We start from the raw sequence: 72,089 nt of genomic DNA, 5'->3' as shown, positions 1-72,089 counted from the left end.
CTGTGGAGGTGCAGGGAGGAAGAGGAGGAGGAGGAGGAGGAGGAGGAGGGTAACTCCTGGGGAAGTGGGACACCTGTATTTTTGATCATGATGCTCCACAACATTAAACTTGTGATGGAGGAAGAAACAGTTGAAGCATTAAACTGTTGAAGTGAAGAACTGAATCCAGTTCTATGAACATAATAATCTTGTTTCTATTAGTTCAGGTCAAAACTCTTTAACATGTGACTTTCAAATGTGGAACTGTTAAAGTGGATCGAACTTTAGATTAGATATTGTTTATTGATCCCTCAGTGGGAAAGTTTGCTGTTACAGCAGCTCAAGGGGAAACAGCCAAAAGGACACAGTTAAAGAAAGAGAAAATGAAATAGCTATAATATATACAGAGGAAAAACCTGTATACACAGAAACAACAGGGTGAGGTCATCTTTAGACAAAAGATCCTTTTAGTGTGTAAACAGACTAAAGATGAGTGATCAGATGTCGGGGGCCTCTGAACCAAACCTCATTCATAAAGTCGTCCATTTTAAGTCTGTTTGGCTGCTTGTTGTTGGTCACCATGACGCTGCACAAACTCCTCAATGATAGTTTTCAGATAACTGGACGTCTTCACTCTTAAAGAGAAGCTCTCACCTGCCTGCCCACCTGTAAGACATCAGGTGACCAGTGTGGCAAACAGCCACAGTCACCACATTATTAGTAGTAGTAGAAGAAGAAGAGTTAAATACGCCAAGCAGCGTCTGAGGGATGATCAGTAAAGTTCCCTCCTCGTCCTCTAAAGCCTGTGACTCTCTCACTGACGGGGCTGCAGCTGACCGTCGTTGATTGATTATTGATTAGTTGTTTGTTTTTTGTGGCTCATTTTAAAAGAATGTTGTTGCTGTAGCTTCTAAACAAACTGCAGAGATCCTTTATGAAGCTTATTTCTGATCCAAACATGCGATTAATTTATTTATTATCACTAATATTCTATCATCATCATCAGTTTACTGTCGGAGGAGGAAAACCAGGAAATATTCACATTCAAGGAGCTCGAATAAGAATTCTTCTCAAACCAATGAATCAAACTAGTCTGATTGATCACTGCAGCTTTTAGAGACATCACTGTTTTATTTCTATAAGAATAAAAGCAGCTGATTGAGGATCAGCCTCCTGTAGGAACAGTTTTTTTTAGTTCCCTCCACGTCTCTGAGCAGGTTCCTCTTTTCTGTCTTGGTCACGATGACGCAGCAGAAAGTCTGTCGTAAATAAACTGAAGGTGAGGTGATGAGTCACACGAGGACAAAGCATCACATGAAGAAGAAGAAGCTCGCAGGACGTTACAGCGACTCCACAAACCTTCCTGTTCTAATCAATATAATGAACTATAATTAAAGTCACTGACGGATGTGCTCGACCTGACGCTGGTTCACTAAAGTGTTTCTGCTGGTTAAAGCTTGTATTGTTTGAAATCCCCCTAAAAACCAATCGACTTGACTGACTGGAGCGTCTGTGGATCGGTCGGCTGGTTTAGTTCCAGGAGTGAACGGTGTGTCAGACCCAGAAGATACAAACCCTTCTTTCACACAGACTGTGACTCTGAACACGGCCTCATTTTCTCTAAGCGATGCATTGTGGGACGATGGCGTCCGTCGGCACAAAAAGGCAGGGTTTATGTGAGCGCACATACTTTAAATGCTCGGAATTATGAATGGAATCTGGTGTGCGGCAAACCCAGGCGGTAACGAGCCTCCGTCCTCTGCCCCCCAGGAACAGGATGGCTCTGCTGCCCACTCAGGCCTTCTACCTGCTCATCAACAGCAGCGGGCTGGCCAGCATGTCCCTCACCATGGCTCAGGTGTACAAGGACCACCAGGACGAGGACGGCTTCCTCTACATGACCTACGCCTCGCAGGAGATGTTCGGACACTGACCTCCTGCTTCACGTTTTATCTGCTGAGAGAATCTGCTGTAAATAGAAAAAATCCTTTTGTGTGTATATTGATGATTGTTGTTCATGTTTTAATTTAAAGTTAATGTGGATCTAATAAATCTGAAGTCCAGATGTTTAAGTCAAAGCTTCTCCTAGTTAATGTTAGAAGCTGAACCAGGGTTCAGTCTCTGCTCTGTTCCTGAGAGAAGGGTTTCCTGTCTGTGTGCTAACGCTGTGTGTTCTACATACCCTGCCTGGACCTTCAGCTCTGAGAACAGCTCACCTTCACCTTCACCTTCACCGTGGCATCGTTTCAATAAGCTTCTGCTGGGTCACAACATTTGTTTCCATCCAGCGCTGCATTAACTGATGCACCCATCACTCTGGATCTAAGTCCTCCAGAGGGTACTGCTGTTTGAGCTGTCTGTCTCTCTGTCTCTCTCTCTGTGTCTCTGTCTGTCTCTCTCTCCGTGTCTCTCTGTCTCGCTCTCGGTCTCTCACTCTGTCTCTCGCTCTCTGTCTTTGTCTCTCTCTCTCTCTCTCTCCCCCCTACAGAAGCCGCCCACATTGATCCTGGGTCTGTTCCAGGTTTCTTCCTGTTAAAGAGGAGTTCTTCCTCCTAATCTAATCTCTGATGCTCTGTGGGGATTCTTGAATCCTTCATGTTGAACTCCTGAATCTTTGGTCTCTCTCTAATTAAAGAGTTTGGTCTGAGCTGCTCTTCATAGGAAGAGTCTGGAGATAATGTTGTTGTGATTTGACGCTATATAAATAAAGATTGACTGATGGAACAGAGTAAATCTGGACTCAGACCACATGACCTTCCTCCAGAGTCCAGTCTTTATGCTCCCGAGCAAATTTATGTAGACAGCTCCAGTTCACAACAGAGTTCTCTCCAGACTCTTCCTATGAAGATCAGGTCAGACCAAACTCTTTAATTAGAGAGAGACCAAAGATTCAGGAGTTCAACATGAAGGATTCAAGAATCCCCACATGAGCGTCAGAGATTATATTAGGACACAGTGGAGGAAGAACTCCCCTTTAACAGGAAGAAACCTGGAACAGACCCAGAGAGACAAACCAGTGACTACAGCACTAACAACAGGAGTGACTAATTAGCAGTAGGTTAATACTGAAAAACAACTGAAGCCTTTTAGTGCTCTCAGTGATCTCCTCTGTGGTTTTCTTTGCTTGCTGCAGGCCAATAATTTGACCCTCCTGAAACAGATTAACATCCACGACCACCGGGTGTCTTCTGACGTGGTGGTTTAAGACGAGAGAAGCTGCTCACAGCACCAGCTGGGGTTAAAGAAGTTGTTTCCATCGCTGCAGTAATCATCCAGTGGAAGGCTCTTACCTGTTCACCTCACCTACAGGCAGCGTGTAACTTTATCTGATGTTTGCTGCACAGATGATCAGTCAAGGCAGCTGATGACTACAGAGTTCATCCTGGTAGAGAGGCGGTCGTCGTGTTTTCCTCTCAGATCTCTTCGGTTCCATCTCATGAAGACAAACTACACTCTGTTTATTCACCATGTATCTCGTAGGGACCACCAGCTCTGTAAAATGATTAAACTGGTCTTCTAGCGGTTTCTCTCGCTGTCTGAAGAGGATTCAGATGGTCTGATTAAGTCAGACTGTCGGAGCTCCGCTGACTGGAGCTTTGGATCAAATGAAAGCTGGTTCAGTTCCTGTTTCACTGAGTTCTCACAGGTCCGGTCCTGCTGCTGTCCCCTCGGTGGGACTCCAGGTGGCAGCAGAGATCCACCAAACAGGTTCTGTTTATTTCACATGTTTCAGCTGTTAGTCCTGAAGACCAGCAAAATAATGACCTTAGAATAAAGAGAAGCTTGATCAAAATAAGGAGAAAAATGAGAATTTATCAAAACAAGAGAGAAAATGTAGTAATATAATGGAAAACTTTCTGAAAATAATGAGTCAGTGGAGCGTTTCTGAGGGAGGAGGAGGAGGAGGAGGAGGAGGAGGAGGAGGAGGAGGAGGAGGAGCCATCATCATCCAGTCTGTTCTCTGCACCTCCATCACTGTCTGGTTTGGATCAGCCACCAAACAGGAGAAGGTACAGACTGCAAAGGACAATCAGGTCTGCAGGGAGGAGAACTGGACCTGGACCTGTCCAGGGTCAGGAGGAGGGCAGGTAACATCTCTGCAGACCCCTCACCCCCCACACAGAAACTCTTTAGACTCCTCTACAGACCACTGTACGCCCAGACCAGCAGACACAGAGACAGTTTGTTCCCCTGATGAACTCTCACTAGTCTCTCAGACTCAGGATCCACAATAGTCCCACACCTGCCTCCACTGAATGTGCTGTTGTTGTTATGAGGACTTATATTGTTCTGTTCTTAGTCTTATTGTTGTTTATTTCTAATTATTATTATTATTTCTTACTGTACACAGAGAGACAAGTTGCACCGGAGTCAAATTCCTTGTTTGCTTGTACAAACTTGGCCAATAAAGTTGATTCTGAGGAGGAGGAGGAGCTTAAGGTCACCTCTAAAGGTTACAGGAAGCCGCTGATCTCTCAGTGTAGATGAAACTATGGAACTACTCCATAAAGGAGTTAAAATGAGCTCAACCTCAAACATCTGCAGCAGTAAAAACACATGATGTTAAACCAGAAACACCAGACCCAGAAAACCCTGTGTAACTGAAGCAAAGGGTCCGAACACGTGGCAGTAAATAGGTGAAACACTTGTCACGTCCAGAGGGAGGATGTAGCCGTTCTGTGATGGAGTCGTTACTTCCTCCTTCAGACTTCAGCCGTTAGAGGAGTTTAGAGTTTCCTCCCTCGTCCCCTCAGAGCTGCAGAGAGGTTCAGATGATCATTTACGCTCCATTAACCGTAATGGAGTTAACAAAACTGATTACGTCTGCTGAATCTCCAGCAGCAGCCTCACAGAGCGGAGACTCCTCCTCCTCATCATCATCATCATCATCATCATCAGGCTGCCATCACGCAGACGTCCACAGCTTCATATGTGGGGATCTGAGTCTGTCTGACTTCTTTTAGGTTCGTTTTCCATCATGTGTCCTTAGATAAGGTTGCTGATAAACAGTTCTCATGTCTGGTCCCTCTGTGTCCACATCCTGGTGTGTGAGTGACTGGTAGGTAGTAAAAGTGTTGGAACTGGTCCAGTAGATCACCTCAGCCAGCAGCCACCAAACGGGCTGCAATGGCTGCAACGTGATCCTTTGGGACAACTGCACCTGATCACAGTAGGTCCACTAAAAGAGCTTGTTTGATCCACTGACAGGCTCAGAGTGTTATTCTAAGTGTGTGACAGCATCATGGAAAGGATCCCTACAGAGAGAGACCTGGAAGATCCTTTTGGTTTAACCACAAACAGCACACACACCAGACTACATTCACTAAAACAGGGATTTTAGAGAACAGGACACAGGAGCTGCTTGTTTACCCCTGCTTTGTCTGATTAGTTTGTTCATCTTATTGTGTGACTTCTGTGTTTTAAAATGTTAATTTGGATCCAAAACAATATTTGTGTAACACACATTAACACAAACAAAGAAACTGAACCGAAGCAGCGGTAGACCAGGACCTCCCATGTTCAGTGAGATAAAATTACTGTTTTTGTCAATGGAGTCTGGTGGCTTTCAGTGACTGAACACGCAGGATAAAAACAGGCTAAGCGGCTGTTTAGTTTTGGGAGAAACTTTGTTTAATGGAGTCAGAGGTTCTGCTTAATGTCCCGCTGACCGCAGGCCTCTGGAAAGCCAATCGCTGCAGTTAATGAAGCCTGTTGTTGTGCAGCTGTAATGGTCCGAACTTCAGACTCATTACGCTCGTTTGGGAAATGGGTTTTGTTTTACTCGTCAATTACCGGCGCTGCCGAGGGGGAGGAAGTCAGGGGGGGGGGGTGAAGTTCTACGTTAGAGATCTTTACTCCTTCACCTCAGTTCCCCCAAAAGTCTGTTCTGTCTGGTCTGTTCTGTTCTGTTCTGTCAGTTCTGTTATGTTCTGTTCTGTTCTGTCTGTTCTGTTCTGTCTGTTGTGTTCTGTTGTGTTCTGTCAGTTCTGTCTGTTCTGTTCTGTTCTGTTCTGGTCTGTTCTGTTCTGTTCTGTTCTGTTCTGTCAGTTCTGGTCTGTTCTGTTCTGTTCTGTTCTGTCTGTCTGTTCTGTCTGTTCTGTTGTGTGTTCTGTTGTGTTCTGTCAGTTCTGTCTGTTCTGTTCTGGTCTGTTCTGTCTGTTCTGTCTGTTCTGTTCTGTTCTGTCTGTTCTGTCTGTTCTGTTCTGTTCTGTCTGGTCTGTTCTGTCTGTTCTGTTGTGTTCTGTTGTGTTCTGTTCTGTCTGTTGTGTTCTGTTCTGTTCTGTTCTGTTCTGTCAGTTCTGTTCTGTTCTGTTCTGTTCTGTTCTGTCTGTTCTGTTCTGTTCTGTTCTGTTCTGTCTGTCTGTTCTGTCTGTTCTGTTGTGTTCTGTTGTGTTCTGTCTGTTCTGTTCTGTTCTGTCTGTTCTGTTCTGTCTGTTCTGTTCTGTTCTGTTCTGTTCTGTCTGTCTGTTCTGTCTGTTCTGTTGTGTTCTGTTGTGTTCTGTCTGTTCTGTTCTGTTCTGTCTGTTCTGTTCTGTCTGTTCTGTCAGTTCTGTCTGTTCTGTTCTGTCTGTTCTGTTCTGTTCTGTTCTGTCTGTTCTGTTCTGTTCTGTTCTGTTCTGGTCTGTTCTGTCTGTTCTGTAATATATATAATACACCTGTGTAATGTTTTCTACATCTCTCATGTTATTCTCAGTCTAATGCAGCTTAAATGATTCTAATATTAATGTATAAAACAATCAATAATATCAACCACAGGTTAATGACACTCCATCAGTCGTTTCCATGACGACACGCTGACGTCTGTGGGCTGAAGATACAACATTTCATCGTGTGGACGTCGTGCTCGTCTGTATTCAGGGAGGAAAAGTGGCTCCGTCCTTATTGATATTCACCCAACACTTAACATTTAAACTTGATGAGCCATTTACAGACATTAAAATGTCCCATTTAACCTGCGGCTCATTAAAAGTTCATGTGTTCCCTTCACGGCGCTGCAGGAAGGAGCTTTAAATATTCATGGCAGGCCGACGCTCACCTCCACAGGACCGACTCCGTCCTTGTTTGGCTTCAGCTTCTTCCTCCTCGTCTGCTTTGTTGTCCTCCTCCTCCTCCTCCTCCTCCTCCTGTCTGGACACAGCGGGTCACAGCAGAGGTTAGAAAGTTGTGTTTGAAACCAGGAAGTTGCACATTTAATCTGTCGGCTGCTGGAGGAAGTTTAGTTTTCTTTTTTCTTCATGTGTGAAGGAAAATTAAATTAGCAGCTTCAGACGATCGTGTTTGTGACTCTGATGCTGCTAAACTGTAAATCAGTCCTGTTTTCTTTGCTAACGTGTGAACGTGTTAGCTGGCATTAGCTGCTGTTAGCTGGCGTTAGCTGCTGTTAGCTGGCGTTAGCTGCTGTTAGCTGGCATTAGCTGCTGTTAGCTGGCGTTAGCTGCTGTTAGCCGGCATTAGCTGCTGTTAGCTGCTGTTAGCTGGCATTAGCTGCTGTTAGCTGCTGTTAGCTGGCATTAGCTGCTGTTAGCTGGCATTAGCTGCTGTTAGCTGGCGTTAGCTACTGTTAGCTGGCGTTAGCTGCTGTTAGCTGATGTTAGCTGGCATTAGCTGCTGTTAGCTGGCATTAGCTGATGTTAGCTGGCATTAGCTGATGTTAGCTGGCATTAGCTGCTGTTAGCTCCTGTTAGCTGGCATTAGCATCTCCAGCTCTCGTGGGAAATCTACGTACACAAGAAGTCCAACAGTGATCCTGATGTCGTTACAGTTTCATGGAGTTTTAGCCCAATGACACCAAAAATAATCTGCCTACCTCGACTTTAATGTCAAATAATCTCCAAGACTTTGCCTCTGTCATGTTTCTCTCTTAATCGTTCAGCTGCTCCCAGTTTTGAGGGACGTTCAGACCAAAGAAGTGGCTTTTAATTTTACTTTTTTTGTACTTTATTATATTCTTATTATGCGGCTTTAGTTTTGCCTACCTTTATTTTTCTTTTAATAATGTGCCTGGTTTTTACACGCCTCTTTGCTGCTCACATGTACCTTAAATTGCCCCCTGGGGACAAATAAAGTTTTCTTGAATCTTGAATCTTGAATCTTACACTTTTTAAAAATGAACAACCAGTGGAGCCCCGTCCACAACAGCTCTTATCTATAAACGGTGAGAAGAGTGAATTCCCATTGATCTTCACTGACATTTCTGTGTTAGCTTGTGTTATGTCGAGTAGCTTCATTTCATGCAAGCGTTACTGAAAACATAAAATACTTCAGAAATGAAGCCAAATAAATGTGTTGCGCCGTCTATTACCTCATAATCTAATAAACTTCATTAGTAATTTAAAAACGAAGAAAAGCATAACTCTGTAGTTTGGTGTCAGTGTTTATCGAACCTTCTGACAACTTACCAAAAAAATTAAATATCAATTTGCATATATGAGTTTTAATTTTTGCTACATTCTGCATTTTTGTGCAATTTATTGCTCACAGTTTGTTCACCTTAAACAAACAGAGTTATTATACTATTTAATAGATAATTACTATAATATAATGTACTCTAATATAATGAAACATAACATAAAGGAAGTGTAATGTGCTGCCTCTGGGAGTTGATGCTCCTGCAGCTCCTCGCTGCCTCTGCAGGGGGCGCTGTGGCTCCAGGCAGCAGGCCGTCGTCCCAGCATCCTCTGCTCTCTGTGAGGAAGTCTCTGAGGAACAACTGTGTTTACACTGAGAGGACGAGACCTCCATAACTCCATCAACAGAAGCACGTTAATGTTTTCACGTCTCAGGTGTTCAGCTGCAGCCTCTTCTGGGGAGTTTAAGGGAGTCGGAGTCGATTCGAACAGCAAACCACACTGAGAGAGCAGCCTAGATTCATCTAAACGACTCCAGCGTCTCTGCAAAGTGATAGAAAACAGCTCGTTGTGCTGGTGGGGCATTCATTTCACACAGTTCAAGTGGAAGCACACAGCGTTTCTGCTCTGACTTAATTGATTTGCAGTGAATGTTGATCCCACAGTGTGAAGGCAGGCTCACACAGGAAGCACGTCCACCATCGTGCAACCAAAACAGGAAGCACTTTTATCTTTAGCTATCGGTAGCTATCCCCATCAGCTAACCCCTGATGAAGGACGAAACAAACCCACATGATGCTTATTGAGACTAATGAACAATCTTAGCAAAGCTCCTTTATCATCAGAGGCCTTGGAGGATGAAGCTGTTGATGTTTTGACTCAGGGGTTGGCAAGCTAACAGCTAACACTCTCCGGACGGGCTGTGACTCATCAACCCTCCCTGCACATTGAGAATTTCCCCCTATGGGGGATCAAATAAAGAAAAGTCTAACATCATATGGCACAGCCTTAGCCACAATTAGCATCCCAGCTGAGATCACAGCTAACATGGAGTACAGATGCACCCCGCTACCCAAGCTAGCTCGCCAGCGCTAGTGCTAGTGCTAGCTGCTGACGTCTCCTCCGCAGCCCCACCCTCTCGTCCACTTCTTGGAACATCAACCTGCCTTTACAGCACGTTTGCATCTGCAGAAAGACAACAACCTCCAACAGTGTGCTCTGTTCTCCACGTCTTGGATGTCATTTAATCTCTCCTGAGCTCTCTGATGATGAAAGCCTTTGTCCTCTTTTCCTCTCTCTTCTCCGCTTCCTGTTGACATGGCCGAGAGCAGACCAGCGCCCAGCGTAACAGAAACTGTGGTGATGCAATCTGACCTCCATGAACCCCCCCCCAACCCCCCCACGCTCGCTCATTCACTCTCTGTTTTTCTTCACACGCCCCTCCTTCCTGTTTATGCTCTGATTTCAGCAGCATCAATTCGAGGGAGAGAAACAGGGAGGGGTTTTTTTTTTTTCCGTTTTCTACTTCCTCTTTCATTGTTGGTGTCAGCTTTGTTGTTTGACTCTGAATTACAAACATCAGACTCCATTCACAAAAAACAGAGACGCCACATGCATGTGGAACTACTGTACGTCCGCCGGTTGTACATTTAATGTGGTTCCCGAGGAATCCGAGAGCATCGTCCAAAGCCGCCGTCGGCCAACCTGTATGCCGAAGCGAGGCCTCACCTCTTAACCAAGTACATGTGTCATCACAGCTGCCTGAGAGGCTCAACTGGGGCAGGAAATCCCCCGACAAACACAAGCCAGGCTGTCAAACGGGCAGCGGTTCAGCTAGATTTGGTTCCTCTTTCATCACTGTGACCAAACACCAGAAATAACGGTGCTTTTTTAGTAGTAGTAATATCACAGCAGCAATAAACGTGCTCTAATCACACAAAATCCACGTGTACAGATGTTACATGACATGTTTTTCTTGCACGAATGCATGCAATGAATATATATTCATGCAATGAATATATATTCATTGCATGAATATAGGAGCTGTTTTTGTCAGAATAAACGCCTCCAAAGGCATCCAGGTCTGGGCCTGCTCATCAAACACCAGTTACAGTAATACCACAGGGTAGAAGTACGGCTACACAAGTGCAACGTAAAAGTAAAAGGATGGAAATACACTTAATACTGACAGTAAAAGTGCTCTTTATGCATTTCAGAATAATATAGACTATGTTTAGTTCAGGAGCAGAACTTCACTGAGACGTTTTGATGATTGTTCGACTTTTAACAATCTTTTATTTTAAAAAAAAATCTCAGGATATGTTTTCGCCAGAAGGTCAAATCCAAGATGGCCGGTTACGTCTTTAAAAATGAACATTTAAACCAGAGCACCTAGAATCACGCATGACACTTTTTTGTCGACCCCGAGGTCAACCCAGAAATCCAAGATGGCCGCCAAACGGGCTGCAATGGCTGCAACGTGATCCTTTGGCACAACTGAGCCTGATCACAGTAGGTCCACTAGAAGAGCTTGTTTGATCCACTGACAGGCTCAGAGTGTTATTCTAAGTGTGTGACAGCATCATGGAAAGGATCCCTACAGAGAGAGACCTGGAAGATCCTTTTGGTTTAACCACAAACAGCACACACACCAGACTACATTCACTAAAACAGGGATTTTATATGGGAGTTGCTGGTCTACCGCTGTATTGATCAGTTAGTTTGTTTGTGTTTTTGTGTGACTTTGGTCTTTTAAATGGACAGTTTGGATCTGACACAACATTTGTGTGACACACAATAACACAAACAAACAAACAGATGGAGGCGGCAGTAGACCAGTAACTCCTGAGGTAAAATTACTAATTTTGTCAATGGAGTCTGGTGGGTTTGTAGAGAGCAATGTAATAGATACATGTGGTTGAACTAAAAGAATCTTGAGCGTCTATCTCTGTTATGTTGCTCTCTTCAAACACACCAGACTCCATTCACAAAAACAGGGATTTTAGCTCACAGGACACAGGAGCTGCTGGTCTGCTGCTGCCTCCATCAGGTAGTCTGTTTGTGTTATTGTGTGACTTTGGGTCGGTTAAGATCCTGTTCTATGAGGTAAAATGTAAGTGTTAAAATTACAGTTGATGATCTACTGGACCGATTCCAAAAGTTTTCGTACCCTCCAGTCACCAAACTGTGTGCAAATGAGGCCCATGTTCACATCTCACCTCCCTTCACTTGGATGTTATAAATATATATGAGAATAATGAAGATGATGTTGAATTTTGCTTTGTTGCAGATACTCAGTGAGAATAAGAGCTGCATGTGTTGGCTGCATCTCATGGTCAGCGCTGTTGAAAGCTCTGGAAACGCTGGTAAGCAGACCTTTGAGTTGAGACAACAGGTGTACGGTCGTGTCCCATCCCGGCATCTTCATTTGGATTAAACTGACATGTTTGAAACCAGCCTGGAGCCGTGATCTCAGATGTACCACGGCCACGTCGGCTCCGTCAGCAGCTGTGATGGTGTGTTTATTTTCCGAAGAGCGTCGTCCGGGCGAAGAGGAGACGAGGCTTCATCTGACAGACTTTCTCCGTTTGAAGTCTTTATCTGAGACGTCACGCTGAGCTTTGAAGTTTCCCTCGACTGCGGCCGTGTTTGCTTTACAAATGAGACAGCTGAGCCTGTTCGCCCTGCAGCCACGGGCCTCCTCTTCCTTCTCTTCATGCTCCTCACGTTCTCCACAGAGAGGCAGCGGCGTCCTGACAGCACACGCAGCTTTTAAACATATTTTGTCCTCAAAGACTGAACAAAAAATATGAAACCACAGCGGCACAAACTCCTGAACGATGATGCAACAGAGCGTCGGAGGGGTCAGAGAGGAGGAGGAGGCCACGTTTCACTGAGCATTTGAAACGCTTCTGCGTTCACCCTCAGCTGTTAATCCAGACTGCTGGGATCTTCTTCCTGGAGAGACACAAGTTTTTACACCACCTTCGACATCGAGTCCGAACAGAGCAGCCGGACTTCAGCCCCCCGTCAGATCCTCTTAAAGGTCCCTTGTTATGCAAAATGCACTTTTTATTGTCTTTTCAACATGAGTATCGTTTCGCCCCACCGTTGGCCGGCCCCATGGGGCGAACAGTACTCCACCATCGACCCGTAGTTCCACTCAAACACCAAACTTTTACAAAAAAAGCAGCAGGACCTGCAGTCCACAGCTTTAATGGTGCAGGTGTTACAGCTGTAGGTGCCGCTCATCGCTCTTCCTCTTCCTCTCCTCTCATTGGCTCCGCCCACGTCCTCCACACCTGATTGTCCCCTGAATGAGATACACCTGGCCCAGGACGAGAAGGTGTCCTACAGCCTGTGCCTTTATTTTGTAATGCTGAGTGAAACTATGGGTGGACTGTTATCTGCTCTGTCACATCTGTTCTGACTGCCTCTCAGTCTGGAGCGCCCTGACTAGGTTGGAGGAACCTTTGCTGTTTTGCCTTTCTTGGTTTTGGTGGTGGTCCTGGGTGGGGGCACGGCTCGGTGCTTCGCAGCTGGTTACATCTGTGGTCTTGGGTGTTGCACTGCAGCTCTGCTGTGTGGGCGTCTCTCTGCTGCCTGCTTTGACACACCGTCTTTGTGTGGGTTGTGACCTCCTGTGTTGTGGTAACTGGACTCCAGGTCTGTTTGGCTGATGTTGGAGGGTCGTCAGCTGATTAAACTCACCTGTTCTCTGGTCCGTGTGATCGCTCGCTCTCTTTCCTACAGCTGTCACCCACTCTGCATCATTGTCTGTTGGTTTTCTCTGACTCTTCTTCTATGTAAAACCTCTTGTGTGGACTTGTTGTCAGACCCCCTGAGCCTGGCTGTGATACACGGTGTGTAGTGGTTGATCATAGTGTGACTTACTGGTGGTTGTTGCTCTGTGTGTGTGCTTCATATCTAGGATTGTCTCTGAGTAAACGAGGTAAATGCAGTGTGGACTGAGTGCTTTTAGTGAGGTTTGCTTCGGTAAGAAGCACCAATCCGATACTGAGGGTAAAATAAATGAATGGTCTGATGGGAAGTTGTCACGGTGAACCTTTGCTGTGCGATTCATTCTTTAAGGTGTTACAGCTGTTTGTTCCTCTTCCTCTCCTCTCATTGGCTCCGCCCAGCTCCTCCTCACCTGGTTGTCACCTCCAGCCTCCATTTCCAGGAGGCCTCTGGTTGTGGACTGCTGTTTTTTTTTTAATCTTTTGACTGTTATTTAATAAATTCTACGGCTTGGGCCTCTTTAAAAGTTTGGTGTGTGAGTGAAACTATGGGCCAATGGTGGTTCAATACAATATGTCAGTAATCATCCTTCAAAGTTATCTGTCTCTGTTTGGCAGTTTTTCTTTGTGTGGAGGGATCGTTTGCCTTATGAAGTGGATAAGTTCACACATAATCCCCCCCCTCGATAAGTTGGTGCACTAAAGCTGATTAGTTTCTGTGTCTTTGCCGTCCCTGTCCTGGTGAACGCATGGAGGCAGAGATAAGAAGTGCTTCTGTCAGAGCGGTTGGTGGAGACGGGCGAAGCAAAGCCAGACGGTTGGTGCCTCTGACGGCTTATACGGGGAAGTGGTGGCTGCCGCGGCCCCCGACAAGCCCTCAGCGGCCGGGTGGCGTCAGGAGTTAGAGGCTCCTAATGCTACTCAGAGCCCCGGCACCAACTCTGCTACAGGCTGGGGGGGGCGGGGGGGTACGGAGGAGCTGAGGCTGATGCATCTTTGCATAAGAGGTTTGGAGCGAGACAGACGTTCACACCAGACGTGGAGGACGTCGGCTTGTGTCCCGACACCACCTTCCTCTGAGCAGACACACTGCTGGAGAGAGTGAAGCTGATTCTGATTTTTAAATAAAAGACGTGTCAAGTTTGTTATGCAAGCTTGTAGGAAAAGGACGTGTGAGCTTGTCCGGTGACGAAGTCTAAACTATGAAGTTGAAGCCAGATTCGTGGGCTTGTGAGTTTGTTCTGGAGGCACACCGGCAACAATCTTGGTCATGTGAAAAATCTGCCAATCAAAACACCAAAACAGTCAAAGTTTGTTCGGCTACGTGAACTGGTTTCATTGGAAGAGTTTAAAATGAGCCTTCCTGAGAGAATTGTGGTCTCTTTGAACAGAGAGTGGATTCACAGTCTTAGTGCCAGCAGCAGGAAAAACCAAAAACGCCACCGCGCACTAATCCTGTTCCCCCTGACCGCCGGGAATACGTCTGCCACCTGATGGCCGGTTGTCGTGCTCTCCGGTGAGGAGCACGACCAGAGCACCACAAAGCGTCGGTTTGTTCCGCCTGCTGTCTCCTGCCGGCAGAAACGAACCGTCACAGACGAGGTCGGTTTTAAAGGTTCGGCTTCACTGAGGGGGGAAGAGGAAGGTTTACAGGAGCTACTCTCCTTTTGGATGGTGCGTTTCATCTCCTTCATTTTGCATTTCAGATGCTCTTGTGTTGGGTGTTAAATGTGTTTGGAGGGCACCGATACATACCAAAATTGGTACACGCTTGTTTGCTGGTCTGGGGGGGGGGGGCGTCACCACAAAGACGCTTTCCTTTATCAGTGTTTCTGCTCCCGCTGCTGTCAGCTCGTCCTGCTTCCTGCATGTGCGGTTAAACGCACACAAAGTGTAAATCTGGTGATCTGATGGATTTGACTGTTTTTGTGAGTTTATCCACGCAGAGCAGACCGACCCAACGTGTCTGTCCTCTGCTGCTCAGTGCCCTCTGTGGACAGCTTCAATGATGGTGTCAACGGCTGGTTGTCCCTCAGAAACGTCAGCCTCAGGTCCTTTTTAGTCTTTAGTCTTGGCTCCGCAGGTCTCAGGACATCCTCGGAGAGAACGTCATGCAGTCTGAGGTACGTTTGGGGTCCATGTCCTGTTGGAGCGTCCAGTTCAGCTTCCACAAAGTCCACCAAGGCTTCAGAAAAGGTCCTGGACGATACTAGAGGGGCCGTCACAGTCGCCTGACTGAATCCCATAGAAAATGAAGGAGGTTGCAGAACATTAGAGAGCTGGAGGCTTTTGTTGATGAGGAACGCTGTCAGAACCTGATGTCTGCAGCAGGTCATAACAGCTAAAAGGTGTCTTACTGAGGACTAAAGGTGTTCAGGTTGCAGGTTGTCAAAATCCCCCCCCAAACATTTGCTCAGCATCCAGTCTGAACACACCTTTAGGCTTTAGAGAGGAGAAGAAGACACTCTGGCCACACGTCAGGCAGGTAAACAGGTGTGTGTCTGCAGGTGGGAGGACAGACGAGGCTGATCAGACAGACGGATGTTAAACTGCTGCACGTGAACGCACACAAACGGATCTCTCACGGTCTGTTTGCTCTCTGGGGTAACGAAGCGAACCGGCTGGTCCCTGAACGCATCGTTCCAACAGTTCCTCCCTGTTCTCTGAAGGAACCTGCTGCAGACCGACTCCTCCAGTCTGACGCTGACTTCAGCACACACTCCTCTTCCTCCTCCTCCGCCCCGCCGGACCCTCCTCTGTTTGTCCCGACAGTTTGATCGGTCGTTAGGTGGATCCTCAGACTCCAGAGTTTCCCTCTGGGTGATTTATGAGGATCGATGATTAACTCCGACACCAGTTTCACTCCAAACGGCCACATCTGTGTCTCTACTTTGAGTCGGACCAAACACAACAGATCCCGCCTTCATTCCAACCTTCTGCTCTTGTTTAAGAGCCTTGTGTTGTATCGCATTATGTTTCAACCATGTTTTTACTTTGTTTTAGATTTCAGTGACAGCATTGAATGTGCCACTGTGAAAGGGGAAATACATTTTGAGAATAAAGTCACAATTTAAGAGAGAAATTGTGCTTTTAAGTTTAATATTTATCATAATTCTGCAAGAAAAAGTCTTTATTTTGTGAAAAAGATGTAATTTTACATCCAAAGTGACAAAAAGTCAAACATTTAAACCCCAAAGTAAAAACCAAAGTCGCCCTGAAGATATATTTCAAACAGCCGTTATATCGCTCTCTGCACACACACCAGACTACATTCACTAAAACAGGGATTTTACCTATGTTAGCTAACTTTATATTAATATTAAATCAATTATTAAATTAAGTTAGATGATGAAATTATTAAACTAACCCTTTAAAACACCAAAGTTACACAAAGACACGGATGGGTAGAGCAGCAGCTCCTGTGTCCTGTTCTCTAAAATCCCTGTTTTAGTGAATGTAGTCTGGTGTGTGTGCTGTTTGTGGTTAAACCAAAAGGATCTTCCAGGTCTCTCTCTGTAGGGATCCTTTCCATGATGCTGTCACACACTTAGAATAACACTCTGAGCCTGTCAGTGGATCAAACAAGCTCTTTTAGTGACTGACATCGCTCTAAAATTACTGTTTTTGTCAATGGAATCTGGTGGTTTTGAGGAGAGTGATTCTCACATTCATTATCCTGCAAATAAATCCCTAGTCTCTCTTAATGTGTTGGTGATCTTAACGCCGCTCCGTGTATCCTGTTACCAAGCGTGTGCGATCCCACACGGCTGATTTCCGATGGGCCTCTAGGAGACGCTTTGCTCTCGGACACAGATTCATTGCAGCACTTTGTGAAAGAGGCCTGTTATTGTGAGAAACCAGTTCAGTGTGACAGACACAGTCCAGGCCTTCGGGGCGAACCACACCTGGTTAGTTTCAGCGTCACATCACGTCACACATACCGCACATAACATCCCGTCGACTGGGGGAAGACGAGTGGTGATTACACTAATAACACACATCGAATAAAGCGTCGCGTTCAGTCAGCTTTCTGGCTTCATTCATGAAGATGTCACCTGACCTGTCACCTGACGGGACGAGAGCATCAGCTCAAGGTAAAACTGCTCCCAGCCGCTCTGACCTTTGGCCTCCAGCTGACACAACACGCAGCCGCTCGTCTGTTTTCTCTGCAGACGCCTGCAGGCTCTCCGGCAGACGACGCCCACGATGATCTCACAGTTTACACACCGGAGCGGCACATTTCTGAGCGTCAGCATGTGTGACCGACGGTTTGAGTCTTTGCCGTTGACGAGTGAGTTCAGAGGGGGCGAGTCACCGCCGTGAGTCACTGCTGGTTCAGCCACATTTCACTGTTGGCAAACAAAAGCAGAACGTGCTCGGGCTGATGTCGCAACACCAGAGCGCTTCCTCAGAAAGTGCTGACGGTGGCTGTGGGCTCACACAGGAATGAGCAGCATGTATGCAAATCAGCGGCAGAGTTACTCCTCACTGGAGCAGAGCTGCACGGGTGAAGCTTCGTGTTCTGCAAGCAGTGGAGGAGATTTAATGAGTACATTCACTCAAGTACTGTGGAAGTAAAGGTTATTTAGTAAAGCACCTTTCACAGAACAAAGTGCTTTACAGGAGTGAAAGAGATCATAAGATCATAAAAACAATAAAAGAAACGACAACAATCAGCCATAAGAAGGAAAGGGAACTGGGTCCTAGTTGTTTATTCAGTATTTTGGTGTCTGAATGACTGGTAGGTGCTAAAAGTGTTGGAACTGGTCCAGTAGATCACCTGATCACAGTAGGTCCACTAAAAGAGCTTGTTTGATCCACTGACAGGCTCAGAGTGTGTGACAGCATCATGGAAAGGATCCCTACAGAGAGAGACCTGGAAGATCCTTTTGGTTTAACCACAAACAGCACACACACCAGACTACATTCACTAAAACAGGGATTTTAGAGAACAGGACACAGGAGCTGCTGCTCTGCTGCTGCCTCAACTGGTTAGTTTGTTTGTGTCATTTATAGTTTTGCTCGACTGATTTTACACATCAGCATGTGTTCCAGGTGTCCTCTGTCTCTAGTGTCTCCAGAGGGAGCTGAGTGAAGTCTGATGAATTACCTCAAGAGATGCCACTTCAGTCAGCGGTAGATGTCTGTGTTTTGTCAATAGAGTCTGGTGGGCTTGAAAAGCGTGGCACAACGTCTGTTTGTGGTTAAACACAGGATCATACAGGTCTAACTAAGACACACACACACACACCTCAGATAGACGAGGCATCAATGTGCAATTACATGCAAGTCACACACTCATCCTCGGCGTCCATGTGAGTGCGAGAGAGGTCATCAGCCTCCACGTGCCCCCTCCTGAGTCGTCACTCATTTGAAAAGGCCAACGCGCTTTTACTGTTTTATCCTCCGACTCTCATACACACACACACACACACACACACACACACACACACACCATTATCCTGTGTCTGTCTCTCTCCAACAAGGCCGGCCATTCATCCATTCATCCACCACGCAGGCCGACGTGCCTGGAATTAGATCGCTGCTCCTCTTAAAGCGGCTGAGTGAGAGAGCTGCACAATGACCTGTGTGTGTGTGTGTGTGTGTGTGTGTGTGTGTGTGTGTGTGTGTGTGTGTGTGTTGGACGCATTCACACCTGAATGCTAACAGCGGAGCGTTTAGTGCATCAGTGAAAGGGCAGGTGGGTGTGGTTTGGTTCGACAGGTGTCGAGTGTAACGGCAGGTTTGGAGCTGCAGGGTGGAATCATGTGACCCAGCTTTGCTCAAGGGTAACGGCAGTTTTCTGCAGGAAGTTTTGGTTCGATACCTGAAATAAAGTCAGTAGTTAAGCTGAGGATATTTTTAATGTTTTGACCAACCAACTTGTTCTTGTTCTGTGAGGTAAAATAACTGTTTCTGTCAATGGAGTCTGGTGGCTTTGAAGAGAGCGATATAAGTACAACACACCAGACTCCATTGACAGATGGACATTTTAGACAGTAGTTGCCGGTCTACTGTTGTCTTGACTGATTAGTTCAGTTGTGTTATTGTGTGACTTTTGGTGGTTTTTTTAAAGAATCCAACACAGTATTTGTGAAACACACAATAGCACAAACAAACCAACCACTCGAGGCAGCAGTAGATCATCACCTGTGCTGTTCTCTAAAATCCCTGTTTTAGTGAATGTAGTCTGGTGTGTGTGCTGTTTGTGGTTAAACCAAAAGGATCTTCCAGGTCTCTCTCTGTAGGGATCCTTTCCATGATGCTGTCACACACTTAGAATAACACTCTGAGCCTGTCAGTGGCTACTGGACCAGTTCCAACACTTTTACTACCTACCAGTCATTCAGACACCAGGATATTGACAGAGGGGACCCTGGAGTAAAAACACTGGAGTTGTCCTTTAAAACATATTTGGAGAACACAACAAACAATAAAAAACATTTCCATCCATCGTAGTTGAAATAGTGTAGATATTATCTGACTGTCACTGCTCGTGTTTCTTGAACCGCCTGACCAGACGAAGCACAAAGCCTTGAAAATAAACCAGAATGATCCTTTAATCGATGCAGACCCTTAAAATGACTGAAGCTCCCTTCAGTCATGTTTTCCTTGCATGTTTCAGAGCACAATTATTTATCCAGTATACGTGTTTGACAGAACAAAATCTAATCTGATTGTGGCCTAAACTCCAGGAAAGCAGAGTTACGATTGATATCTGACTCTTAACGCAGCAGCTGGCACCCATGAGGCCTTTCAGCTGATTAACGGCCCCAACAACCATCTGATTTAAGTGACATACTTTGTCAAAGTGTGATTACACAATGTGGTCTGCCACATTGATTAAATCCCTCTCAGCCACCTGACTGCTGCTGCCAAAACAACCACCGACGTCTGTGCTCCTGCGCCAAACCTCTGTGTCTTTCTCCCGTCTTTTATTCCGCTCGGTTACGGAGAGAGAACTCATTAGCCGTCGCTCCGGACTCTCTGTTCACTTCCATGAAACCTCATTAACAGCAGAAGTCTTAATTGTCTTATGTCACTGAAGCCCCTCCGGACCGTCTGTTCCCGGCAGCCCTCATCCATTAACAGCTGGTTACCGCGGCAACAGCTGCAGGCGTCATCCCCTTTCCAACAGGTCTGACATGATTCTATCTATCTATCTATCTATCTATCTATCTATCTATCTATCTATCTATCTATCTAAACCAAAGTAGAATAAATGTCCAATCACGTGGCCATGGTCCATTCATGAAACACAACATTCTGCTCCTTCGTGCAGCATCTGAAGATCATTCAGGTTCGGCGTCACGTTGCCAGTTATTTTGTGACTTTGTCATTTTAAAGCGTTTGTTCGGACGCAGCACAATTTTTACTTAACACACAACAGCACAGAAAAACCAACCGATCGAGGCAGCGGTACGACAGCAGCTCCTGTGTCCTGTTCTCTAAAATCCCTGTTTTAGTGAATGTAGTCTGGTGTGTGTGCAGAGAGCGATATAACGGCTGTTTGTGGTTAAACCAAAAGGATCTTCCAGGTCCAAAATGAGCCTGTTTAGCTCCACTATCCAGGCTGAGCATCACTGATTCTCCTTTACTTCATTAAGTTTTGTTAAATTCCGACAAACGTGAGGTGAATTTTACCAGCGAGCAAATTACATACAAAGTCGATGCAAAGACGCGAATAGTCGCGAGAAGATGCAAAACCCTGGTGAGCAACACGAATGCTGCGTGGGTTGAAAATATTCAAAAAGTTTGCCTGTCAGAGAGCTCCAGTTTCCCACAGAGAAGGCTTCAGTGAACGTGTCCTGGAGGCCCAGCAGGAGCCCAAGGACACCTGGAGCTCGGGGAGAGAGACGGAGGGGAGAGGAAGGAAGTCAGACTACCTGTTAAATGTGTCTGTTACCTGATTCTAGTGTCTGGTTTTAGCATTAGCATTAGCATTAGCTCCGCTCTGTTTACTGCAGCGAGTGACACGAATAAATAAGAATAATGTGATGAGAAAGTCGAGGTGAACGTTCACTTTGTGTTTTATTTTAGTCTCCATGTTGATGAAGCTCCTGCTCCTTCGTGCTGCATTCAAGGACTGTAAGGACCTTCGTCTGTGAACAGGCTTATAATCACTGTTAAATCAGTCGTGGCCAGAGACGTGTGTGTGTGTGTGTGTGTGTGTGTGTGTGTGTGTTGCAGATTAAGATGAGTCAGTGTAGAGAGGACAGCTCTTTGGCTTGCACAGCCGCACTCTCATTGAAATGCAAGTGCTCATCTCGCTCTGCAGCTCATCCTCATTTAATACAACACACACACACACACACACACACACACCCTCCTCTGAGAGTCGTGACAGAAATAGCTCTGTGGCTACAAGTTGTTCTCAGGAATAATCCCCCCCGCCGCCGCCATCATAGCGTTGATGATGTAACATCCTCGCCGTCAGCTCGGTCTCGATCGTTTTTATTTCTATTTTACACCTCTGACGTGAAAAAGGCTTCAGTGGTGGAAGAAGTGCTGAGATGTGTCGTTCCAAGAACTAGCAGTAGTAGTTTTAATGTAGTGTTAATAATAAAGAGTCCCCTGTGACTGTTTTCTATCACTACATTATTGATCCTCGTCGTTGAGCTCCTTTTGAACTGTTTATCATCAGACTGCAGCCGATGGTTATTTTCTCCGTCGGTCCACTGATTGATCGGTTTGTAAGAAGTGTCATCATAATGATCCTTCGCTAAGTCTCAGCGACAGTATGGCGTTTATGTCTGATATTATCTGATATATCTGGATCAATATCTGATATGGCTCTGAATATTTTACAGAAAAGTAAACAGCTTCATTAACTTTTGGTTAAAATGGATCATTGGTCCCAATTTCAGTTCACGTTAAGGACAAACGTGGTCCACAGCTTCCTAATTTAACGTTAAAACATCAGGAACTTATTGATGATATGAAACTGCCTTTGTGTGCTAACGTTAGCTAACGTTAACGCTAGCTTAGCACGCGGTTGTTAGCAATGTTAGTAAGGCTAAAAATGTTTGATGTCTAGTCAGGTAGTTGTCTACTTGCTAATGTTAGCAAACAAAAGCTAAAACCGTTAGACATGTTTGAACTTTCGCTGGGTAGTTGTCTACTTGCTAACATTAGTTAGCATCTTACCTGAGCGCCAAGAAGGTGTTTGTTGTTTTTCCATGGAGTCAGGTGTGAGTGACGTCTTTCACGCTGTTAAATCCACATTTGACTTCCTTCTTCTTGGCTTCGGAAAACAAAACAAGCCTCTAAACTCTGAGGATACCAGCTTTTGGCCTTCAATTGCAGGTTCCATGTGCACATTGTTTCCTCGTTCTGAAAGCTTTAATGTAAACACAGCCCACCTCACGCCGGCGTCTTTCCACACTGGGTCTGCCTTTGATAATGGTCATAAATAGTCGAATATTTCACTTAATTTCATCATAAATGTTACGTAAACAGATAATAATTACAAGAAACGAAGGGATTTAGTCCACAGAAATGCTGCAGGGCTTTTACTTTGAAAGGGAAACAGGAAGTATTTATTTAGAAATATATATATATATAAGTTTATTCTCTCTACGTATGTGACTTATTCTACAGATGATCCAGATGAGACGCACCTGAGCCGCTCTGACCTGTTAACATGGACGCCTAGTTACGGTTGCTAACGTGGGATTGGACGGCGGTTGTTTTGGGGAGGGGCTTAGCGAAGGGTCGATGAGCTCGAAGTGTTTTTACAGGAACATATTTAGCGAAGCGTCCAGTGACGTGAGAGGTACGATACCTCCCTCTGAGCAGGATGTGGGAAGAACAGAAAGTTCTTGAGTGCTTATTAAACATACGTGGTTTCAGTCCACGTGTGGAATAAGGTCGACCGTGTGTCCTCTCCAGGCCACCGTACTCCGGGCCCGTCGTCTGTGTTGTGATTCCCGTGTCTCCTCTTTTATTTCCCCCTCAAACAAACATGAATCAGAGCTCCCTCTTTAATCTCTCTCACATTTCCTCCCTCCCTCCTGTTTTCCGCTCAGTCGTCCACAATGACGTCGCCTCAGGCTGCTGCTGCTTTTCATTACTGCTGATGACAGAGTGTGTGTGTGTGTGCAGTACAGTTAAGTGGATTTACATGTGCACGCTGCCCCCATCTTAATGCTGCAAAACACAACACAGACCAACCTGTCCTGCTCATCAGGGAACAGATTCACTCATTAAATTTCACCAACAGTAACGACATGACCGTACGAACTGCCAAAACACTCCAGTACAAGAGAGTCCTGCATTTAAAACTTAATTTAAAACACTATAGACTAACTAGCACACACACACTATAGACCTCCACTACACACTGACACACTGACTAACTAGCACACACACACACTATAGACCTCCACTACACACTGACACACTGACTAACTAGCACACACACACACTATAGACCTCCACTACACACTGACACACTGACTAACTAGCACACACACACTATAGACCTCCACTACACACTAACACACTGACTAACTAGCACACACACACTATAGACCTCCACTACACACTAACACACTGACTAACTAGCACACACACACTATAGACCTCCACTACACACTGACACACTGACTAACTAGCACACACACACACACTATAGACCTCCACTACACACTGACACACTGACTAACTAACACACACACACACTATAGACCTCCACTACACACTGACACACTGACTAACTAGCACACACACACACACACACACACACTATAGACCTCCACTACACACTAACACACTGACTAACTAGCACACACACACACTATAGACCTCCACTACACACTGACACACTGACTAACTAACACACACACACACTATAGACCTCCACTACACACTAACACACTGACTAACTAACACACACACACACACACACACACACACACACACTATAGACCTCCACTACACACTAACACACTGACTAACTAGCACACACACACACACACACACACACACACTATAGACCTCCACTACACACTAACACACTGACTAACTAGCACACACACACACTATAGACCTCCACTACACACTAACACACTAACTAACTAACACACACACACACACTATAGACCTCCACTACACACTAACACACTGACTAACTAGCACACACACACACACACACACACACACACACACTATAGACCTCCACTACACACTAACACACTGACTAACTAACACACACACACTATAGACCTCCACTACAGACTAACACACTGACTAACTAACACACACACACTATAGACCTCCACTACACACTAACACACTGACTAACTAGCACACACACACACACACACACACACTATAGACCTCCACTACACACTAACACACTGACTAACTAACACACACACACACTATAGACCTCCACTACACACTAACACACTGACTAACTAACACACACACACTATAGACCTCCACTACACACTAACACACTGACTAACTAGCACACACACACACTATAGACCTCCACTACACACTAACACACTGACTAACTAACACACACACACACTATAGACCTCCACTACACACTAACACACTGACTAACTAGCACACACACACTATAGACCTCCACTACACACTAACACACTGACTAACTAGCACACACACACACTATAGACCTCCACTACACACTAACACACTGACTAACTAACACACACACACACTATAGACCTCCACTACACACTAACACACTGACTAACTAACACACACACACACTATAGACCTCCACTACACACTAACACACTGACTAACTAACACACACACACTATAGACCTCCACTACACACTAACACACTGACTAACTAGCACACACACACACACACTATAGACCTCCACTACACACTAACACACTGACTAACTAACACACACACACACTATAGACCTCCACTACACACTAACACACTGACTAACTAACACACACACACTATAGACCTCCACTACACACTAACACACTGACTAACTAGCACACACACACACTATAGACCTCCACTACACACTAACACACTGACTAACTAACACACACACACACTATAGACCTCCACTACACACTAACACACTGACTAACTAACACACACACACACTATAGACCTCCACTACACACTAACACACTGACTAACTAACACACACACACACTATAGACCTCCACTACACACTAACACACTGACTAACTAACACACACACACTATAGACCTCCACTACACACTAACACACTGACTAACTAGCACACACACACACACACTATAGACCTCCACTACACACTAACACACTGACTAACTAACACACACACACACTATAGACCTCCACTACACACTAACACACTGACTAACTAACACACACACACTATAGACCTCCACTACACACTAACACACTGACTAACTAACACACACACACTATAGACCTCCACTACACACTAACACACTGACTAACTAACACACACACACACTATAGACCTCCACTACACACTGACACACTGACTAACTAGCACACACTCACACACTGTTTGCAAACACACACCCGGTCATTTAGTGAGTGCATGCAGACACACACACACATTCATGTGTTTGTTGCTGACGTCTGGTGTGTGTGTGTGTGTGTGTGTCTGACCTACTTGTGTCCGTGAAGCTCTGTTCGTAAACAAGCTGTGCCAGGAGGGCGTGGCCACTGGGCGCGCCCACCAGTACGACCACAGGGCCGCCCGTGACTGAGGCATGATGGGAAAGAAACCACGGGTGCGGCTGAAGTCCCTAAACATGGAGTGTGAAACGGAGTGAGGAGGCTGAGAGCTCACATGAGGAGTCAACTCTGTGGCAGCCATGTTGGAAATACCCAAGAAGAAGAAGTAGATGATGTGATGCTGTTTCCCAAAATCCTGCTGCAGAACAACTCTGTGTTCTCCATCTGATGGAGTCTTCAGTCTCAGATTAATCCTGTGAACATCATGACGAAAGAGGAAACCTCATAAAACTGTACGGGAAGTCAAACCCCCCCTAAAAAAAAAAAAAAAAACAGGTCAGTCTCACAGAAATACATGAGGTGACCATGACCTCTTAAAATGGCGACACAGAAAGTAGTAAAACGGAAACAATGCCAGTGGAGTATGGGAGATATCCTCAGGGAATACTGCTTGTAACATGACAAGTAATGACAGTAATTTCTTTTGGTTTAACCAGAAACCACGGTGTTATCGCCGTCCTAAAAGCCACCAGACTCCATTGTAAAAAATGTGTAATCTTACCTTCAAGAATTCAGGAGCTGCTGGTGTATCACTGCCTCAATATGTTAGTTTGTTTGTGTTATTGTGTGACTTTTACGCTTTAAAAGGTTTAATTCAGATCCAGACTAATGTGTTAAAACACCAAAGTCACAGCAGCAGAGCAGCAGCAGAGCAGCAGCTCCTGTGTCCTGTTCTCTAAAATCCCTGTTTTAGTGAATGTAGTCTGGTGTGTGTGCTGTTTGTGGTTAAACCAAAAGGATCTTCCAGGTCTCTCTCTGTAGGGATCCTTTCCATGATGCTGTCACACACTTAGAATAACACTCTGAGCCTGTCAGTGGATCAAACAAGCTCTTTTAGTGGACCTACTGTGATCAGGTGCAGTTGTCCCAAAGGATCACGTTGCAGCCATTGCAGCCCGTTTGGTGGCTGCTGGCTGAGGTGATCTACTGGACCAGTTCTAGCTGAGGTGATCTACTGGACCAGTTCCAACACTTTTACTGCCTACCAGTCATCCATTTGACATTTGAATACTGTATGAACAATTAGGGCCTCGGCTTAAAGTGCAGCACTCTGGTGAATGTACTCACTGCTTGCAGCACATGTTATCACACTAGCTAGCCAAGCTAACGGTAGCATTTCTCTCTTCTTCATATTTCAAGACTCGTCTCCAGAATAGTTCAGAGTTCAGATGGGAAAACCGCCTTAACTCACACACTACACATGACACGACCTGATCCAAACTTGTAAGAAGGTTTGAAAATGGCAAAGTTGCTCAAAAAGTGGGAGTATGAAAACACACATTTGCTCTCCAGAGTGTAAAAGTGGGAGTGCTCCTACAGATCAGGAAACTTCCATCAGTGTGTTGTGGGATAATAAATAACATTCGGTATAAATTCAGTGTTTTGTGCATCAGCAGTTTCACAGAACCATGTGGGATCCGATCATTGATCAGGTCAGATCGCCGAGACGTCCTTCTAACAGTCAGAATCAGGTCAGCCCCGAGTCGGCTCGACGTCCCACGACGCCGAGCTTCGGCGCTCCACACTGCAGCGGTTTGTTCTGCGGCATAAAGACGCCGCGGGCCCCACAAAGCCTCCTGTCTACTGTTACCGAGCGGGAGCCTTTCCTCCAGACGCCGAACCCGAGACTTTCACATTAGCCGGCGCTGGTTTCTGATGGATCCTCATCCTCTTCAATGCTCTGTCTGTCTCGCCTCTGTGTTTCCAGGGCGGCCCGGGCCTCTCGCCTGTCCCGCTCCCATTGTCCCCCCGCTATTGAGGGAAGGAGCGTAAACCAACCCCGCCGTTCCCATTCGGATTCAATATGGCCGAGACCCGACACCATGTGAAGCGACGGCTCGGCTTCTCTCAGAGGGATCTGGTGTCTGAGAGCAACAAAAAAAAAAAGTGAAACTACATGGAGCTCATGCAGGTTCACCTCAGAGGAGGAGGAGGAGGAGGAGGAGGAGGAGGAGAGGAAGAGGAGGGAATGAGGAGGAGAGAGGGAGGAGGGGGAGAGGAGGAGGAGGAGGAGAGGGAGGATGGGGAGAGGAGGAGGAGAGGAGGAGGATAGGAAGAGGAGGGGGAGATGAGGAGAGAGGGAGGAGGTGGGGATGAGGAGGAGGAGAGGAAGAGGAGGAGGAGAGGAGGAGGGGATGAGGAGGAGGAGAGGAAGAGGAGGAGAGAGGGAGGAGGAGGGGATGAGGAGAGGAAGAGGAGGAGGAGGCTGGCTGAGGTGATCTACTGGACCAGTTCCAACACTTTTGCTACCTACCAGTCACTCAGACACCAGGATGCTGTAAAAACAAGTATGGCCTCGGTTTAAAAACACCAGAACTGCCCTTTAAGTGCAGCACTTCAGTAAATGTACTCATTAAGATTCCTCCACTGTTTGCAGAACGTGTGTGTGTGTGTGTGTGTGTGTGTGTGTTGATTAATTCCAATAACTAAAAAATGTCGGGGCGTGTTTACAAAGCCTGACTGGACAGGAAGTGGAGCCTGAAGGCATCACAGAGACGATGGTCCTCCAGGAGGTCCCTGAACGCACCAAACATGTAGATGAACTGAAAGTGTCTCTGTGGGTCGTCTCTGACTGAACTCTTGTTTTCTTTTGGCCAAATCTGTAGGAATAATGAAGGTTTGGTGGAAACGCTCGTCATGTGACCCAGTTGGCCGGCGTGCAGGAATAAAGCTGCAGTTTCCGCTGACTGGTTCAACTTCATGTTTGTTTTACAGAGGAGGAAAAATGGGACTGTAGCTGTGCTTTAACATTTGAGGTACTTTTACTGGTATTTTCTCTTCGGCCGCTGCAGTGACTCCACAGATTCAGAAAAGTGAATGAAATCTGGTGTTTTGTTATGAAGCCAACAGGAGACACCAGTACTTTAATACTTTAACTACGTTTTCCTCATCATCATCACTTTTACTGGAGTAAATATTTGAATACTTTTCCCACCATCAGGCCCAGTTTGACCCACTTTTGTTCTTCTGCTTACACATGGACAAAGCTGAAGACGAGTCTGAGCATGTCTGCCAGGAAATGTCCAGTGGCATTCTGGGAAGTGTAGGAAATATGAACTGCAGAAGAGCCGTTTGTCAGAAGTTATTTATGAACTTTTTCAGTTGAGTTTAGCTTCAACTAAAGCTTGAAAAACAAAGACAGAAGTTGCTAAAACTCCTCTGTGTTTGACCTCCTATGTATTATTTTTCAGGCTTGGTATTCTGAGGATTAATATTTGAAGTGTAATCAGATAAAAGCGAGCACTGTTATGTACAGTAGCGCTCTTTGTCCCGTCAGGCGCTCCGGCTCGGTGCCCGTCGGCTCCACAAAGACACAATCAGACGCTTTAAATTCATCCCCTGATGTCGGTGAACCTCACGCTGCCTCTCCTCTGAGCCAGGAGAGTTGTTAGCTCTGTGTGGGGAATATGGGAACTTTCTGCTTGAGTGGAAATACCACAGAGCTCCTATTACCCACGATGCATTATTCAGCCACTGATACAAAATGGAGCCAAACGAAGAGGTTTAAACATCCACACGGGCACTTCTGCATGTTCTAGCTGATTATCCTCACAACCCTGAATATTTAACACAAAGTGTAGGCGAGGGTCTGGACTGAAGTATCGGGGGGGGGGGCAGTCCGCAGCCGGAAATCAGCACCACTCAAAATTAGTTTCTCCCTTTGACCGTGAAAAGTCAGAAGTGTTTTCTGTTTTTAATGTGCTTGTTGTTGTGTGTTTATCTGTTGAGGCCTGTAGATCATCTCAGTACCTCCACTCTGAGGCCTTCCTCCCTCCGCGCTCACATGGATCCATCATTACCAAGAAGGTGAAGCTCCTGGTTCACCTGTCGCTGAGCTCCAGCCCTCACCTGGTCATGAGCTCTGGTTAGTGACTGAAAGAAAGTGGCCGCTGGGTGTCTGGGCTCAGGCTCAACTGGGGCTAACGCTTGTGCTAATGGGGGCAAGTGCTTATGCAAACAGGGGCTATTATTTGTGCTAACTGAGGCTAATGCTTGTGCTAATGGGGGCTAAAGCTTGTGCTAAATGGGGCTAACACTTGTGGTAACGGGGACAAGTGCTTGTGCAAACAGGGGCTAATGCTTGTGCTAACTGAGGCTAATGCTTGTGCTAAGTGAGGCTAATGCTTGTGCTAACTGAGGCTAATGCTTGTGCTAAGTGAGGCTAATGCTTGTGCTAAGTGAGGCTAATGCTTGAGCTAACTGAGGCTAACACTTGTGCTAACTTACTTCAGAGTGTAACAGCGTACTCTGACTTTTCCTAGCGTGTCCAGTGGGTCGGACTACTACCTGGAAAACAATCAGACTCCTATATAATGAAATATCATATTCTATTTAACTGTTTTATTATTTTCCGTGTAAGAGCTCTTTTCAACTAAAACATGACTCATGTTTTTAGGGTTATGTTTAGGCAGCTTACAGCACATAGTCGATGTTCGAGGAAACGCTAACCTTTATTCAAACATGCGTCTCTGGAGTGTTTCTGTGTTTGCAGCGAACAGCTCAGATGTTGAGGAGACGGAAAAGAGCAGAGAAGTGGTGACGACCTCCTCCTCTGCTGCTTTTTCCTGGAATTGTCCTCCATTGTTTAAAGACGGAGCGAACAGATGAAGGTGCGGAGGAGCAGCTGGTCACCTGCTGTCAGGGTGGCAAAGGCAGGAAATCCACCATAAACACTCGCTCTGTGTTCGCTGGCGGCTCTGCGTAATGTTTCTCATCCCAATGGACTTCTGACTGATTGGAGAAGCTTTTTTCCAGATGCTTTTTTTTTTTTGTGTGTGTATATGTTTCAAACAAACCATTCATCCAGACAACAATGAGGTCATCCGCTATTCTTGCTCTCCAAACAGGAATCCCTGAACAAAGTTCAGTTGGTTCGTGTTTTGCTGCAGCGTTGTGTGTGTTCACTGGAGTGTGAACTATTATAGGAGGACATGAATGGGAGTTTGTAAATTGGACGCCACCATCCCTGACAGCGGCATCAGCTGAGAGCTGGAGGGCTTTGAAACACACCAGTGTCGCTCAGCCTGGAAACTACCAACAGGATGTTTGGCTCTCAGAGTATTATTAAAAACACAATATGTTACTGCTATGTGGGTATTTTTGCTCCCTGAATGTTAAAAGTCCTCCAAACATTTCACAGCTGAATCTATTTACAAATCGTGCTACGTCTTTTTAAAATTAAGTTACTGGTAAACATTTGAAGATAAGATATAAAAACTATTTATTCATTCATCAAAGACGGACAACATGACAATGTTCACTTTTCTGTCCCGCTTTTTGTTTTTCATCTGTCATCTCACAAAATATGTCAAGATTTGAATGATCTTCTGCATAAAGTCAAAGACTGATGCTGTGCTACGAGCAACGAAGCTGCAAAGCTGCCAAACGTCCATCCGTGGCGAGCTACGTTGATGCTACGTTGCTGCTGAAGTGTCGTTTAGGTGCTTGTTGACCATATTAAAGTACAATTATCATCAGTAGCTGGTAAACATGATTTAGTAGCAGTGCACAGCAGCTAACGGCATTAGCATTAGCATTAGCATTGCCTGCTCATGTGGGGATTCTTGAATCATTGGGTGTCTTAATTAAAGAGTTTGGTCTGAGCTGCTCTTTACGGAAAGAGTCTTGAGATAACGCTGTTATGAACGGGGGCCATATAAACGTTGATTGATTGATTAATTGATAATATTAGTTAGCCTGCTGTCAGCTAGCTAAATGACACACTACCACACGTAGCTACGCATGTTTTAGACCAGCACAATGTCCAGTGGGACAGTAGGAGCTACACGGCTACACAACGGCCAACCGTGGCGAGCCGCATCAACACGTTTGTGTTGTGGCTTTTACATTCATGTTTTCTGTTGTTGCAGAGGGTTGAGCTCTCAGGGCCACCGTAGATTTCCCTTCAAATCATTAGTTTATATGATCACACTTAATTCATGGCACACTCTGCTGTGCCCTCAGAGCTCTTATTGCCTCACCACCTCCTGTCCTATTAATAGCTCACCGCTGAGCCCGTTCAACAGTTAAAGGTTAACTCCTGGTGGAAAACAGTGACTAACATGTAGCGGCCCGCCCAGCGCTCTGGAAATCTGGTGACACATTAAAGTGTTTCCTGGAGCGGACGTTCACCCGTCGCCCCATGCTGTTGGCCTTGGTACTGGTGTGATAACGGTGTTTACCGCTGATGTCATCCAATGAGGAGACCGGTCATCGTCCGTCATGGCTGTGGTAGGTGGCCTGAGAAGCTGCATGGTGATAAAGTCAAGAGTTCAAACAAGACTTTGAGTTTATCCTCAATGTTTTAATGGGTTTCACGTGATGAGGTTAAAGAACTAAAGTGACAAACATCAGATTCTAATGGGAAGATTTCAATTAAATGTCTTGATCTCGGGCTTCTTCTTCCCAGAGGATGTGATTAATCTTTACATTTCCAGCTCCACAGGCAGACTCTGCACACAACTAAATCATCAGGATGTTAAACCAGCAGTTTGGTATCATTGGGTGTTGTAAGGCTGTATAGTGTTAGCCTCTGCTGCCTTCATTGTAAGATAGAGTATGTGTGTTTCCAAACAAGAGCAATGTTGTTGGCATGTATTCATTCAAGCATTACAATGACACGCGGCGTCCCCCAGGGCTCAATTCTGGTGCCTCTGTTATTCAGGATTCGAAATGACTGGTAGGTACTAAACGTTTTGGAATTGGTCCAGTAGATCACCTCAACCGGCATGGAAATTTCTGTTTGGTCGTTCTGGTGCCCAGAGGATGAACCCTACTAAGAATGGATCCTATTGACCCCCTGACTGTTCCTCTCACACCACCATGAGGGGAACATTTGTGTTTTCTGAAACATTCGTGCCATAAAACGGTGATTCCCACTGGCCAGTGGCGGTCCTCTGAAACATGTTGTCCCCTGAACAGGATGTGATATCCATGCATTACATTTTAATCATCCGTGCTCCACTTCAGGACTTTCAATAGTTGGCATTGTAACTTATGACTCACCTATTGCATCAAACTCAACCCCCTAACAAGCGTCTATCAGGTCAGGAATGATCCCTTGTGGAAAGCTACTGGTTACCTGGCAAATAGTGGCACCTCATGAGTGCTGGAGGAATTATGTTATATATGATGTACAGAAGCTCTTCTACCTTCCAACAGTGGAAAATCTCTCGTTCGGTCCACTGGAGAAGCTTTTCTGCTTTCTTAATGTTTAAAAAAATAAACGGCTGACTGTGGAATTGTTCTGTTTTATGGGTGCATTTGTAATCACCTCTGGCTGCTTTTCCTCTGGCCACCGTCGACTGCTCCAAGATTCAGCTCTTCCAGCGAAAACGAATGACTAATGGCACATCTAATAACATTCCCACCAGCCAGCATGCCTGTAAACTCTGAGTATGTTCAGACAAAAGGCCTCCACAGGTTCAGTTTTCGTTTTCAGCCGTGACTCACTGTGACTCTTTGTTGTTCTCCGCCCTTCGAGGACTAAATCATTCGTATTTGTTCTTGGCTTCGTGCCCTCATTGTCGTGTAGATGTTGGAGGTTTGCTTTGGCACGGCGTGCTGCTGGCAGGGCGGCTCTGATATTCATTCATTCCCACCTCGGCGGCTGTGCTCCAATCCCCTGCTTTTCTGTGCTGAAGGAAACAGGAAGTCAGACGGAGAGAGATCGGGACCAAGACTCCGACTGACAGGCCTTCCTGAGGACTTCATCAAAGTTCTGTGATACTGTTCACCGATTTTTTTGCCTTATTTGCCACTGACAGGCTCAGAGTGTTATTCTAAGTGTGTGACAGCATCATGGAAAGGATCCCTACAGAGAGAGACCTGGAAGATCCTTTTGGTTTAACCACAAACAGCCGTTATATCGCTCTCTGCACACACACCAGACTACATTCACAAAAACACCAATTTTACATTAGAGAACATGGGAGTTGCTGGTCTACTGCTTCCTGAATCAGTTAAGAAGTTTGTGTTATTGTGTGACTCTGGGGTTTTAAAGGGACACCTTATATCAGTGTATGTCTGTGTGTGTGTGTGTGTGTGTGTGTGTGTGTGTGAGTGTGTGTGTGTGTGTGTGTGTGAGTGTGTGTGTGTGTGTGTGTGTGTGTGTGAGTGTGTGTGTGTGTGTGTGAGTGTGTGTGAGTGTGTGTGTGTGTGTGTGTGTGTGTGTGTGAGTGTGTGAGTGTGTGTGTGAGTGTGTGTGTGTGTGTGTGTGTGTGTGTGTGTGTGAGTGTGTGTGTGTGTGAGTGTGTGTGTGTGTGTGAGTGTGTGTGTGTGAGTGTGTGTGTGTGTGTGTGTGTGTGTGTGTGTGTGTGAGTGTGTGTGTGTGTGTGAGTGTGTGTGTGTGTGTGTGTGTGTGTGTGTGTGTGTGAGTGTGTGTGTGTGTGTGTGTGTGTGTGTGAGTGTGTGTGTGTGTGTGTGTGTGTGTGTGTGTGTGTGAGTGTGTGAGTGTTGCCTCTTTATGATCTCGTATCATTTAATGACTTCGTCAGACTTTAAACTTTGTCGTCTGATGTCCTGAAAGTTAAACTTCTTCAGGCTCAGAGATGAAAACCGACCTCACAGATAGTCAGTCAGTTAGTTAATCAGTCAGTCAGTTAGTCAGTCAGTCAGTCAGTCAGTCAGTTAGTTAGTTAATCAGTCAGTCAGTTAGTCAGTTGGTGGCAGAGAGAACTTTTCTTAGAAAATAAAAGCTGTTTAGTTTCTGTTAAAACAATCAGACAGACAGTCAGAGAGACAGTCAGAGAGTCAGACAGACAGTCAGACAGACAGTCAGAGAAACAGACAGACAGTCAGAGAGACAGTCAGACAGACAGACTGACAGTCAGACAGACAGTCAGAGAGACAGTCAGAGAGACAGTCAGAGAGACAGACAGACAATCAGACATACAGTCAGAGAGACAGTCAGAGAGTCAGACAGACAGTCAGACAGACAGTCAGAGAAACAGACAGACAGTCAGAGAGACAGTCAGACAGACAGACTGACAGTCAGACAGACAGTCAGAGAAACAGACAGACAGTCAGAGAGACAGTCAGACAGACAGACTGACAGTCAGACAGACAGTCAGAGAGACAGTCAGAGAGTCAGACAGACAGTCAGACAGACAGTCAGAGAAACAGACAGACAGTCAGAGAGACAGTCAGACAGACAGACTGACAGTCAGACAGACAGTCAGAGAAACAGACAGACAGTCAGAGAGACAGTCAGACAGACAGACAGACAGTCAGACAGACAGTCAGAGAAACAGACAGACAGTCAGAGAGACAGTCAGACAGACAGACTGACAGTCAGACAGACAGTCAGAGAGACAGTCAGAGAGACAGTCAGAGAGACAGACAGACAATCAGACATACAGTCAGAGAGACAGTCAGAGAGTCAGACAGACAGTCAGACAGACAGTCAGAGAAACAGACAGACAGTCAGAGAGACAGTCAGACAGACAGACTGACAGTCAGACAGACAGTCAGAGAAACAGACAGACAGTCAGAGAGACAGTCAGACAGACAGACTGACAGTCAGACAGACAGTCAGAGAGACAGTCAGAGAGTCAGACAGACAGTCAGACAGACAGTCAGAGAAACAGACAGACAGTCAGACAGACAGTCAGAGAAACAGACAGACAGTCAGACAGACAGACTGACAGTCAGACAGACAGTCAGAGAGACAGACCCCCTTTTACTCTCTCTGTCTCTCCCCTCTCACTTTCCATCTCTCCCCCCATCTCTCTTCCTCTCTCTGCCCCCCCATCTCTCTCTCCCCCATCTCTCTCTCTCTGTTTCTCTCTGCCCCCCCATCTCTCTTCCTCTCTCTCTCCCCCATCTCTCTCTCCCCCTTGTACGCTGCTATGCCTCCCCCCTCCTCCCCCCTCCTCCAATTAGACCACTGAGTCATGGGGTTGCACAATAGCCGAGCTGCGTAATCACATAAAGCCGGCTTATCTGTCTCGCCAAGGGCACCCAGTGTACTCTGACCCTGTGTGTGTGTGTGTGAGTGTGTGAGTGTGTGTGTGTGTGTGTGTGCAGAGATAAGCAGTCTGAGTGCAGATCCATTAGGAGGAAGTGAAATGGAGCGAAAAACAGGTTGTAGAGGAGAGCAGGTAGACGATCAAATCAAATCACCTTCACAGACACGAACCGCTACAGGAGGAACTTTTACTCAAATCAACGGATTGATACCTGAAATAGTCGATTACCTGTGAAGACTCCGTCCGTACGGCACACATGTACATTACACGTGAGCTCAAAACATACGTAGGAATAAATAACCGTTTCTAAGACATGTCAATCATATAACAAAACCTTTAATCAAAGAATAACTGAGATCAACACTGATCAATAAAAAGTATTAGACCCTGTGGTCTGGGTGAACACTGGACCGCTCTAGATTGATGCGCCGGCTGGAGTAACCATGGCAACAGGGACGCCTGCCTCCATTGGTCGGTTAGTTTTAGTTCAGATCCAGACTAAACACCAAAGTCACAGCAGCTACGCCGGCAACTCCTGTAGTCTGCGTGGTAAAATTAGCGTTTTTGTCAATGGAGTCTGGCGTGTTTGACGAGAGCGAAGTAACGGCTGTTTGTGGTCGAACCAAAATGGTCTCACTGGTCCACCTGTGTAATTTCTAAATGAATCATCATCTCGCATCACAGGTGTCGTTCAGCTAAGACTGACGTTTGAGCTTTGTGCTGCAGAGAGAACGAATCCTCTGTCGTTGTTATTGTAGAGGGATTATAAACAGAACAAACATCCCTCGTGCCAACAGAACGTCCATTTTCTGTGGGTTAATGCTACACATCAATACAACCCTTATATCCCAAGTTTTAATAATATGTCCAGACTGACTAAATAAATTGCTAAAAAGTGCAAATAAACCATAAAAAAATGAAATTTTTTGAATGAAAACTTTTTTACCCGTCTGGATTATAATGTTTTTGTTGTATTTGCTTTAACCCTTGTATGGTGTTTGTCAGACTCAGACTCATCAATATGAGCGAAGGCCGATGAGTCTGAGTTTGAAAAAATAATGAATCGTATCATTTTGCTGTTGATAAAAAAATGAAAACGGGTCCCACAGAACCTGAACAGAACCTGAAAGGGTTAAGGGTTAGGACGGGCGCTGCCTTCAGGAACAAAGGGATTTTACAGTGTTTTCTCACCTTCCCAAACACAATGTAAGACTGTTCAGACTTAACCCTTTAACGCCAAGTGTATCCCTGTTTGACACACACACCTCTACGTCATCAGCCTGGTAGTTTATCTGTTTTTCTTTAAGGTGAACAAACTGTGAGCAATAAATTGCACAAAAATGCAGCAAAAATCATTCAAATTCAAAGTTTTTAAACTTTAAAATATATATTTTGTTATTTGTCAGAAGGTTCAATAAACAGTTTCAAGAAATTAGAATTTTCTGGTAATTATTATTATTATTATTATTATTATTATTATTATTAACGAGTTAAAGACATCTGAGGACTTCTTAAGTGTTTCCTCATGTAGTGAACACACTCTGCACGAGGACTGAAGGAATATTCTGGTAGAGATCGATTCGACCACGACTGTGTTCGTTTGGTGGTTTTATAGTCGGTGAAACGTTCAGCAGGAACAAAACCAACAGAGACGAGCTCGTAAAGATAAACACACACAAATAAACAGGACAAAGGAGACACACACACACACACACACACACACTAACACACACACTAACACACACACTAACACACACACACACACACTAACACACACACACACACACACACTAACACACACACTAACACACACACTAACACACACACACACACACTAACACACACACACACACACACACACACACACACACACACTAACACACACACTAACACACACACTAACACACACACACACACACTAACACACACACACACACACACACTAACACACACACACACACACACACACACACTAACACACACACTAACACACACACACACACACACACTAACACACACACTAACACACACACACACACACACACACACTAACACACACACACACTAACACACTAACACACACACACACACACACTAACACACACACACACACACACACACACACACACTCACACACACACACACTCTGCCTCCTGTAGTCAGGTATCAGGTCTGAGTCTGAGCCACACCAGGAGGCCTGGACGGGGAATCCAGCAGCATCTGAGCAGCAGACCAGAGGACCAAAACAGGTCTGAGGGCTGGGGGAGGACAGGTGGGAGTGGGGGAGGACAGGTGGGAGTGGGGGAGGACAGGTGGGAGTGGGGGAGGATGCAGGGGGAGGAGGGGTCCGGTCTGGGGAGAGGATTCATGTGTGAGGCATCATAAAACTGTTTCCTGCAGCTCAAGGACTCAGGGAGGGGCCGAGGTCGCTGCTTTTATTCGTTTGTTTTTTACCAGACGATGTTTGTGACATCAGAACCAGACGGGAGGGTTCATCTGTCAGAGGACGAAGATCAGGATCAGGATCAGGTTCAGGATCAGGATCAGGATCAGGATCAGGTTCAGGATCAGGATCAGGTTCAGGATCAGGTTCAGGTTCAGGTTCAGGATCAGGATCAGGTTCAGGTTCAGGTTCAGGATCAGGTTCAGATTCAGGTTCAGATTCAGATTCAGATTCAGATTCAGGATCAGGTTCAGGTTCAGGTTCAGGTTCAGATTCAGATTCAGATTCAGGATCAGGTTCAGGTTCAGGTTCAGGTTCAGGATCAGGATCAGGTTCAGGTTCAGGTTAAGGATCAGGATCAGGATTAGATTCAGGATCAGGATCAGGATTAGATTCAGGATCAGGATCAGGATCAGATTCAGATTCAGGATCAGGTTCAGGACCAGGATCAGGATCAGGTTCAGGTTCAGATTATGTTAGATGGAACCCCAGCTGTGGTGAACAGGACTACACACACACTAACACACACACACACACACACACAGTCTATGGAGCCTACTGACTGTTACTGAGTATTAAAGCTTAGTTAGACAGTTCATGAAGTCTGAAGCTAAGCTAACCATCATGTGTAGCTAACGTGCTGACCCCCCCCCCCCCACACACACACACACCTTCTGCTACATTAGTTGTATAGTTTCATGTCCGCTGCTGTTCCGTTACCTGCCAGGTGTCTCAGGTAGTGGGCGTGGTTTGTCCTACCTGCATGTAAACAGGTTTGGCGTCCGGTGGCTCCTTACGGACACTGTGTGCTTCTCACGGAGGGTCGTTACACTCGTTTCTGTATTTTTAACAGAAATGTGAGCGACGCCCTCTTGTTCTGCCGCCTGCAGTAGATGTTTACGGCCTCTAAACCGTGGAGGAGAAACTCCCTCCAGCTCGGCGTTTGATGTGGGCGTGCCGGCAGAGGCCTGAGCCTGTGGTCTGGTTGTGGTTCGTCGGGACGTTACGTAAGCCGTCATTATGTGCAGCCTCGCGCTCCGGGGGCCTCGGTTACATCACGGTTGAACTTTGCCGTGTGGCGCTGATGTTATTTTTGGCAAAGCGGCGTTATGCACCTGAATAGAGAAGGGTTGGCGGCGCAGTCAGGAAGGAGGAAGGAGGAGGAGGAGGAAGGAGGAAGGAGGGCGGGTGAGGTGACGGGAACGTTTGCTTCGACCGGCGAGGCCGTTAAAGACTCCGTGAAAGTGAAACGCTCCCCCGCTGATGAGTTTAGCAGGTCGGGTCTGTGGACGCTGGCGGAAAGAGTGAAGAGAGACGGCGGGAAGGAAAAAGTGAAGCTGCTTTACACATTATTTCATTTCTGTGACCCGAAGACAGAAACCGTCCAGGCTCTTAAAGCGTCTGCGGTCTGGAAACGTTCTCCTGACGAGAGGAGCTGTGCCATCATCATCCTCCTGTCAACTCGGTAACGAGGCCGATTCCCAAACACGGAGGACCCCCCCCCCCCCCCCCCCCCTCACCACCATCACCCCCCCCCCCACCGTCTGCTCCTTCAGCTCTTGGTCCCCTTTTTTTTTTTTCAGGGAAATTCCAATCATTTCCCCTCCAGAGGCCTGAGCTGCTCCCGCCTCCCGACAGCCGGGTTTATTTGGAAATACAGGTTGGAGTCGAAGCCCCGTCCTCCATGTTTGACCCCCACCCCCCCTCTGAAACTGGCACCCCCCCCCACACACACACACACACACACAGAATCCCCATCATGGCTGCAGATGTGGCACATCTGGCTCCAGCAGTGAGTCATTATTCTTGGCTCGCTCTGATGTTCTGCCCCCCCCCCCCCAACACCACCACCACCAACCCCCACCCCCCCTCGCCTCTCTCTCTCTCTGCTGTCATGGCAACTGCCGAATGTTTGGCAGGAAGTCCTTGGCATGGAGCCGGGCCGGACGACCAGAGCTGTGGGGCTTTATGTGTGTGTGAGAGAGAAAGTGAAGAAGTGTGAATGTGTGTGAGAGAGTGAGACACCGAGAGTGTATTAAAAAAAGGGGGGAGGGGGGGAGGAGGGCGAGGGGGGCGGGGCTTCGGTCTGGTGACGGTCCAGTCCGTCCCTGAAGCTCTGAATCTGAACCAAAACCTCTGGCACAACAAAGCTGTGTGGGACGCCGCCGCCACCACTCCCGCTTGGCAGCCGCCACGTTTTCCCAGCAGCCCTTGCCTTGGCAGCGGGCCGAGCTTTCCCTGCAGGCCTGCGAAGAGGATTAGGACGGGATGGGAGGAGGGGGAGAGACGAGGGGAGGCAAAGGGGGAAAAATGAGGGCCTTGTTGTTTTCCTCTTGTCTCCTCGCTTCGCCCCCAGTGACATCACGGCTGCTACGAATCAGCTGCACGGCGTCCGAAAGGGCTTTTCAGCGGGTTCGTTTGACTCCGTCCATTTTACAAACACTGCATCGGGGGGCTTGATGGCTGGGAGTGACCGGGCTGCTCCGGTGGGTCAGAACCAGAACCTGAACCAGAACATAGACGCTTACCGAGACATTATTTATTATTATCTATTTGTTTTCGGTTCAACTTTAGCGACGTTGTTCTGTCCGTCGTTTAGTCCAGACTCTGATATTATCAACGAAAAAACAGATTGTCATGACAATTAGGACATTCATGATCCCCAAAGGATGAATCCTAGACCAGAGATCCCATTTGCCCCCTCCAGCAGGGGGCGACTCCACTGGCTCCAAACAGAAGTCTGATTGGATGGAAGTCAATGAGGAAACGATTTATCAGCTCAGTGAACAGTTTCTGCTCTCAGTCTCTAGTTTACTGTCTTCTTCAGTACATTTAGAGGAAGATACACCAGGAAGAGGGGGTGGGCTTTAGGGCGGGGCTACCTGCTCACTGACCAATCAGAGGAGGTCTTCATGAAACTAACGTCACTTCTGGCTCCAAAAACCAAGATGGCGACGCCCATAAAGCCAAATCAAGGCTTCAAACGGCGGTCTACAAACTAACGGGTGACGTCACTATGGTTACGTCCATCTTTGGCCTCCGCATTGACTTTAGTCCCACCTTCTTTTTTTTTTACATGCTAACATCAACAGTGTAACGTTGATTTTAGCCTGTTAGCATGCTAACGTTTGCTAACTAGTAAACACAAAGTCCAGCTGAGGCTGATGGGAATGCGATCGGTTCTACAGGCCATAAAACAAAACATCGGACACTTTGATCTGATGATGGCGCAACGGCAAAAGGTAGAGGATCAATAAAGTTATTACAGTTCATCCTGTGGGGAGCATGAACGAGTGAACCGCATTTCATCGCAAAAAAGGTGATTCTTCCTTCCAAAAAGGTCCACTTCCTTTCCTTTTCTTGGCCTGATGTCATTTTATCCCTCCTCTCCGTCCGCTCACCTTCTGTTCCCGGCACATATTGATTTAAACTTGCGTGGAGGTCTATCGATGGATCGGCGAGTCTGTATCTTAACAGGAAGGTAGATGTGTCCGTCTGATGGGGAGCTGCACAGAGAGCCTCCTGGCATGTAAATGAGATGGAGATGTGTTTGTTGAAACGGTAAACAGGCCGCCGTGGGTCCGGTGCCAACAGTCCTGCAGCTGGAGGAGGAGAAGAAGAAGAAGAAGAAGAAGAAGAAGAGCAACAGCTTCTCAGTAAACAGGAAGTGGTTCATCACCGGTTGTATCCTGACAGTAAAGCTGCGTGCTGATAACTGAAGAGGTTTAAGTGGTTTACCATCCACAGGCCAGATGTGTGTGTGTGTGTGTTGTGGGGGGGTTACCCAGAAGTCCCTGCAGTGGCAGGACTGCAGTGCGAGCTGCAGTGGAGTTAAACTGCCAGAGCGCCAGCCTCCCTGCTGGACCAGTACAGCGCCTGGACAGACACAGTGAAGTGCTGCAGTGTTCTTTAGAGGCCCAGTATCAATGAGCTTGATTGATCTGCTCTCAGAGTCTCACCAGTAGTAAAGTGGCTGGAGGAAACATCACAGGGGCATTCAGATTTAAAGGAGTCATCCTCTGGGGAGCAGGAATGTGAAGTTTAAACAGTTTGAAAGCACACGAGAGCAGAAAATAAACAAAGTGACAAAGCTGAGAGAGTATTTAACTTACTGACTTTAACTTCATACAGACATTCATGTTCCCATCAGGATGATATTCTGACGTGTTTTGGTGTCTAATGGGTACAAAATGGGCAGGAATTGGTCCAGTAGATCACCGTGAAGCAATGTGATCCTTTGGGACAGCTGCACCTGATCACAGTAGGTCGCCGCCTCGATAAGTTGGTTTGTTTGTGTTACTGTGTGATATTGTTCTGACTCCAGACTCCATTTACCTCACAAGAACGCAGGAGTCAGTGTTGCATTCACAGTCAGTCAGACCTCCTCGACCTGCTTCACTGTACGAGCAGGAAGCCTCAGACGGGGGCAGACAGACGGGGGAGGGGGCTCTTAATAATTGAGCAAATAGCTTTTTAGCATTAGCTTTGATGTGCTACAACGGGTTCAATTGTTAAACAGAGCGATTCATAAATGAAGCATCGCTGCGCCGAGCGACGGCTTTGATGATGTGGAGCAGATGATGCATTCAGGGCACACAATAACACACTTTTCTGTTTTATCTCACCTCAATCGGAGGCAACTGTCAACAGTCCAATTAATCAAGAGCTGGCCTCGAATTCAAATAGAGAGACATTTTAGCCTTCGCAGTCCCTCTGGATCGACTCTGAACGAGATGTTTAATGAAAAGCTGTTTGAAATGGTTATTTACAAGCTTAACGACGTCTGTTGGTACAGACTGAGACATCTGCCAAAACTTTTCCTTAATGAGCCCAAATCAGAACACAGCTGGTAAATAAGAAGAAAAATATGTGAGTTTCAAAAGGAACTCCAGTATTTCTAACCCTGGCTCCTCTCTGTGCACATCCTGGTGTCTGAATGACTGGTGGGTACTGAATGTGTTGGAATTGGTCCAGTAGATCACCTCAGCTCACCTGGAAGATCCTTTTGGTTTAACCACAAACAGCCATTATATCGCTCTCTGCACACACACCAGACTCCATTCACTAAAACATGTTGTCATTTAAAATGACAAGAACACAGGAGCTGCTGCTCCAACACTCCTTTTATCGGTTAGTTTGTCTTATTGTTGGGACTTGGGTGTTTTAAAGAGTTAGTTTGGATCCAACACGAGATATCTGTAATTCACAATAACACCGACACTCTAACCGGTGACACAGCAGCAGACCTGCAACTCCGGCGCTCTGTGAGGTTAAAACTACTGTTTTTGTCAATGGAGTCTGGTGGCCAGTGTGTTGCTCTCTGCAAACACACCACACAAGAAGCTTAGAGTATATTTTTAGATTAACTAAATTAAAAGTGAATGCCTGCAAACTGAGACGTCTCAAAATCTATTGGATGGATTAGTATGAGAGACGCCAGACTCCATTGACATAAACAGTAATTTGCTGGTCCACTGCTGCCTCAATCAGTTAGTCTGTTTGTGTTGTTGTGTGACTTTGGTGTTTTAAAGGTTTAGTTTGGATCCAACACGATATTTGTGTAACAAATAACAAAGTGATTGATTGAGGCAGCTGTTTTTGTGCGCCCAAGTGCATAAAAACCGATGTACTGCAGGTTAAGGAAGCATTGGTACCATTTCATGCATGCTTGACTCTGCTGAGGTGATCAGGAACGTAATCTGATGTTGGCCGAGCGGAGGACCTCCAGCGTGACAGCCAGATGGGGCGTTTAGCCACCAGACGTCCTCTTAGTAATGTTGCTGATGAAGGAACTGGAGGATATTTTCGGTCGCAGTGAGCTATGTGGAATGAACTGTGACTGTAAACAGTTAATCATTCCTGGAGCTCCAGTTTGACCTCAGCGTCACCTCCCAGCTCTGCCTTTCCCCGGGCCGATTTCCCATCACGCAGACTTCCTCCCCCATGTGAAACTACCAAGCTGAACAAACTGACTGGGTCGACCCCTGCAGACATGAGGCCAAGTCTGCAAATCTCCCATCTGAGTGGCCTACGGGGAGGCTATTTAAAGACCCTGCTGATCAGGCAAAACACACCCGACTGACTGAGCTTTATTAGCGTGTAGCGTCCCAGACTGCAACGGCTGCATCGTAATCCTTTGAGACAACTGCACCTGATCAACGTAGGTCCACTAAAAGAGCTTGTTTGATCCACTGACAGGCTCAGAGTGTTATTCTAAGTGTGTGACAGCATCATGGAAAGAGACCTGGAAAACAGCCGTTATATCGCTCTCTGCCAACACACCAGACTACATTCATAAAAACAGTGATTTTACTTCACGGAAAACAGGAGTCGGTATTGTACCGCTGCCTTGATCGGTTTGTTATTGTGTGACTTTGGTGTTTTAAAGGGTTCATTTGGCTCTGACACAATTTATGTGTAACACACAATAACACAAGCAGACCAACTGATCAAGGCAGCGATAGACCAGCAACTCGTGTGTTTTGTGAGGTAAAATTGTTGTTTTTGTCCATAGAGTCTGGTGGGTGTGAATAGTGGATATAACGGCTGTTTCTGGTCACTAATTAGAGAGCACATTTTCAGTTAGTCACTAAAACAAATTTTGCTTTTTAAAAATGCTGCTAAATTACAGTTTCTGTCGAGTCTTTCTTTCAGAAACAAGAATTCATTTCACCTCATTGGCAAATATACAGAGATGCAATGTCGATAATGTTACTTAGTCCTTTCACAGTGTTTGAGACACCTGCTCAGATGTCAGAATCTACCTGGAAGATCCTTTTGGTTTAACCACAAACAGCCGTTCTATCGCTCTCTGCACACACACCAGACTACATTCACTAAAACAGGGATTTTAGCTCACAGCACTCAGGAGCTGCTGCTCTGCTGCTGCTCATCGAGGCAGCTGAGGGCCGAGTTCTGTGAAGTAAAATTTCTATTTGAAGTTAATGTAAATCATGTTTGTAGTATCATTTCTCACCTCTAACATGTACCGTGTGTGCTTTTTTATGTGCTTCAGTGCTGAGTGAGCGATGTGGGAAACGTCGTCCCTGCTGTCAGCTCGTGTTTGTGTTTCCATTTGGGAAGTGAAATCACATGAAGGACCCCCCCTCTGCGCCGTGGGAGGCAGCGACAGGATGATCCGTCAGCTGACCGAGGAGATTTATAAGGGGGTGGGTGGGTGGGGGGTCGTGGTGGTGGGGGCGAGTAAATCTCCAGGTTGTAAAGGGTCACTGGGAGAAAGGCTCCAGCAGCCATGATGAATCCCTGATTAGGACTCTCACCACATGGGCACAAAGTTAAAGCACTAAAGAACAATTTTTAGCTTCTTGTACTTAACTTTTCCATTTTCTACTACTTTGTACTTTCACTCCCAATGAACTCCCACACGTTTACTCCATGACGTTAGTTACTTTTCAGATGAAGATTTGACACAATAGAAGATTTAAAAAGCACATTGTTTTGAGATTACAGCAGTGGTTTCTAATCTTTTTTGGCTTTTGGAGACTCAGAGTTAACAGCTTCAGAAACTCACAGTCACACAATAACACAAACACACTGACTGATGGAGGCAGCAGCTCCTGTGTCCTGTTCTCTAAAATCCCTGTTTTAGTGAATGGAGTCTGGTGTGTGTGCAGAGAGCGATAGAACGGCTGTTTGTGGTTAAACCAGAAGGATCTTCCAGGTCTCACAGACACTTAAAATAACAACCTGAGCCTGTCAGTGTCTCACTTTTAGTGGCGACCTACTGAACTAATTCTGACACTGTAAGAATATGTACAAATAGGGCACAGGTGTAAAGCTCCGTCTTTACGTAACCCTGCTCTACTTCACCTCTTTCCTTCCTCGTCTCCTGCTGATTTGCCTGAACGTCGTCCAGGATGCAAACAGCTGCACATTTGCCTGCAGCGGCTGAGGCTTCACTGGAAACAACAAAACAAAAACCAGGATGCATTGTTCAGGCACAGGAGCGAGACGGTCGCAGTGATCCAGGCGGTGAGTTGGAGACGAGGCTGCTGACTCACTGCTGGACAGACACCAGCGTTATCACAGATCGCTCTTCCTCCCCTGAACCCCTCTCCTCCTCCTCCTCCTCCTCCTCCTCACTGTGACCTTTTACTACACCTCTACATGACTTTCTAGTTTTTCAGTTTCACCTCAAAATACAGAACTCATAGAGAGTCTAAATAACTCCGACTGTCCTCAGCTGGGATCGACGGTTTGCTTTAAAGGACATTAGATGGACAAACGGACAGGCGGTGGGTTAACGCCACAACATACAGCGACATGATGCTCATAGGTGTGCAACACTGCCGCAACATTCAAAAACAAAAGCTGAAGAAGTCTTTTTTTCTTCTCACTGACTCCTAAAAATCCTACTTTCTAACATCAAGTACGATGATTTCATCACGTTTCCATCTGAAGTCGATATTTAAAAGAGTTAAGCAGGTCGCTGCAGTAACCATCACCTTTCCTAAACCTAACCAAGTAGTTTTGGTGTCTAAACCTAACCAACCTGCAACTGAAAACTGATATTAATAAAAGAAAACTGAAATATATAAGCTGTCTAAGTTTAAAAAGAGAGTAATATCATTCTCTCTTGGTCTCACGCAGGTTTTGAACCCTGTTTTCTTATGTGACAGTGATGTTCTTTATACTGACCAGGTGACTGTATTTACTTTTCAGATGAAGATTCTCACGTGGTTTAATCTCAATAAACATTAAAATGACCCAATATTTCACCTAAAATAAGAGAAGATTAGAGAGAAAGTCCAGAAACTGAAAACTTGCATGGGACCACAAACAGCCATCATAGCGCTCTCTGCAAACACACCAGACTCCATTCACAAAAACAGTGATTTTAGATGTTAGTTGCTGGTCTACTGTTGTTTTGATTGGTTAGTTTCTTTGTGTTATTGTGTGACTGGTGTTTTAAAGGTTTAGTTCAGATCCAAACTAACCCTGAAAAATACCAAAGTCACACATTAACACAAACAAACCACAGCAGCAGACAACCAGCAGCTCCTGTGTCCTGTTCTCTAAAATCCCTGTTTTAGTGAATGTAGTCTGGTGTGTGTGCAGAGAGCGATATAACGGCTGTTTGCGGTTAAACCAAAAGGATCTTCTAGGTCTCTCTCTGTAGGGATCCTTTCCATGGTGCTGTCACACACTTAGAATAACAATCAATCAAATAGACACTGAAAAAATAAGCTATTTTTGAATATAATTAAGGCTGATTTGAATAGAAAACAGGCGTAAATAACCTCATAACTCTAAATAAATAAGCGGTATGAATTTCTTCAGTTATCATTAAAGTGAATGTTTGGACAATAATAAAGTAATAAAAGTGTCACTGCATTTTGATGCTAATACTATGAGTAAGTACTAAGTACATTTCTAAATGCAGGATTTTTACTTGTGACGGAGTAATTTTACCTCATATTTCTACTTAAAGGTAAAACCATCCTGTTAAACAGGCAGAAATGGTGTTTTATTGTAGTTTTTAGTATTTTTAATTGGTTTTTGTGTTTATTTTGTTTTAGTTCTTGTGTCAGTTCAGTTCAGTTTAGTTTTAATTTTCAAAAATGTGCAGTTTTATTAGTTTTTATTCATTTCATTGTCAGTATTGGTTGTTTTTTCTATAACATGGTGGGTGTTTGTCTGAGGTAACTAAAGTGTTTTGTCACACATTTAGTGTGTAGTTTAGTTTGTAGTTAGCTGTAACAGTGTGAAGGTCCTGCACAGCTCAGCAGTCTGACATTCACAGTTCGCCTGGTAACAACAGCTGAATTCTGTGATTGGCTGTTCGGCCTGTGATGTCACGGCTGCCTGGCACAGGGACTGGAATGCAACAGAAGAAGAAGAAAAGGAGGAAGAGGAGGAAGAGCAGCCATTCAGTAGAGCTCCAGCCTGTTGCTCTTGTTGCCACAGACCGTGAGAAAGGTTTTACTCTTATTTTGTTTAGTGATCTGATGGAGAGAAAACAAAGAGTGTGGCCAAACAGGAACAAGAAAAATCCAGTTAGTTTTCTTTAAATAAAGTGTGTTTACAGCACTTGTTGGGCTGTTACATGAGTGTGTGTGTGTGTGTGTGTGTGTGTGTGTGTGTGTGTTTTGGTATTTATAAACGATCTTTGCAGGCGCAGAGAGGGAGGAAGAGCTCTCACTCTGCCTCAAATTCCAGGGATGCCATTTGGACCACAACAAACAGATACCTGCTAATGACGCACGGCGAAGAGCATTTGGACCAAATTACATTAAGACAGCTTTAGAAAGCTGTTTGTCTGTGCCTATGTTAAACTTTAGCCATGCAAAGCCACCATCATTAGTTAATTAATAATTAGTTAATTAAATTGAAATGAAATAAAAAAACCCTAAAACAGGAAGAATGCCGTTTGTCTGGATTTGGTTTCACTTGTTAATGATCTCCTATAAATAAAGTGCCTTTCTGTTCACACTGAGTGAACAAACTGTAGCATAAAAAGCAGAACCTGGAAAATATGAACATTTGGAAGCTTCCAGTTGTTTCTTTAATCATTTTTAAATTAGAATTTACTTTTATCATTGCTTTTGAAAACTTTTAATTTCTTCTTGCTCCTTTTTCATGAAACCAGACTCAAATGGTGCGTTCATGTGTAGTTGGAATAATCAGGAAAATTAATTCCTGGAAACATTTGTGCATTTTCTCGTGTTTTTGTCCACAACTTGTACATGTGCCAAAAAAACATGGCAGGCTAAATAACGTAAATGTCTGATTGATGGTGAGAAACGGTATTAATTCATTTATTGTTCATCAATTTTTTTTTGCTGACACGTAATCTTCAGTGTGCTAGCGTTAGCTGCTAGCATTAGCATTACTTATCTATTAGCATTTATCCTGATAAACAATCAAGTAAAGCAACTTTTTAGATATTAAATGCTATGAACATGTTGTTTAAGTGCTCTGAGAGATAAAACTCACATCTTATCACGTTATCACTTTAAAGGAGCACCTGAACACAGCGTTTATACATATGTATATATATATATATGGCTGTAGATTTGGCTGTAGACTTTTTATTGACTTTATTCCAAAATTATTACATGATATCAAAACTATTTAAGTTATGTTTAATCTTAGCGTGTGTGTATTTTCACACTGCTAGCTGTCAGGATTAATTCAGCATGATAATGCCACTATACTCACTTTAATGAGTGAATAATGTGAAATTGTATTTTTTTGTAAATTTATTCACATATTCATGGGAATCCCTAATGCAATGAATCCACACTCATGTCAGTTATATATATTTATTTATGTGGTGCACTGATCTAACAATGCATGAGTATATCTGTATATATGGAGGATGTTCATGTCTATTATTTTGTTCTCTTTGTCTATTGTGTGAATTTGCAGGATTAACAGAGTCTGTGGTATCTGAGGATCTGCTCAGAGTGACGCCTCACTGCTGACACAGACGATCTTCGGCCGTAATCTCCCGGATAAAGACAGGGACGCGGTGCGCATGCGCCGGAGGGTCTTCGAAGAATCCGGTAAACAGAACGCGGAGCACGAGCCGAGTGTCGGCGCTGACGTCACGGCCCTACACCGAGAGCTCGAGCCGAATGTGGGCGCGAGCTCAGACGGAGGCGCGCGGAGGCGACGGACAGAAGGACGATGAGCTCCGGTCGGTGCGACTCTGCCGCTTTCTGACGGAAATACAACCCGAGTGCTGAGAACCACCGTCGGCTGCTTCCTCCTTCCGGCGACGGTAACGAACAGGCGGACATTTTGGAGAGTTTTGGTTCGCTCCGGGGTCACAACATGTCGTCCGCGGCGGTCGCTGCCTCCAGAAGGCAGTCCTGCTATCTGTGCGACCTGCCCCGCATGCCGTGGGCGATGATCTGGGATTTTACCGAGCCCGTCTGCCGCGGATGTGTCAACTACGAGGGGGCCGACCGGATAGAGTTTGTCATCGAGACCGCCCGGCAGCTGAAGAGAGCGCACGGCTTCCAGGACGGCCGCTCTCCGGGCCCGGGGAAGCCCCAGCACGCCGGGAAGGAGATCAACCACTCGGCTGGAGATCCGGGCTCGCGTCCGCCGCAGCCGTTGGATCGCTACCCGCTGTCTGACCGGCCGCCCCGGCTGGGACCGGAGTACCAGGCGGGGAGGCAGGCCAACGGCCTCCCCGTGCCGAACGGATTTCCAAAACCGGACGAGCCTCCGGAGCTGAACCGCCAAAGCCCCAACCCCCGCAGGACTAGCACGGTTCCTCCCAACCTGGTGCCTTTGGTGAACGGCGGCATTCCGGCGGTGCATCCGCTCAACGGCCGCCCGGTTCAGATGGGTCTGCCCGGGGTTCTGGCCGCGCCTAACCCCGGGGAGCACGGCAAGAGACCGGAGGAGCTCAAAGACAAACACAGGCCGGACAGCCTGTCGGACATGTCGGACAGCCACAAGGACTGGATGGGCAAAGGCAGGACGGTCCGGGACCTGATGGCGCTGCACACGTTCGACAGCAGGTTTAAGAAGGACCACGCCGCCATGCAGAGGGTGATGGGATACGAGCCGAGCGCCACTTCCTCCAAGACAGGTACGGTGGCCGTGGAGGAACTTCAGTGTGTGTGTGTGTGTGTGTGTGTGTGTGTGTGTGTGTGTGTGTGTGTGTGTGGAGGGGGGGGGGGCTGACGTGTGTTTGTGCCACGCTGCTCACACGGACCCGTTCACCTCTGTGCACGCGGAGGGTTGGCAGAGACCAGTGAATAAGCTTCTGTTGATGTGCTCAGACACTTCCTGTGTGTGTGTGTGTGTGTGTGTGTGTGTGTGTGTGTGTGTGTGTGTGTGTGTGTGCACTGTGCTCACTCTTCCTCTTCCTCTTCCTCAGACAGGGGGAAGCACCCGCGGAGCATGAAGAGGAAGGCGTCCCCGGAGCCAGATGGCGAGGGCAGCGCCCCCAAGATGAACGGCGGCGAGGGCCAGCCGTGGCTCCCCTCGCCCTCCGAGGTCCTGAAGATGCCCCCGGCCGCCTTGCCCGGCTTCTCCGCCGCTCCCCCCTCCACCATCTCCCCCCACTCGCGCACCACACCCCCCGAGGCCGCCACAGCACAGAACGGCCAGTCTCCGATGGCCGCACTCATCCTCGCCACCGATAACGCCGGCAGCACGGGCTCACCTAAGGACGCCAACCAGGTACACTCCACCGCGGCGGGCGCACGGCGGAACAGCGGCAGCCCCCTGTCGCCGTCCTCGGCCTCTCAGAGGAGGCTGGCCCAGAGGGAGGGCCCGGCCGGCGCCAACCCCTCCGCTCTACACGCACCCGGCGGCATGGACCCCCACGCGCCGCCACCGCAGAGCATTCCAGACTCTTCCGTGCCGCCGGGCAGCGTGCCGCTGTGCTGCACTCTGTGCCACGAGCGGCTGGAGGACACTCACTTCGTCCAGTGCCCGTCGGTGCCCTCGCACAAGTTCTGCTTCCCCTGCTCCCGGGAGAGCATCAAGCAGCAGGGCGCCACCGGCGAGGTTTACTGCCCCAGCGGGGAGCGGTGCCCGCTGGTCGGCTCCAACGTGCCCTGGGCCTTCATGCAGGGGGAAATAGCCACCATCTTGGCCGGGGACATAAAGGTAAAAAAGGAGAGGGACCCCTGAAACGTTCACCGGCTGTTTCACTCAAACTTCTTTCCTTTTGTAATCCGACTACGGCAACAACAGCAGGACACAAAGCATCCCACCCGGCGAGCCCCAGACAAACTAGCGGACATGTACATATTGGACACAAGGGAAGTGTATACTTCGTAAACATGGCTGTATAATTTTTTTGACTTTTCTTTTTCAGTACATTGTGTTTCTATGCTTTTGAAGATGAAGGTATGTACTCGTCATAACGGACGCTCCCACATCACACCTGTCTCTGTTCGGTCTGTCGGTGTACTTTAGGTCTGGAGACGCTCCTGTCAAACATAGAATGTGACTAATCTGAGCACTTGGCAAAAAAATAATAAAAAAAACAAAGGAAAATGCTTCTAGCTGTACATGTATGCACTTGTTTAAGAAAAAACTTGCCAAATACAGTTTCAGACCTTGTAATAACACCTCCAGTGTCTCTGTGCTTTGCTTATTTTCCATCCCGGTGGAGCCAGGAGCTGGTCGGAGAGTCACGGCCCCATTTCTGCTTCAGTCATGATGCAATAGCTTCCAGCAGGAGAGAACCGGCTCCCAGAGAGGGAGGAGGGGAGAGAGGGAGGAGGAAGAGGAGGGTGAAGGCCAGGCTAGAAGAGTGTTACATAAACGTTTTGTACAGTAAATCAGACGAAGGCCGAGCGTGGGCAGGGTGGGGGGGAGGGGGGCCTAAAAATAGCCCCATCGAGGCAGCGACAACAACAACAAGAAGGCCGGGCGTCGCGTTCGGAGTGCCGCCGCGTTTGCTGATGTGTCAAAATGACTTCCCACAATGCCTCACGTGCCCGTAGCGTGGACCTGGGTGTTTTTGTTTTTCCTCGCCATGCTGACTAAGGCTCAGGCCACCCGACGTCTCACCGGCTGCTGACGCCTGCACCCCCCCACCCCCCCACACACACACACACACACCCGTGAGGTCGTGGGCCTCTGGCGACGGGGAGCAGAGCCGCTCGCCGCCCCGGCTCCTCCACGTCTGTCGCCCCGACAGCGTGACAGACGCCTCTGGGCTGTTTGGGCGAATCCTAACAGGCTTCCAGACAAAATGGCCGCCGTCAGAGGGGATGTGGACGAGGCCTCAGTCTGGTTTATTTGGGCCTTTTGTTTTTCTCGCCCGTCCAAACCCCTCGTGTGCTCCTCTACATGCGTGTGCGTGTGATCACTTGTGGATTTTCTGTCTGCGTCCGTCACGTGTGGCTGCTTCTGCCTTCAGGGAGAAAAATTACACCACGACGAAGAGGAGGAGGAGGAGGAGGAGGAGGAGGAGGAGGAGGGGCCCCTGCCTGGGAGTAAAAGGGGGGAGGGAGGATATAAATGCCTTGCTCAGAGGTCACGTGCTCCTCGGTGGAATTCCTGAGTCACCGTCCCCCTCCTCCCTCCTCCCTCCTCTTCCTCACCCCCCCTCCTGCTGCAATAACACGCCTTCCTCTGTTCAGGGTCGATCACACAGCGAGCGGATGAATGGGGGCCTGTGTGTGCTCATGCCGGGGCCCCCGTCGCTTTCAGCCGCCATTCAGAGCGGCGGCGGCGGCGGCGGAGCGGAGGAAACGTTAACCCTTCGCTGCCTCTCTTCCTCCTCTCGCTTCCCGTCGAGCTCGTTCTGAAAACGCAGCTCTGTTATTTTTTATTCTGTTTAAAGTTTGTTTGGTGAGAACCAGGATGTCGCAGTGAAACGGAGACTCTGCTCCACAACAACAAACATTTTTTAAGTCTTCAAGCCAGAATTAAAGACAAGATGTCAAACGGCGCCCAGTGTTCGGAGGATTCACCCAATCCAGAATATCTACAAAAACTGATTTTCACTGTTTTCTTTCTCTAAGTGAAACCAGAGCTGCAGCTATTAGTCAGTACGTTATTCCAGCTCCTTTTAAAATGAGAATGAAACGTTCTCTCGGGCTTTGGGGAAACACTGATGGACTCTTCTCACAGTTTTTATGAAGCAAGCGGCTGAAAACAGTTGTAACATCAGATGTTTTCAGCCTCGGGAGACGAGCGCTCGCTAGATTAGAAGAATCGACGTAGAAAACGAGCTTCAGCTGCTCAGTGCTTCGCTGGTACAGACACAGTGAGGTCGGGTGGTTCTTCGCTCCACGCCGCCTGTGGTTCGCCGGTTTGTTTCCCATCGACGAAGTTCTGGTTTTGCAGGCTGTTAATCAGCACTGGAGTGATTTAGATCACAGCGGTGATGATTTAAACAGCAGTAAGAGAAGAGAGAACTAAAAGCATGAATTACTGGCAGCTAAAAATGTACTTTTGAGAATGAAAAGTTGAAATACTTCACAGGATGGAGCTTCTCTGCGACTTTCTGATATTTTTTCCTGTCAGGATAAAACCTCTAGAGATTCATCATCCTGTTTTCGAGGAACAGACGCTCGTAAAACAAATGGGAAACAGGACGCGAGCCGGTAAAACGAAACGACTTAATGAGGAACTGAAAGAGAAAAAAGTTACGAGTTTAAAACGAGAAAAATAAAGGAACAGTGCCTGGTTCTGAAAACACTGACGACCTGTTGGAAGACGGGGAAACCAAGACAGAACATGTTCGGCGTCACGGCTCCAGACTTTATTGACTTTAAGAAGTTTTTAATCTCACACGTTTGTTTGTTTGAGGTTAAAAGATGATTTTAAAGTCTCAGTTTGTGGTGAAGACGGTAAAGAACCATTTAGTTTGGTGTCAGACCTGCTAGCTAGCGAGCTAACGCTGCTACGTCCCCGTGCTAACGTCCCTCATGTTCTCTGAGCTGCTGTGTTGGATCCCAGACTCCCGGTCCTCCGATGAAGGATCCCGGACTCCCGGTCCCCTGATGAAGGATCACAGACTCCTGGTCCCCTGATGAAGGATCACAGACTCCTCGTCCCCTGATGAATGATCCCAGACTCCTGGTCCTCTGATGAAAGATCACAGACTCCCGGTCCCCTGATGAAAGATCACAGACTCCCGGTCCCCTGATGAAGGATCACAGACTCCCGGTCCTCTGATGAAGGATCGTAGACTCCCGGTCCCCTGATGAAGGACCAGACCCTCTACCTGCTGCTGGGACCACATCCTGATCCCAAACACTCTCAGAGCAGCTTTAGCGCCGCCGGCTAGCTGGATGCTACTTATGCTACGTAAGGTTGTGTGGTCTGTCCAGTGACGTAGTTTCAAAGTCTTAAACAGTTTTACGATAAACGTGTGACTCTCTTGTCTTCCAAAATGATCTTTTAAATTGATTTAAATTGTGAGTAATCCATAGCGCAATTTAAACTGGACCAAAAAACTATTTGTGTCTCACCGTTGACGGACGCACAGATTTTCTCTGAAATGAGGGTCGGTGGACTCCCCGTGGCAAGGTGTGTTATTTAGCTAGCTGACCGTATGCTAGCTAACGTTACCTTCAGTGAACTGCTACTGAACCATGCTAACTAGCTGTTAAAGATAATCCTAATTAATGTGGTGCACAAATGCAACTCTGCATCAACGTAGCTAGCTGTAGCTCGGTTACGAAATATTATGATACTTTGCTAGCTAGCTTAGATGGATCACACCCTTCTACCTGTGCTAGCTGGTTTGGGAGTGTCGTCCTTTTAATGACGTGTTTTCACAGTCTGATAATTCAGGAGTCTTAGGAATGTTTCTTATCCTGCAAAATGATCTTTTAAGCTGCCGAACATTTCGTATGATTCACGGCGCGATTTCAAAGAGGATCAACAAACTATTTGTCTCTCCGTTGGCGACCATGCAGATTTGTTTCTGATATAAAGTCCCGTAAAATACACCTCTAAACACAAGCAGCTGCACGTGAACTATGAAGGAGAACATTTTGATTTTCAACAAAAGTCATCAGATTTTCATCAAAGTCGACTTTTGGAAGTTGAAAAAACACGTTTTGCCGGTAAAGTTAAAATATTTTATCACTTTATTCCCCTTTATGAGAGTCTGTGTTTGACCTTCAGAAGTAGTTTACTGGCCTCCTGAAAAAGTGCTTGGGTTTGGAATAAAGTGCTTGAAATTCCACTTGCATTAATTTAATGAAGAGCTTTCTGACTGGATAGGAGGCTTATTAGAGAAAGAAAGACAATAAGAGAGCCTTGTTGAGTATATTTGACAGCCAGAGCCGTAAGGTGCTGAAAAACCTTGAAATTGCTTGAAAAGTTCTTGAATTCAACTTTGGAAAAAGTGAAGGGACCCTGTGCATCTTCTTCATGATGGAGTCGAGTTAAGACGCAGTTGAAATCTCTGGAAAAAGTGAGTTAGTTGACCTTGAATAAAGATTGTTTTCTTAATCAGAGTTGAAGCTGGGACCTCCAGGGGTCCTTGAAGAGGTCCCAGAGGTCCGCCTGGGAACTACAAGCTCCTTCAGTTCAAGTGTTATTGGTCTTCATTGAAAAGGAAAGTAGAGGAATGACTTCTGCTCACATTCCTCCGAACAAAAAACACAAAAACCCTCAGACGGGTTAAAACTCGGGTCTGCTGCTCCCTTTGATGTCTGCCAGCCAATCGGACGGCCCATCTAAACCAGCTCCAGACCTCCGCCCTCCCTCTCGGGCCGGTTCATCTCTGGCGTGAGGTCGGCCTCAGATTCCAGCCGAGACAGCTCATTTCTTTTCATCTGTCACCGAAACTCAACACCCAGAGGGCCGAAGAGCCAGTGGCCCGAGATAAATGGGTTTGCTCAAATTACGTGGCACAGTCGGAGAGAAAGACTCACGGCTTCCCCCCCTCCTCTTCCTCTTCCTCTCTCTCTCTCTCTCTCTGTTCCCTCTGTTTGCTCAGCTGTCCCTCGCCCAGAGCTCGCCTCCTCTTCCTCCTCCTCTTCCCTGACTCTGAAGTGCAGGACGCGGCCGGAGGAAACACGTCTCAGAGAGCTGCAAACACACGGCGAGCCGGAACAACAAACCTCAGCTGTTCTCACCTCTGCCGATGCCGCCAAAGGCAACAACACGGTGAAAATTACCCCCAGAGTTCCTACAAGCAGCTTTGCACTGATCCAACAAGGAGGGGTTCGTTTTAAATTCACCCTGATTGACCTCATTCCTGCAGAGGCCACTTTTAAGTTTATTGCACACCTAAACCTTGAACAGGAGATTCAAACTGTTCATGTTAAACGAGCTCTTCGTCAAATAAAACATCAGTTTTTGTTTTATACCTTAAAGGAGAACTCTAGTGTTTCAAACCTGACTCCATTCACAAAAACACCAATTTAACACGGGAGCTGCTCGTTCACTGCTGCCTTAATCAGCTAGTTTGTTTGCGTTCTTGATGGCTGTGACGTTGGTGTTTTAAAGGGTTAGTGCACATCTGTCCCAATATTTGTATAACACACAGTAACATGAGCAAACTAACTGATCAAGTACATTAGAAACCTAGAAAGCTTTGTACGGTAAAATGACTGGTTTTGTCAAAGGAGTCTGGTGTGTGTGCAGAGAGCGCTACAACAGATGTTTGTGGTTAAACAAAGAGGATCTTACAGATGTATCTCTGCAGGGATCCTTTCCAAAAGGTCCTCACTGATTGTTCTTTGTGTGTGTATTATCAAGGCTGTTGCTTGGCTGTGGCGTTTGCAGCTCTTATAGAACCTGTTGCCATGCTAACAGTCACAATGCTAACTGTTAGCTGTTAGTATACAAACAATTAGCTGTCAGTGTGCGAAAGGTTAGCTATCAACAGTTAGCAGTCACAATGCTAACTGTTAGCTGTCAGTATGCCAATGTTAGCAGTCAGTATGCTAATGTTAGCTGTCAGTATGCCAATGTTAGCTGTCAGTATGCTAATGTTAGCTGTCACAATGCTAACTGTTAGCTGTCAGTATGCTAATGTTAGCTGTCAGTATGCTAATTGGTGATGACAGGTGCGCTCACATTGTGCATGCATGTGGACACGTATGTACGGCCACGTGTGTGTGTGTGCACATGTTTGTTGATTTGAGGGTTAGAAAACATGGCCCCTATTTTCAGACAGGGTCAAACACCTTACCCCTCCCTCACCGCTGACTCCTGTATGTATTTCCTCTGGAATAAGGGGCCCAGCAGACGGGGGGGGGGGGGCTTCACCAAACTCTGTTAGCGGTTATTAAAGCTGCAGAAAACATTTGTTTAGCGACGAGCCGAAGGCCCTGCGTCACTTCTGTCGTCACATGACCGCCAAGCAGCTCAGCGTTAGCAACAAGTGCCCCACAACCCCTCCTACCCCCCCCAGGCTTTGGGGTGGGGTGGCTCTTGTTTACCCCGGGGTCACCGAGGCAGAGCCGCTCTTCATCTGGAGTGTGTCCAAATCCAAACGCTGTTCAGAAGGTCATCACGAAAACGACCCCGAGTCAGGACGAACACGCTGCAGCCGCACAATGGACCCCCCCCCGCCACCTCAGCACTTTCACAGATCTGCCCCGGGGGGCTTTAAAGACCCCCCACACACACACACACTGTGTGCTCAGTCAATATAAACACCAACTCACAGACTTTCTTCTTCTAACTGAACCTTTAAACACACAAACAGGCTCAAATGTGCAGTCGGTAGCTGATTGACCAACAACAACAGTGATAAAACGTTGTTGTTGGTCATTTATTAGATTATTTGCCTGAACATAAGCAAGAAGAAGCAGAGAGATGAGCGGCAGATAATTAACAGGATTTATTCTGAAAGGTTCCAGGGGAAGCTGGACTCAGAGAGACCAGGTCACCTGATGACACCACCTTATTTTCTGGGGTCTGCAGGTGATGTGAAGATGTGGGTGCTGATGGATGTTGGACGAGCTGAGCTACCAGATAAGACCAGACTCAGATAAAACCTGTCTTCTATCTTTTTGACAAGAACAACAGCCTTTCAGCCAGACTGCAGGACTCAGAGAGCAGTGGGCAGATCCAGAGGCCTTGATGAGGTTCAGGGAAACAACGGTTTAGTTCACAGACTACAAAATAAATCTGTTTCTAGACGCTAAACTTGCAGGCGTGAACATCTAATCAGATTATTTAAATTTACAGCCCAACAGGACATTAAATCTCGGTGTTAAAAGGCTTCTTCCCTCCCTGTTCCAACGTGAAGCGTTTCTCTCCCAGTCTTCTCAGTTAATTATTACAAATACCAGGAGGTGTGTGTGTGTGTGTGTGTGTGTGTGTGTGTGTGTGTGTGTGTGTGTCGTTCTGTTTGGGATGACGGTGAAGATCAATCAGTGTTGGTGAAAGCAGGAGTTTTACCTCACAGAGCACGGTAGGTGCTGTAAAACAGATTTATTAGATATATTTAGAATATTTTCACTGCTTTACCACATCAGAAGCTCTCTTCAAACCCACCAGACTCCATTGACAAAAAATAGCAATTTTACCAGACAGAACTAAGGAGTTGCTGGACTTGTTACTGTGACTGTGATGTTTTAAAGGGTTTGTTTGGATCTGAACTAACCCTTAAAACAATCAAAGTCACACAGTAACACAAACTAACTCACTGATCGAGGCACCAGTAGACCAACAACCATTGTTTTCTGTTAGGTTAAATTGCTGTTTTTGTGAATGGAGTCTGGTGTGTTTGAAGACAGCAACATAACAGAGATAGACGCTTCAGATTCTTTTTATTCAACCACATGTATCTATTACATTGCTCTCTACAAACCCACCAGACTCCATTGACAAAATCAGTAATTTTACCTCAGGAGTTTACCTCCATCCGTTTATTTGTTTGTGTTATTGTGTGTCACACAAATGTTGTGTCAGATCCAAACTGTCCATTTAAAAGACCAAAGTCACACAAAAACACAAATAAACTAGCTGATCAATACAGCAGCAGAGCAGCAGCTCCTGTGTCCTGTTCTCTAAAATCCCTGTTTTAGTGAATGTAGTCTGGTGTGTGTGCTGTTTGTGGTTAAACCAAAAGGATCTTCCAGGTCTCTCTCTGTAGGGATCCTTTCCATGATGCTGTCACACACTTAGAATAACACTCTGAGCCTGTCAGTGGATCAAACAAGCTCTTTTAGTGGACCTACTGTGATCAGGTGCAGTTGTCCCAAAGGATCACGTTGCAGCCATTGCAGCCCGTTTGGTGTCTGCTGGCTGAGGTGATCTACTGGACCAGTTCCAACACTTTTACTACCTACCAGTCACTCACACACCAGGATGTGGACAGAGAGGACCCAGGTTCTAAAATACTGGAGTTACCCCTCAAACTCTCTTTCCCTTGGACTCGTCCTTTGGATTGATTTGAGGCTCAGTGAGAACATTTGGCTCATTTAAACCACAGCCAGTGGTCACTATTGATTTGTGAGGAGATCAATGAGGGATATAGCCTGCCCCCCCCCCCCCCCCCCCCCCATTGCTGCTCTTTGTAAAAACAGTGAGGCGTCCATATTTTTCCAGATCAACCCTCCAACCCCCCCAAAGTGACTGACTGCAGCAGAAAAAGGAGGAGGAGGAGGGAAACGAGTGAAAGGTGTGTGTGGTGGAGGGACGGCGGCTGGTCAGACCCAGCAGCTGCACTCTCTATAATTAGCCGTCGAGGCGGCAGAGGCTGCTGTGCCATTAATCAGTGAACTCCCAGCAGCGAGCACCAAGAAAGGAACGCGCTGCCGTGTTGACTCTTTATCTGGAAAAGAGGTTTACGGAGCGAAGGCCCAAATATAGCAGCCAGCGCCGCCCGCCACGGCCCCGTTGCCTGGATATCCCTGCTGGAAGGTAAACAGAGGCGACGCTGGATTTGCCACGTCAATGAGCTGGCAGGAAGTAAAGGCCACAGCGGGGAGGAGGGTGGGAGGAGCGGGGGAGGCGATCCCTTTTATCCAGGCGGATAGTTTATAACCTGAGAGCAGCAGGCTGCAGAGGCGGTTTTACAGTAGAGCTGAGGGCTTAGAGGCGGCGTGCACCTTATCTGGCTGACGGTTTTATTACGCAGCAGACGGAGCCGAGCAAATCTGATATCGATCACGCCAGACCTGCAGAGACAAAACAGACAGGAAGCGCCGGGCTGCAGACGGTTAAAGCACACAGGAGAGATCTGTCAAGGGGTCGACGAGTGAAACGACGAAGCACAAATTAAATCTGCAGCTTCTGAAGCACACTGACTCAAAGCAGAGACAGTTTAGGTGCTTTTCTCCAGTGAGTCTGACTTTGTCTCCAGGTGAATAAGATCTGATGCCACAGAGGTCACGATTAAAGGTTTCCTGTAAAATGGCTGAAAAGTAGGACTCAGAGCTGCAGGAGGGGCGAGAAGGCAATGTTTGGTTTAACCACAAACAGCCGTTATATGGCTCTCTGCACACACACCAGACTACATTCACTAAAACAGGGATTTTACAGTGCAGAACAGACACAGTTGCAGATCTGCTGCTGCCTCGACTGGTTAGTTAGTTTGTTTTATTGTGTGACTTTGATGTTTTACAAAGTTAGTTCAGATCCAAACTAAACCTTTAACACATCAAAGTCAAAGCAACTACACCAGCAGCTCCTGTGTTCTGCAATGTAAAATTACCATTTTTGTCAATGGAGTCTGGTTTCTCTGAAGAGAGAACTATAACAGCTTCACTTCTCTTCTGATGGCAAAGTAAAGAGGTGAAAATATCCTAAATATAGTGTCTACCTAAACTGATATTCATGTTTCTCCGGTGGGCCTTTTTTAGGAGGCTCACATCTCCTCTCAGCTCTCTCAGGATAACCAGGGACTCAGTATCTCTGAAAATATCTGCTTTTATTTTGATAAACCCTCCTTCGTGTTTAAGTTTATTTACTCCCTCTAATTTTGATTAAAGAGCTTTTACAAAGAAGCCCTGACTGTGTCGTTCCCCCGGCCTGCAGAGCGTCAGGTTTGGCAGCGTTTCCTCCTTCCTCTCCCCTTAAGCCTCGTTGTTTCATCTGCTTTTTGGCAAACGTCTCCGAGAGCTGCTCTTTAAAGACGAGCGCCCGTCCTTCCGGCCCCTCTGTTTAGCCTCAGCTTTTAAACGCAGTGCGGTTTGTGCCGCGCAGGGCGGAGCGGGGCTCTCGGTCGTGTTGGGGGGCCCGGATCGTCTTCCTCAGATCTGCTTTGTAATTAAATAAACCCCCCCCCTCCTCTTCAGGGCTGCTTATAGGAGCGAAGAGCTGGTAAATGTGTAACAGCTGCTCAGCACTTTCAGCCAGACTTGCTCAATATTTGGGTTGTTTCCCAAATCAAAGTCCAACCTTTGAACCCCCCCTCCGCTGCTCCGCCGCTGCTACACATGATCCGTGTGTGCTGACGTCTGCACGCCGTCTTAAAAGCACTTTCACGGGTAAAAGATAAGATGTGTTCATGTCACTCCTGTCACTTGTTGAGTGGACGCGATGCTAAAAGTTACAGATCTGATTTAGAGACAGGAAATAAGATGAGGAAAACCAACCTGCTAAATATTAGCTTGTTAGCATTGTCACTGGGAGCATTATTAGCAGGCTAACATTAGCATTTAGCTCAAAGCTTTGTTGTGGCCATAGACTGTGTGTCACAAGTGGACGTAGCCACTGTGTTTTGAGGCCTTGAGTTTGGCTCTACTGGCGTCGCCATCTTGGGGTTTTTGGAGCCAGAAGTGACATTTGCGCCACAAGGCCGGCTCTGATTGGTTAGCCATAAAGCCCCCCCCTTCCTGGTGTGTTTTACTTTAAATAAACCAAGTTTGATTGCCGCTTCATTTTTCATTATTCGGGTTATCAGCGCACAATAAACACAACGATGGGAGAGCCGGGGCTAATGCTTGTGCTAACTGAAGCTAATGCTTGTGCTAACTGGGGCTAATGCTTGTGCTAACTGAAGCTAATGCTTGTGCTAACTGGGGCTAATGTTTGTGCTAACTGAAGCTAATGCTTGTGCTAACTGGGGCTAATGCTTGTGCTAACTGAGGCTAATGCTTGTGCTAACTGAGGCTAATGTTTGTGCTAACTGGGGCTAATGCTTGTGCTAACTGGAGCTAATGCTTGTGCTAACTGGGGCTAATGCTTGTACTAACTGGAGCTAATGCTTGTGCTAACTGGGGCTAATGCTTGTGCTTACTGGGGCCAATGCTTGTGCTAACTGGAGCTAATGCTTGTGCTAACTGGAGCTAATGCCTGTGCTAACTGGGGCTTATGCTTGTGCTAACTGGGGCTAATGCTTGTACTAACTGGAGCTAATGCTTGTGCTAACTGGAGCTAATGCTTATGCTAACTGGAGCTAATGCCTGTGCTAACTGGGGCTGTCTTTAGGTGTCCACAAACTTCTGGCCACATGTTTTACACTGATTTCACCTTAAAATCTTCACAGGGGTCTAATGTGTAAGAGTGTGTGTATGTGTGTGTCCTCTGAACCTCGTCCCAAGCAGTCAGTCGACCTTTACTCTGAGAAATAAACACAAATCTTATCTGGAAATTGCGACATCAACCATGTGGTGTGTGTGTGTGTGTGTGTGTGTGTGTGTGTGTGTGTGTGTGTGTGTGTGTGGAGAGTCAGGCTTTGGTTAGTTGTACAACAGCGAACACGTGGTTGAAGGCGGCCCGCTGCTCTTTACAGACAGTTTAGCTCCGTGTCGGCCTGCTAACGCTGCGTACAGCACATTTAGCCAAATGTCAAACTGTTTACACCATGTGACACACGCTCGCATTTACAAACGTCCCAAAATGCCTCCCTGCGGAGCGCCAGAGCCTAAACTAAACAAGCTGCTTTCATCTCTGCCAGCCAAAAACTGTAGATTTCTGCCCCCCTGAGAGGGAGGATGCGCCGGATTAACATCCAGATGAGGAGGCACGTGGTGCTGCCGGGGCCGAGGAAGAGTTTCCCCGTCTGACTGGCAGTCAGCTGATAGCGGGGGGATAAATGCTGGCAGTGTGGAGGCAGGGAAAATCAGGTCACTGCTGCTCCCAAACAAGGACACACGTTTTATTTCCTCCCAAAGAGCAGAGGGAAAAAAAACCGAGTGGAAAACAGGATTTATAGTCTGGGTTATTTTCATTGGAGACAGCAGGTTTCCAAACTGCCGTTCCTCCTCACCTCGTCGACAGAAAAGTCCACAAACCCAGAGGGACTTTTAGACGACTCTAATCCACCTCCGCTCCCAAAGTTAACTCGTAACGAGGACGGCGTGCCATCAGCCAGCACGCCTTCACACCCAAAGTCAGTGTCACCTGCTACAACATCTGATTGGTCGGTATCAGTCTATAAAGAAGCGTCCTCTGATTGGTCGGTATCAGTCTGTAAAGAAGCGTCCTCTGATTGGTCGGTATCAGTCTGTAAAGAAGCGTCCTCTGATTGGTCGGTATCAGTCTATAAAGAAGCGTCCTCTGATTGGTCGGTATCAGTCTGTAAAGAAGCGTCCTCTGATTGGTCGGTATCAGTCTGTAAAGAAGCGTCCTCTGATTGGTCGGTATCAGTCTATAAAGAAGCGTCCTCTGATTGGTCGGTATCAGTCTATAAAGAAGCGTCCTCTGATTGGTCGGTATCAGTCTGTATAAAGAAGCGTCCTCTGATTGGTCGGTATCAGTCTATAAAGAAGCGTCCTCTGATTGGTCGGTATCAGTCTGTATAAAGAAGCGTCCTCTGATTGGTCGGTATCAGTCTGTGTAAAGAAGCGTCCTCTGATTGGTCGGTATCAGTCTATAAAGAAGCGTCCTCTGATTGGTCGGTATCAGTCTATAAAGAAGCGTCCTCTGATTGGTCGGTATCAGTCTATAAAGAAGCGTCCTCTGATTGGTCGGTATCAGTCTATAAAGAAGCGTCCTCTGATTGGTCGGTATCAGTCTATAAAGAAGCGTCCTCTGATTGGTCGGTATCAGTCTATAAAGAGTGTCAGTGTCCTCTGGGGCTGAACAGTGAAGCCCTAAAGCTGCTTCCTCTCTAGTGTCCAGCAGGGGGCGACTCCACTGGCTCCAAACAGAAGTCTGATTGGATGGAAGTCAATGAGGAAATGAGGAGACTTCTCTCCTGATCTATCAGCTCAGTGAACAGTTTCTGCTCTCAGTCTCTAGTTTACAGTCTTCTTCAGCACAGGATCAAATGAATCCTGTATTTAAAATATCTTTCACCCTTTTTCAACGTGGAACTGAAGCCGTTACGTACATCTATCTATCTTCAAAGCCACCAGACTCCATTGATAAAAACAGCAATTTTACCTTGGAGGACACAGGAGTTGCTGGTCTGTTGCTGCTTCAATCAGCTACTGTGGTGTTTTAAAGGTTAGTTCAGACCCAAAACAATATGTGTGTGACACAGCAGTAGATCATCAACTCTGGTGATCTGTTCTCTAAAATCCCTGTTTTAGTGAATGTAGTCTGGTGTGTGTGCTGTTTGTGGTTAAACCAAAAGGATCTTCCAGGTCTCTCTCTGTAGGGATCCTTTCCATGATGCTGTCACACACTTAGAATAACACTCTGAGCCTGTCAGTGGATCAAACAAGCTCTTTTAGTGGACCTACTGTGATCAGGTGCAGTTGTCCCAAAGGATCACGTTTGGTGTCTGCTGGCTGAGGTGATCTACTGGACCAGTTCCAACACTTTTACTACCTACCAGCCATTTGGACACTGAGATCACGATACACATATCGGACATTCATCTTCATCCGTCCACGTTTCTTTCCTCTGGAGGACTGAAGGAACAGGCCGAGGCCTTTCTTCGTCTTCTTCTTCTGTTTCTTCTTCTGCATGATTAATGTCGTCCTCCGCCACCACGCCCCACTGCTGCCTATTTATAGACGCCCATGTCAGGGAGTGCCAGCATCCTTTGTTGGCCACAATTCACATGATGGATGAAATCATCTCAAATCCCCTCTCACGCTCTCTCTTTCCCTTTCTTTCCTCCCCCGCCCGGCTCTGATATCACCGTGAACTGGGGCACAGAAAGCCTCCTCTTTCCTCATCAGGCAGGAAAAAAACCCACAAACCACAAAACTGCCTGAGCTGCCTCTCGCTTTTTTGTTTTTTTCCTCAAATCCCCAAACTGGATCTTAAGTGATGAAGAGGAGGAGGAGGAGGAGGAGGAGGAGGAGGAGGAGGACGGTGTAAGTGGAAACAGATTTCAGAGCAGAGGAAATCTGACGGTTCTGTCGCTCTGACTTCCTGTTGTGGCCTCGGAAGTCTACGCTGATGATGAGGATCAGCGAAACCCTCCTGGAGCTGCAGTAGTTTTGTATTAAAGGAGGAGTCTGCGATCCTGATCCAATATCTATCTATCGATCGATCGATCGATCACTCTTTATTTCTACAGCTCCAGTTCATAAGTGACCAAACTCGTCACTCCTCACCGGTGAAGACGTTCAGTCGGACAGGTGACGGACAGACGGCTGGCGAGGACCTGCTGACCTTTAACCCCGTACCCCTACCTGCTCCTCCCTGTGAGTGTGAGTGTGTTATGTAAGACACACACACACACACACACACACACACACACACATATTGTGACTGCTTCCCCATGTGTGAAACACACCCTGAACATCTCACGTGGCGTTTGTTATGTCCGGGAACTGGAGCGCTCTGCTGCTGCTGCTGCTGCTGCTGCTGCGTATAAACAACGTTTCTCTGCTGCCTCATCAGCGGCGTTTTCCTGTGGCGAAGCTCAGACACGTGTTTCTAATCCTGCCGCAGGTCACAGCCAATCAGCCGACCCGGCTCTGATCATTTCAGAGGGCCGGACGCCGCGAACACACACACACACACGGCGAGATGAGGAGAGCGTGTTACTCGTTTCTCCTCGTCCTCCATCTTTGCCGGGTGGAGGAGGTGGAGGAGGTGGAGGAGGTGGAGGGAGGGACGTGTCAGTCAGACATCAAAGAGCAGCTGGCGGCCTTTGACCCATGAAAACTGTTATTTCATGTTTTATTACTTATTGTTTCGCTTTTGTCATAAAACCTGATTTACTTTTACGGCTTTAAAGAGGAAGTAACCAACGGGTTTGCTTTGATATTTCATGAAGTGAATGTTGATGGTGACGGACACCACCAGCGTTTAGAGGTCTGAAATTAAAGGTTAACTTCAGTGTTTTTAACCTCTGTGTCCACATCCTGGTGTGTGAGTGACTGGTAGGTAGTAAAAGTGTTGGAACTGGTCCAGTAGATCACCTCAGCCAGCAGACACCAAACGGGCTGCAATGGCTGCAACGTGATCCTTTGGGACAACTGCACCTGATCACAGTAGGTCCACTAAAAGAGCTTGTTTGATCCACTGACAGGCTCAGAGTGTTATTCTAAGTGTGTGACAGCATCATGGAAAGGATCCCTACAGAGAGAGACCTGGAAGATCCTTTTGGTTTAACCACAAACAGCACACACACCAGACTACATTCACTAAAACAGGGATTTTAGAGAACAGATCACCAGAGTTGATGATCTGCTGCTGCCTCCATCAGGTAGTGTGTTTGTATTGTTGTGTTTCACAAATATTGTGTTGGATCCTTTAAAAAACCAAAGTCACACAATAACACAAACAATTTCATCAATCAAGACAACTACTGTCTAAAATGACTGTTTCTGTCAATGGAGTCTGGTGTGTTGTACTTTGACTTTGAAGGATTACGATGCAGCCTGTTTCACAGCTGCCAATCCAGGTGTTGTATTGCTCTCTTCAAAGTCACCAGACTCCATTCACATAAACATTAATTTTGCCTCATAGAACAAAAGGGTCGCTGGTGTAATGCTGCCTTCATTGGCTGGTTTGTTTGTATTATTTTGTGACTGCGGTGTTTTAAAGGGTTAGTTAGGATCCAAACTAACATCTTAAAAACCAAAGTCTCACCAACTAGACCGGCAACCACCTCTGTGCTCTGGGAGGTAAAATTACTGTTTTTCTCAATGGAGTCTGGTGGCTTCAAAGAGAGCACGATGATTTAAATATTTTAATGAATTTAGATTAAGTTTAATATAAATGTAGCTAAAATAACTGAACATTGACTTTTGGTGTCACATGGGAAATGAACAGTGGGCTCCTGGATGTTTGACCCAACCGCCCCCCCCCGACCTCCTCAACAATTTGACTTCCTCCTTTGCTTCAGCCATGAAGACGGTTTTGTCCTGGCATCACCTTCTGCTGTTTAGTTGTGGAGTTTCTCAGTAGGAAAGAACCCCCCCCCCCGGGTGTTAAAGAAGCAGAGAAGAGAAGAAGAGGTTGGGAGTGTTTCCTGACGGACAGGCGTAGTCTGGTGGTCCTGCAGTGATGCAGCCGCCCGCCGGTGAACAAAACTTCCACTGAATTTTCACCATCTTCACAGATCAAAGGCTCTTCGCTGTCTGCTGCTGCTGCAGGCTGTGAAATACGACGTTATTTCTCCTCCCACTCTCCGTCCATGCATACCAATCTGACAGCTCCTACTATTAACCACGCCGTGTGTGTGTGTGTGTGTGTGTGTGTGTGTGTGTGTGTGTGTGTGTGTGTGTGGATAGCGTGCTGCAGAGCCTCTGGCTGCGGCTGTGTATATCTTCCAGTTCCCTCCTCGGAGCAAAGTGTTTCTAAACTTTGGTTGCTCTTCCCGTCTCGTGTTGTGTAAGAGCTGCAGCCCACACAGCCGAGCGGCCGCCAGCCACTGTCACCGTCTTAAAGGAATAATCCGCAAAAACCCCACTTTCTCTCATTTTGTCTGGTTCGGTTTCACTGCTGCACGCTCCAACATAATGTCTCAACAGCTACTACAAAGACGGCTGTTAAATTGGTTGAAGATGCTCGTGATGCGTCTGCAGGTGCCCCACGTCCTGTATGTACAACTACAGTAAAGCTGAGGGAAGCCTGAAGTCGACTGAATTATGTTTTCTATCGGTGAGTAAGCGATAACGCCCAGCGAGACCAACAGCAGGAATGAATGGAGAGAACAGGCAGCCAGCAGCGGAGACGGTTCCTCCATTAGTTCCTGAAAAAAGGACACATTGAAGAGCACCGTCTCTGTGTGTCTACGGTCATGTGACCATAGAAAAGAATTAAGAAAATTTATTTATATTTTCATGTGTTTTCCGACCAAAATCTAAAGTTTCTCAGCTGTTAGCCACAAAGCTAACGTTATGCTAGCCACAACGCTAACATTAACTAGCTGTGAAGCTAACATTAATTAGCCACAAAGCTAACGTTAACTAACCACAACGCTAACATTAACTAGCTGTGAAGCTAACATTAATTAGCCACAAAGCTAACGTTAACTAACCACAATGGTAACATTATGCTAACCACAAAGCTAACGTTAACTAGCCACAAAGCTAACGCTATGATAGCCACAAAGCTAACATTAACTATTCACAAAGCTAACGTCACCTAGCCACAAAGCTAACATTAATAAGCCACAAAGCTAATGTTAACTAGCCACAATGCTAATGTTATGCTAGCCACAAAGCTAACGTTAACTATCCGTGAAGCTAACATTAACTAGCCACAAAACTAACGTTAACTTGCTGTGAAGCTAATGTTAACTAGCCACAAAGCTAAGGTTAACTAGCCACAAAGTTAACGTTATGCTAGCAAGAGTAAACAGTAAACAGTCTGTATGGAGCCTCATCATCATCATCATCCTCACTCACACTGGAGGAATCTAAGATGGAGGAGATGATTCCTTCACACACTGAAGCTGCTTCAGGAACACACCCACTCTTCCTCTGAGCCACAGGCCCCGGTGAACAACGCTGCGTCTGGTTGACAAACAGTGATTATAATCTCACAGCATGTTTAGCAGCTAACCGGCTGTGTCGCTGTCCCCAAATCAATGTGAGGGTTTTCACGAGCACACGATCGGCCGTGTGTGATCCCGTCCTTGCTTATACGCTGAAAACCATCACCGCCCTGTTAAATCGTGTCTTTTTTCAATGAAGTTTGGTTCCTTCCTGAGTGGAATCAGATGTGAGCAGTTCTTTTGTGCTTGAACTGTCCTTTAAAATGCAGCATCCACCTGATCCCATCCTTTCATTCACTGATTCATCGAGTCCTCCCACAGGCGGGGCAGGATTCCCACCGCGACCCCGACAGCCTCACACGTTCTCGTCTCTTTTCCCAAGCTAAAAAAAACCCTGCTCTAATAACAGCCTGTGCATGGCAGCTCAAACCCCCACAGGAGCAGGGGGAGGCAGACATCTCTCTGCCTCTGTCGTTGTTAGCTGCAAACATCTGGTTCCCAGCCATGATTCATGGAAGAGCATCCCCCCCCCCTCCTCTGCTGCGGTCCAGGATGGGATCGGGTTTTGTGGGAAGGGGAAAAACTCTTCGGTGTCACTCTCAGCCTCATGGAAAGTTATCCAGCAGGCCAGGGGCAGGATATGTTTAGATGGCGGCGGTGGTGGTTGATGGGGGGGTGAGGGAGGGGGGAGGGGGAGTGCATATTTGTGAGAAGGGATGTTTGAGACCGGGCGTCCATCCAAGAGAGAGAGGAGAGAGAGGAGAGAGCTGGGGGGGGCGGATGTGGAGGATGAGGAGGAAGAACTGCAGGCTGCAGTAAGGAACATTTGGAAAAGAGTCAATATCTTGTTTATGGTTTAGATCTGAGATGTTGGATCTATATTTTAAAAGAGAACTTAAGTATTTTAAAGGGTCCTTCTGTCCTCATCCTGGTGTGTGAGTGACTGGTAGGTAGTAAAAGTGTTGGAACTGGTCCAGTAGATCACCTCAGCCAGCAGCCACCAAACGGGCTGCAACGTGATCCTTTGGGACAACTGCACCTGATCACAGTAGGTCCACTAAAAGAGCTTGTTTGATCCACTGACAGGCTCAGAGTGTTATTCTAAGTGTGTGACAGCATCATGGAAAGGATCCCTACAGAGAGAGACCTGGAAGATCCTTTTGGTTTAACCACAAACAGCACACACACCAGACTCCATTCACTAAAACAGGGATTTTACCTCGCACAGCACAGGAGTTGCTGGGTTACCACTGCCTTGATCATTTAGTTTGTTTGTGTTACTGTGTGTTACACAGATATTGTGTTGGATCTGAACTAATCCTTTAAAACACCAAAGTCACACAATAACACAAACAAACTAACTGACCGAGAAAGCTGTAGACCAGAAATAGAGTGTAAAATTACTGCTTTTGTCAATGGAGTTTGGTGTTGTTGAAGAGAGCGATATAACGGCTGTTTCAGCAGGCGTGTTTTTGGACCTCACTCTCCAGGATGTGCACTTGACCAAGTGCTTCACATGAGACAGACATTTAGTGAACATTAAAAACATATTAAAAACATCAATGTAACATATGAAGGAAAAAACCAAACCAAAAAAACGAGATAAAATCAAAGTGAAAATGGAAGAATACATAACACAAGACGCAGATAAAGCTAATTGAATAATAATAATAATAATAATAATAAACGTGTGTCTCATCAGGGTTGTTACTGAATGAATATTTTAAACTAGTAGAACAGCTCAGTGTGTATCTGTGTCACCACATTGTTCACTGTGTGATATTAACAGGAATGAACACAGAGAACATATTGACAGTGATGGATTATTGTCTGTCTGCTGCAGACGTCCAAATCTCCGCATCTGCGTGTCGATTTTCAGAGGAATAAACTGCATTCGGTCCAAACGCTGTGTTTTTCTTTCCTGTGTATCCTCACAGAGCCCGGGCACACACACTGAGGAGGCTTTTTCCTCCTGCAGAGAAAAACCCAAAGTGAGGAAGCGTCTGTGAGGAGGAAAGCCAAGCTTCCACTGTGGTCGACCTACTTTCACCGGGAGCCAACCTCCAGCGATGGGAAAATGTAGAAAAAAATATGGAAACCAACCCTCAAACGCTGCACTCAGAGTCTGGGTTCAGAGGCTTGAAAATGGGATTTAAATTGCTCTAAATATGGATGTTTGGGAGCTCTGGAGTCTTTCTGGGCTTGTGTTTGTGCATATTTTACTCTACGCTCACACTGAGATGCTTTTGATTCCAGTTCAGCTTTTGACTCATCACTTGTGACTGAAAACAAACCGCCTCAGTCGGAGGAAAACACTGAGTCTTCAAAAACTTTTCAGGGATTTGAGGAAATGGAGAAATGTATTTTGTTTGTCAGAAGTTGGAACTGAAGATTCAGAATGACTTCATGTTTGTATCCGCTGTCATTTCAAACAGTAATTCATTGTCCTCTTTGTTTGAACATTTCAGGCCTGCTTCACCTCATCCAGGTGTAATAGTGATGTCACAGAGTACACCTGTGCATCACCAGAGCTGGACGACAAGTTAAACCACTGGAGCTCGGCAAAGACAAGATTTCCAGGTGAGGTTAAGTTGATTTTAAAAGGTAACTCTGGTATTTTAAAACCTGGGCCTGATTTGTACACATCCTGGTGTTTAAATAACTAAAAGTGTTGGAATTGATCCAGTGG

At 46.5% G+C, this 72,089-nt stretch overlaps 2 protein-coding genes across 2 annotated transcripts in view; both read left to right on the top strand.

Annotated features, from left to right (window-relative positions):
* Nucleotides 1-1,914, top strand: part of map1lc3c (microtubule-associated protein 1 light chain 3 gamma) — a 3,810-nt gene extending 1,896 nt beyond the window's left edge. Inside the window, exon 5 of the mRNA XM_070827968.1 lies at nucleotides 1,750-1,914. Coding sequence (XP_070684069.1) covers nucleotides 1,750-1,912 — 163 coding nt within the window. The 3' untranslated portion in view covers nucleotides 1,913-1,914. The remainder of the gene's footprint in view (nucleotides 1-1,749) is intronic.
* A 47,842-nt stretch (nucleotides 1,915-49,756) lies between these two features.
* irf2bp2b (interferon regulatory factor 2 binding protein 2b) lies at nucleotides 49,757-52,301 on the top strand. Its single transcript, XM_070828220.1, has 2 exons — nucleotides 49,757-50,806; nucleotides 51,098-52,301. Exons 1-2 carry the CDS (start codon nucleotides 50,038-50,040, stop codon nucleotides 51,856-51,858), a joined length of 1,530 nt encoding a protein of 509 aa, XP_070684321.1. The 5' UTR covers nucleotides 49,757-50,037; the 3' UTR covers nucleotides 51,859-52,301.
* The last annotated feature ends 19,788 nt before the right edge of the window (nucleotides 52,302-72,089 follow it).

This window comes from Pempheris klunzingeri, chromosome 3 (genome assembly GCF_042242105.1).
Source record: "Pempheris klunzingeri isolate RE-2024b chromosome 3, fPemKlu1.hap1, whole genome shotgun sequence".
Classification (NCBI taxonomy): domain Eukaryota; kingdom Metazoa; phylum Chordata; class Actinopteri; order Acropomatiformes; family Pempheridae; genus Pempheris; species Pempheris klunzingeri.
The sequence above is the reverse complement of the archived record's forward strand: the minus strand, read 5'-3'. Positions and strand labels throughout refer to the sequence as shown.

Bases quoted from the DNA above. Each gene is read 5' to 3' on its own strand.
- irf2bp2b (XM_070828220.1), top strand. From the start codon at position 50,038: ATGTCGTCCGCGGCGGTCGCTGCCTCCAGAAGGCAGTCCTGCTATCTG. The intron at 50,807-51,097 runs GTACGGTGGCCG...CCTCTTCCTCAG, and splicing joins CGCCACTTCCTCCAAGACAG to ACAGGGGGAAGCACCCGCGG.